At 39.2% G+C, this 60,948-nt stretch overlaps 1 long non-coding RNA gene across 2 annotated transcripts; it reads right to left on the bottom strand.

Moving 5' to 3' along the window:
* Window positions 1-10,434: 10,434 nt before the first annotated feature.
* LOC133252404 (uncharacterized) lies at window positions 10,435-29,918 on the bottom strand. 2 transcript variants are annotated; one of them, XR_009737917.1, is made up of 3 exons: window positions 29,587-29,918; window positions 15,400-15,606; window positions 10,435-10,744 (listed from the first exon to the last, which is right to left on the bottom strand). It is a non-coding gene; the product is annotated as an uncharacterized LOC133252404 (long non-coding RNA). The 2 variants fall into 2 exon arrangements; XR_009737916.1 differs by lacking the exon at window positions 29,587-29,918 and adding an exon at window positions 16,521-16,695 and having other exon boundaries at window positions 10,436-10,744.
* Between the last annotated feature and the right edge of the window lie 31,030 nt (window positions 29,919-60,948).

Here is a 60,948-nt window from a genome sequence, read left to right as displayed (position 1 = left end):
ACTATGCCAAAGCCTCTGACTGTGTGGATCACAATAAACTGTGGAAAAGTCTGAGAGAGATGGGAATACAAGACCACCTGACCTGTCTCTTGAGAAATCTGTATGCAGGTCAGGAAGCAACAGTTAGAACTGGATATGGAACAACAGACTGGTTCCAAATAGGAAAAGGAGCATGTCAAAGCTGTATATTGTCACCCTGCTTATTTAACTTATATGCAGAGAACATCATGAGAAACGCTGGACTGGAAGAAGCACAAGCTGGAATCAAGATTGCCGGGAGAAATATCAATAACCTCAGATATGCAGATGACACCACCCTTATGGCAGAAAGTGAAGAGGAACTCAAAAGCTTCTTGATGAAAGTGAAAGTGGAGAGTGAAAAAGTTGGCTTAAAGCTCAATATTCAGAAAACGAAGATCATGGCATCCTGTCCCACCACTTCATGGGAAATAGATGGGGGATACAGTGGAAACAGTGTCAGACTTTATTTTTCTGGGCTCCAAAATCACTGCAGATGGTGACTGTAGCCATGAAATTAGAGACACTTACTCCTTGGAAGGAATGTTATGTCCAACCTGGATAGCATATTCAAAAGCAGGGACATTACTTTACCAACCAAGTTTCGTCTAGTCAAGGCTATGGTTTTTCCAGTGGTCATGTATGGATGTGAGAGTTGGACTGTGAAGAAGGCTGAGCACCGAACAATTGATGCTTTTGAACTGTGGTGTTGGAGAAGACTCTTGAGAGTCCCTTGGACTGCAAGGAGATCCAACCAGTCCATTCTGAAGGAGATCAGCCCTGGGATTTCTTTGGAAGGAATGATGCTGAAGCTGAAACTCCAGTACTTTGGCCACCTCATGCAGACTTGACTCATTGGAAAAGACTCTGATGCTGGGAGGGATTGGGGGCAGGAGGAGAAGGGGACGACAGAGGAGGAGATGGCTGGATGGCATCACTGACTGGATGGACATGAGTCTGAGTGAACTCCGGGAGTTGGTGATGGACAGGGAGGCCTGGCGTGCTGCGATTCATGGGGTCGCAAAGAGTTGGACACGACTGAGCGACTGAACTGAACTGAACTAAATGGGACCAAATGCTATGATCTTCGTTTTTTGAATGTTGAGTTTTAAGCCAGTTTTTTCACTCTCCTCTTTCACTTTCATCAAGAGCCTTTTCAGTTCCTCTTTGCTTTCGGCCATTAGGGTGGTATCATCTGCATATCTGAGGTTATTGCTATTTCTCCTTGCAGTCTTGATTGTGTTTGTGCTTGTGCTTCATCACCTGGCATTTTACATGATGTACTCTTCATATAAATAAACAGGGTGACAATATACAGCCTCGACATAATCCTTTCCCAATTTCCCAACTATCAGTCTATTGTTCTGGTTCTAAGTGATGCTTCTTGAGTCACATACAGGTTTCTCAGGAAGCAGGTAAGGTGGTCTGGTATTCCCATCTCTTTCAGAGTTTTCCACAGTTTATTGTGATCCACACAGTCAAAGGCTTTAGCTTAGTCAGTGGAGCAGAAGTAGATGTTTTTCTGGAATTCTCTTGCTTTTTCTATGATCCGACAAATGCTGGCAATTTAATCTCTGATTCCTCTGCCTTTCTAAATCTAGCTTGAACATCTGGAAGTTCTCAGTTCACATACTGTTGAAGCCTCACTTGGAGAATTTTGAGCATTACTTTGCTAGCATGTGATAGGTGTGCAATGGTACAGAAGTTTGAAAATTCTTTGACATTCCATTTTTTGGGGATTGGAATGAAAGCTGACCTTTTCCAGTTCTATGGCCACTTCAGAGTTTTCCAAATTTGTTGGCATATTAAGTGCAGAACATCATTATCTTTTAAGATTTGAAATAGCTCAACTGGAGTTCCATCACCTCCACTAGCTTTGTTCGTAGTAATGCTTCCTAAGGCCCACTTGACTTTGCATTCCAGGATATCTGACAAGTGGCAACTTGCTGTGTGACACAGGGAGCTCAACCCAGTGCTCTGTGACAACGAAGACAGATGGGATGGCGTGGGAGATGGGAGAGGGCTTCAGGAGGGAGGGGAAGTATGTACCTGTGTGGCTGATTCATGTTGCTATATGGCAGAAAGCAACACAATATTGTAAAGCAACTATTCTTCAATAAAAAAAATTAAAAAGAAAGGCATACACACTGAGGAAACCAGAAGGGAAAGAGACACGTGTACCCCAATGTTCATCGCAGCACTGTTTATAATAGCCAGGACATGGAAGCAACCTAGATGCCCATCAGCAGATGAATGGATAAGAAAGCTGTGGTACATATACACAATGGAGTATTACTCAGCCATTAAAAAGAATACATTTGAATCAGTTCTAATGAGGTGGATGAAACTGGAGCCTATTATACAGAGTGAAGTAAGCCAGAAGGAAAAACATAAATACAGTATACTAACGCATATATATGGAATTTAGAAAGATGGTAACAATAACTCTGTATACGAGACAGCAAAAGAGACACTGATGTATAGAACAGTCTTATGGACTCTGTGGGAGAGGGAGAGGGTGGGAAGATTTGGGAGAATGGCATTGAAACATGTAAAATATCATGTAGGAAACGAGTTGCCAGTCCAGGTTCGATGCACGATGCTGGATGCTTGGGGCTGGTGCACTGGACGGCCCAGAGGGATGGTATGGGGAGGGAGGAGGGAGGAGGGTTCGGGATGGGGAACACATGTATACCTGTGGCGGATTCATTTTGATATTTGGCAAAACTAATACAATTATGTAAAGTTTAAAAATAAAATAAAATTAGAAAAAAAAAAAAAAAAAAAAAAAAAGAAATAGTACAGGTGTTTTTGCATTTGAGAAGTTGATACTGAGATGACTTCAGAATGGAATAGATTAAAGTTGACCTGAAAGCCTGGGTAACTAAGTGGGAAAACTAAGTGGGAAAACGCCATAGGATAGATGATAGCAAACTCAGTGCATCCAGTAACCATGGAGATGAAGATATAAACACAGACAGGGCACAGTTAGGAATCAGAATAGTGGTGCCATGTGGGAAGTGAGCTGTGACAAGGAGGACAACTCAAAATTTTAAAAAACCACCAAGTTTAAGAAAGCATCAACAGCATCATTAAAATGCAACAGTATTATTAGCAACCTTGAACCAGAATCACCTTTTTTCAACACATTTTGAAGTTATTTCCTTCACAGCCATCTGAGGCAGGGCTCAAATATCAAATCTATTTGTTTTCAATAAACAGAGAAATTGACACATCTGTGATAAAAGCATGGCAGGTCAGGAATAAAACTCTCAATCTCAGCATTCCCATCCTGGAGAGTTTTTCTAGCTCTCCTGTGTGTGTGTGTGTGTGTGCATGTGCGTGCACCAGGGCATGCCCAGTTGTGTCCAACTCTTTTGCCATTCCATGGACTGTAGCCTGCCAGGCTTCTCTGTCCATGGGATTTTACAGGCAAGAAAACTGGAGTGGGTTGCCATTTCCTCCTGCAGGGGATCTCCCTGACCCAAAGATCAAAACCTCATCTCCAGTTTTGCAGCAGATTCTTTACTGCTGAGCCATTGGGGAAGTCCTTTGTCTCTCATAGTTAGTATTGTTAGAGATGATAGTGTCTCTAGTCTGTATTTCACAAATTATATTTCTGCAGAAGAGCTTCTAGGGACAAACATGAGTTCAGCCTCTTGGTTTCAAGAGAAAAAAATTATAAGGACACTAAGATGTATTTCATAACTCATGGGCAGCTGATGGCAGGAGCACCTGGGATCGAGACCTCAAAGTATCAGCACTGCCTCTTTCTTCTCATCTATTTGAATCTTCTCTCTCTCTCTCTGAAGATTTGCTTTTATGAATGTCCGACTTCATTTTCTCTGAGAGCATTATTTTTTTTTTTTAAAGAAAGAACAGATAGTAACTACTGGGATTCTCTTAAATTGATATTTAATTTATTAAAGTAAAAAATCCTAGGGAATTTCCCTGGCAGTCCAGTGGTTAAGACTCTGTGCTTCTAATGCAGATAGTGTGGGCTTGATCCCTGGTTGGGGAACTAAGATCCTACAAGCTTGTGGTGCTGCCAAAAAAAAAAGTAAATATTCTAAAATTTAGTTTCCCTTAGGTTCTTAATCTTATTGTTTATAGATAGGTATTAAATAGATAGCTAGACATAGATAAATAGATATACAGATATACATCATAAATCTGTATTTATACCTTCAGAAGTTAACAATGACTTTCAAACTGGCCTTTGATTGCTGTTTGGGTCACTCAAGTTACATAACTCACTAAACAACAAGGTTTCTTACAAATTCAGTTCAGTTCAGTTCATTCGCTCAGTCGTGTCTGACTCTTTGTGACCCCGTGGACTGCAGCACTCCAGGCCTCCCTGTCCATCACCAATTCCCAGAATTTGCTCAAACTCATGTCCATTGAGTTGGTGATGCCATCCAACCATCTCATCCTCTGTTATTCCCTTCTCCTCCTGCCTTCAATCTTTCCCAGCATCAGGATCTTTTCCAATGAGTCCATTCTTTGCATCAGGTGGCCAAAGTATTGGAGCTTCAGCTTCAGCATTGGTCCTTCCAATGAATATTCAGGAATGATTTCCTTTAGGATGGACTGGTTGGATCTCCTTTCCGTCCAAGGAACTCTCAAGAAACTTCTCCAATACCACAGTTCAAAAGCATCAATTCTTCAGTGCTCAGCTTTCTTTATAGTCCAACTGTCACATCCATACATGACTACTGGGGAAGCCATAGCTTTGACTAGATGGACCTTTGTCAGCAAAGTAATGTCTCTGCTTTTCAATATGCTATCTTGGTTAGTCATAGCTTTTCTTCCAAGGAGCAAATGTCTTTTAATTTGACAGCTGAAGTCACCATCTGCAGTGATTTTGGAGCCCCCCAAAAGAAAGTTTCTCACAGTTTCCATTGCTTCCCCATCTATTTGCCATGAAGTGATGAGACTGGATGGCATGATCTTAGTTTTCTGAATGTTGAGTTTTAAGCCAACTTTTTGACTCTCCTCTTTCATTTTCATCTAGAGGCTCTTTAGTTCTTCTTCACTTTCTGCCATTAGAGTGGTGTCATCTGCATATCTGAGGTTATTGGTATTTCTCCCAGCAATCTTGATTCCAGCTTGTGCTTCATCCAGCCCAGCATTTCTCATGATGTACTCTGAATATAAGTTAAATAAGCAGGACGACAGTATATAGCCTTGATGTACTCCTTTCGTGATTTGCAACAAGTTGCCTTTATCATTTTAGACAACATTCATAAGATTGGTATATTTGTTGCCTAATCTTACCTGACTTGACAAGTGAAATTTCCTCCAGAAACTTTCTCAAGTATTTAAACTACTTTAGTAAACCTCTTGAGAAATTTGTATGCAGGTCAGGAAGCAACAGTTAGAACTGGACTAACATGGAACAACAGACTAACATGGAACTGACATGAACTAACATGGAACAACAGACTGGTTCCAGATAGGAAAAGGAGTTTGTCAAGGCTGTATATTGTCACCCTGTTTATTTAACTTATATGCAGAGTACATCATGAGAAACGCTGGACTGGAAGAAACACAAACTGGAATCAAGATTGCAGGGAGAAATATCAATAACCTCAGATATGCAGATGACACCACCCTTATGGCAGAAAGTGAAGAGGAACTCAAAAGCTTCTTGATGAAAGTGAAAGTGGAGAGTGAAAAAGTTGGCTTAAAGCTCAACATTCAGAAAACAAAGATCATGGCATCCGGTCCCACTACTTTATGGGAAATAGATGGGGAAACAGTGGAAACAGTGTCAGACTTTATTTTTCTGGGCTCCAAAATCACTGCAGATGGTGATTGCAGCCATGAAATTAAAAGACGCTTACTCCTTGGAAGGAAAGTTATGACCAACCTAGATAGCATGCTCAAAAGCAGAGACATTACTTTGCCAACAAAGGTTCGTCTAGTCAAGGCTATGGTTTTTCCGGTGGTCATGCATGGATGTGAGAGTTGGACTGTGAAGAAGACTGAGCACCGAAGAATTGATGCTTTTGAACTGTGGTGTTGGAGAAGACTCTTGAGAGTCCCCTGGACTGCAAGGAGATCCAACCAGTCCATTCTGAAGGAGATCAGCCCTGGGATTTCTTTGGAAGGAATGATGCTAAAGCTGAAACTCCAGTACTTTGGCCACCTCATGCGAAGAGTTGACTCATTGGAAAAGACTCTGATGCTGGGAGGAATTGGAGGCAGGAGGAGAAGGGGACGACAGAGGATGAAATGGCTGGATGGCATCACCGACTGGATGGACGTGAGTCTGAGTGAACTCCGGGAGTTGGTGATGGACAGGGAGGCCTGGTGTGCAGTGATTCATGGGGTCGCAAAGAGTCGGACATGACTGAGCGACTGATATGATCTGAGTACTATATCAAACTCATAAATATGACAAACCTCAAATTCCCTCAAGCATTTCAGAAGTCTTTAAAGTTTTAGAAAAAAGCCTTTCCTATTGAAAGGTTGCTGCTGAACCATGAAAGACACCGGGATTTTTGGCCTCCAGAGAAGAATTCAGTCCAGGGCCAGAGACGAGACTTGATCACTCCGAGCTTTTGTGTAATAAAGTTTTATTAAAATATAAAGGAGATAGAGAAAGCTTCTGACAGAGACATCAGAAGGGGGCAGAAAGAGTACCTCCTCACTAGTGTGGGCAATGGAGTTATATGCTTTTTAATTACTTATTACAGTGAATCAAAAGAATGTCTGGAAGTTGTAAAGACCTCACTAGACCCACTCCCATAATTTACATTTTAAGATAACAGGATTAACCAGAAAATTTTTTCCCAGAGACTGTCCTCAAGCAGGATACATTATTGTTATATAATCCTAAGGAATGTAGAGGGAAAAAAAAACATTTGTCCTTTCTTCCTCCTTGAGAATTCCAGACCCGTCTCTCCTTGGGGATCCCTGGACTTCTTATCAACCTGCCTAGGAATTGACTCTCTCACTATTTGGCCACATACATCACAAGTTCAAATCAATTCTTAAGTTGTAATTTTAAAGTTGACACCAGGGGGACAGAAAGGGTGGGATAAACTGACAGAGTAGTATTGACATATGTTCACTACCGTGTGTAAAATAGATAACTAGTGGGAAACTTGATCACAATAAACTGTAGAAAACTCTTAAAGAGATGGGAATACCAGACCACTTTATGTGCCTCCTAAGAAACCTGTATGTGAGTCAAGAAGCAACAGTTAGAACCAGACATGGAATGACAGACGGGTTCCAAATTGGGAAAGGAGTACATCAAGGCTGCATACCGCCATCCTGTTTATTTAACTTATATGCAGAATACATCATGCGAAATGCTGGGCTGGAAGAAGCACAAGATGGAATCAAGACTGCAAAGAGAAATATCAGTAACCTCAGATACGCAGATGACACCACCCTCCTGCCAATGCAGGAGACTCGGGTTTGATCCCTGGGTCAAGAAGATCCCCTGGAGAAGGGAATGGCTACCCACTCCAGTATTCTTGCTTGGAGAATTAAATGAACAGAGTAGCCTTGTGGGTTACAGTCTATGGGGTCTCAAAGAGTCAGACATGACTGAGGGACGAACACTAGAATTTTTTCCCCTTTGGCAAATTGCACTCAGATTCTCCTTGGAAAAGCCCCTCCCACAATGTGCCAACCACCATGAGCTCCAGATGGATTGACTCCATCCCAGCTCCAAGCTATATTATTTTTCTTCACTTAAAGATTGGTTCAATAGAACTTTTCACCCAAACCTCAGTCAGCATTTGGTTTCTTCCTGGCCACAGTGATTGGCCCAATCAGAGTAAATCACAAGACTTTTATTAAATGGTTATAGAAAGTGACACTCCCTCTCTCTTTGGCTATGAAACAAGTATACATATTACACTGGTTGCTATTGGCAGCCATTTTGAGAATGTGATGAGAACCCGAGTGAGAATGAGGTGAAGCCAGAATGCAGAAGAGGGTACAGCCAAAGGAATCACAAAAAACTGGGAGACTACCTCAATCAAAACATGCCCAGACTTTTCAGACATGGGAGCCAGTATATCTGGTTTATAATTTATGCTAATTTGTGTTGGAGGTCTGTTATTTACAACCAAAAACATCCCAACTAATATATAAATCATCTGGGAAGGTGAATTTATCTAGGGAGTGAATAATAGACTGTAGCAAAGGTTAAATAAATCACTACTGTTTATTTTCACTCACTACAGGATTTCATAGATTCAAGAGTATTTGATGGAAAAAAAAACAAGTACTAAGTTTATCAGGACCAAGCACTCCTTTAAGAGTATATATATGGTCATCAATTCAAGTGCTTTTTGATAAATGTTGGATGCCAACTTTGAAAGTCCTGTTTGAAAAACATGCCCAGAAAGGTGAATGAGCCTTTGGGAGATTGCTTAATTTAAAATGTTTTCTCTACTAACCAGTTACTCTATTATACAAAATGCCCAACATTAGTCATGCTTACAAGATAAAGATTTGAAAGATCTTATTCAAAATTATAATCTTAGATGGGCAAAGAAGGAGCAATTATTTATTACTTAACAACTCAGCAGGCACTAGTTTATCAGATTAGCTCCAGCAGAGAAAAAACCCTCAGGAAATAGAATACAAACATTATTAGGTGGAGGAATGGGGTGGAAGAGAGTTCTGGATCATTCTTGACTAAAGAGGAAGGCATATCTCAGTGGAGACCAGATCATAAGGTAGGGATGAGAAAAGAGTAGTAAAGAGACAGAAGATTATTCAAAAACCTAAGCTCACTTTCTGTTCTTTTCTCCAGAGCCAGTCTATGTAGAGAACATTTATAAATTATATCTTAATATAAGACTTAATATAAGACTATGCATGACTATATCTGAATATGAACCTTGAAACCAACAACTGGCAAAGTCCTAAGAACCTGTCCTTGAACTAGAAGAGGGTTCAAGCTAGAAATCTACTGCAAGCAAACTGAGTATATGCCACATTCTAAACCTTAGGATTTACCTTCCTCCTCCCTCTCTCCACCCCTCACTTCACGGGATCCTGCCAGTCAGTGATTTTCTTGGCAGTGTGTCCTTACAAGATATTTACATGATTTCTCTGCTGCACTTTCCATCCAAACTGGAAAGGAACCAGTTTTATGACAAACTTCTACTTGTCTCACTGGAAAAAAGGCAATGATTAACTACTAGAATTGCATCCAGACGTAGCTAAAAGCTGGTTCAGCTCTCATTCAATAGACTTTGCTTTTTCAAAAAAAAATGGGGTCCTTCTTTTTCTTTCCATTCTGTTACCTATTCAGTCCATCTTTAACTGCCTTTTCCCTAACATATCAAATAAAAGGTCATTTGATTCAAGGGAGGTGTCCAGATATTTATGGAGTGAATGAAGGAGTAATGTCTATATCATCAGTTTGGGAAGAATATCTTTTTTTATCCTACAGAAAAAATAAGACCTTAAAAATACGTTTTAATTTCTTTTTAACCAAAAGAGAGAGAGAGAGACAGAGACACTCACACACACACACACAGGTATTATATTAAGGTATAAAACTACAACCTGACCACCTGGTATTGAATTAATATTTTATAAAGAAAAAAAACTGATAATACTAACAAAATTCTCTGGTGTGTAAAATTGCAAATTAAGAGAAACTAATGTCATGTACAAAGTGAAAACTTCTGTCCTGTGTATCTGGTTTATGGTTTGCTTTCAGGTAAAGAGGAGCATCATTCAAGCCTCATTTGAACCATGCAGCAGCAGCAACCAATTTACCAGTAAATTAATGTCATATCCTGTTATTTTTGAGATTCTGACCTTTCATTTTGTTTAATCAGGAAATGTTTAAAATTACAGTGTTTAGGTTCAGCTTCTAGGTTTCACAGCAGCTCTTTTGCCAGCAGCCTGTCCTCCTCCATAGGGTTCCTGGTAGAAGCTGTCTATGCTTGGTAGAATATCAAAGTTTATCAAACCACATGATCCACAAAGTCTTAACTTTTCCTCATTACTCCTCAACCCACACACCCAATTCCACCCTAGAAATGAGTAATGCAATCCAGAAGGGAACTTTGGAGTTGCTAAACCAAATAGAGTCTAGCAGAGAATCCTAGACTCAGTAGAAAGATCTATTTAAATGAGTTTGTTGTTGGTCAGTCCTAAGTCGTGTCTGACTCTTTGCTACCCCATGGATGGCAGCACCCAAGGCTCCTCTGTCCTTCACTGTTTCCCAGAGTTTGTTCAAACTTAGGTCCATTGAGTTGGTGGTGCCATCCAAACATCTCATCCTCTGCTGCCCTCTTCTCCTCCTGCCTTCAATCTTTCCCAGCATAAGGGTCTTTTCCAGTGAATTGGCTCTTTGCTTCAAGTGGCCAAAGTAAATGGGTTTATAAATCTCTAAAAAAAATTTCTAACTGTGATGCTGAAAAATGAAAATTAGTGAAGTCCATTAGCACAGCATTCTCACGATGGTCATCATGATCAGTTGATATTATGATTTATTCTTATAGCCAAAGAGTCTGAATCCAACTTCTAAAAAATACATGAAATACTTATCAGAAGGAACTTGAAATAACGGCAAAAGGCAAACTTGGGAACTTAGTTTTTATTTTCCTCTGAAAATGTCTGCCTTAAAGATAGAGGTTTTGATTGTGTAAATCACAGCCTTAGATGTGACATTTGCTAAAATCTTAGAGCAGTAAATTCTTCAGTATGATGTCTAACCTTCAGTATACTGGCATATTTCCTAGAGGGAAAAAACAAAGACAAAGTGAAACTACAGAAGTCATGAGATTCTATATAGAGAAAATAATGAATATGTCTATATTTTAAAAAATAATTTATTATTCTTACCTTTCTAGCTACCCAAACATCAGAAGACAACTTCTAAGTCTTAAAAATAATCTATAAATAATAAATGTAGTTCAGTGGCAAACTTTAGATTTTGAATATCTAAATGCTCCTATATTTTCCTACCGTGTTATTCTTTGATAATCCAGGGCCTCACCTTCTTCTACTCCTCTGGCCTTCTCACACATTTGCAAGGAAATGGACCAAAACATTCATTAAATACTGGGAAAATTAAGCTCCAGAGGAAATATTTTAGGACTATAGCAATGGGCTTTATTTCCTTATTCTAAGTACAATAATGATAATATCTTGTGTTTAAAATGTCTTTCTTTGAAAGCATTTGAGCATGTTGTTTTTGTTTGTGCTGTTAATAGGTTACCCAGTGTTCCCATGACATACTTTAAGCCACTTGACTCACTGGTAGAGGGTTAGAAATTAGAAGTTTAGAGTTTCAGCCTCCCCAGTGTATGTCTAAAGTTCCACTCTTTTATATGTTGGTTACATATTGGCTAATTCATAAGGTACCCACCTCAGGGACAGACTCCAAAGGCTTCTGAGTAACAGCAGAAGGTCACACCAATTAAGGTTACTTTTCTTCCCTTTGGGTATGAGCTCTGTTCTTTTGTGACAGAACTAATTTTGATTTTTAAAATCAACTCCTTGCTTTTCCCTGCATAATCATTATCTAAAGAAAGAACAGTCTGAGCTGTTACCTTTGGGTCTAACTTCAGGTCTGGTACATGCCAAATAAATCTTAGCTTATTTCTTCCTGCACAGATCAGAAAGAGGACCTTAACATCATCCAGGCCAGGAAGCCAGGTCTGATTAGCCATAAATGGAAGAATCTCCATTTACTAACTCCATATACTAAGAATCTCCATTTACCAAGTAACTAACTTCTTTCTACTTTAATTTTTTTTAAATAGAAAATTGGATTAACAAAATTAATAGTAATTATATCACTGGATTCCTGTGAGTTTTAAAGAGAAATTATATATTTAATATATCATATATGAAAGTGAAATTGCTTGTCACCTAAGTCGTGTCTGACTCTTTGCAACCCTGTGAAATGTAGCTCACCAGGCTCCTCTGGCCATGGAATTCTGCAAACAAAAATATTGGAGTGGGTAGCCATTCCCTTCTCCAGGGGATCTTCCCAGGTCTCCCATATTCCAGGCAGATTCTTTACCATCTGAGCCACTAGGGAAGCCCAATCGATGGCCTGTAATTATCTATGCATGTGTTATGTAAGTGCTCAAATAATTTTGTCTTATTGTTTGAATTGTGTTATTATTTTTGTCTTTACTCTATTAGTAAGTATTCCAACAGGTCCAATATTGAGCTCAGAAACACCAGCTGACCAGAAGGCTAAGGTCTGTCAAGGCCTCACTGCGGCCTGCACAGTTTTACTTCCACCCACACCCCACCCCTCCCAAAAAATGACTAGGAAAATTCAACAGAATTACTTTGGTCATCCAAGCACAATTACTCAAAGCTGAAATTATTTGAATAGCCTGGTTGTTCCTGAATCTAAATATATATAAATTGTTTTAAAACTCATTCATGAATTTTTCAATTGAATTCTCAGAATATTCAGCACTTCTCAAAATATTGATGTTTATAGATTGGGTGAATATATACATGGATATATATATATATATAATATGTGTATATGTATTCCATATGTATATATATGAGTGTGTCATATATTCAATAAAAACATGCAAGAAATCTCCATGTATTAAATTGTCAAACATTAAGAATATTCAGTAATAAAGATAATAAGTATGTTTAAATTACTGCATGCAGATGATTATAAAAGAAAAGAAGCATTTTTCCAAAGATTAAATGGATTTCCTTTCAGTATTTCAGTTTTAAATATGACCTCACATATAATATACACTGTGTGATACTGAACTTTTTAGTTCTCCATCTAAAATCCATGTATTTAATATTTTCCATTCTATTTTTTTTCTCTGAAAACACTAGCTTGTTGTTTTTAAATTGTTGATAGAGACAAGATGGAGTTGCAAGATCTTTAAGGACTTTTTCAATCTTCCTTATTTAAAGTGCACTGGGACGACCCAGAGGGATGGTATGGGGAGGGAGGAGGGAGGAGGGAGGAGGGTTCAGGATGGGGAACACATGTATACCTGTGGCAGATTCATTTTGATATTTGGCAAAACTAATACAATTATGTAAAGTTTAAAAATAAAATAAAATTAGAAAAAAAATAAAAAAAATAAAATGGATTTTGTAAAACAAAAGAGCAAGTCTATGAAATTCTTATACATGCTTTTGCTTAAAGATAAAGACAAGAGGCTTTAAAAGTACCAAGCTTCAACTGAAAAGGAAAATCTTAATTTTTAGGGATTATGGAATTTTATGTTTATAAATTAAATTTACTCCAAGTAGTATATGTCTGGATTGATGAATATCTGCCTTAGGTAAGCCATCATAGTCTTAACCTGCTTATTCATACTGTTTCTCTTTTCTTTTTTAGTTTCAACTTTAAAGAGTTTTATTGAAATATATAGCAAAGATTCTAGGACATGAGCTGTGTGCAAATATATTGGACTGGAGATGATCTCAGAGGCCAGAGCTACATATAATTCAGACCGTGCTAAATCATATAAACATTTTGGCCTTTGTTTTTCTTAAAAAAGTCATTTGTATTATATGCTTTTTTTTTTTTTCCTGGGCAGAGTGCCTTCAACTTGTCCTGTTTTCTTCTCTTTTATCAGTCTTCTGTATTTACATAACAGTTTCCTTCAACTTATAACTTACAAATTGACATGAAGCTGTTTCTTTCTGGATCAGAAAAAGAAAATAATACTCTTTTTTAAATTAAACCATGTGGACATCTGGAAGCAGAATCTAAACCTATCACCCTCTCATGATATAAAGCAAATATGTATTATTCCATGGAGGAAACTAAAACAGAGGTGTTCTTTCCTCATCTCCCACCTCATGGAAATAAGTTTAATTTATGGGAATTTCTGTGACAGGCAGTCTGTACCAGAGAAGAAGGGCACAGCAATTACCTTGGAAAACAAAACAGAGTTTCATCAAATACCTCCTAGTTCTTGGAGAGTTTGTTCAAACTCCATTTAATTTTTGACAGAGAGTTTAGCTATATAGAAAGGGAAGGATAAACTTCCAAGCCAAACATTCTTAATAGATGCCAACTGCAGGAGAAACAATGGCATGTTGTTTCCTCAGCCATTCAGTCAAGTTTGTACTGTAAGACTTTATATACAAGGAATTGTTTACAACACTCAGTAGCTGTGAGATGTGCCAGCTGGTGTGTTAAATGCACTCACACTTAGCTAAGGTGTTCCATCTCCTAATCTATGTGTCTCAAAGTAACAGGGTCACACCCTGGTGTAGTGCTCTGAACAATCAAAAACAATAGACAGACACTGGCGGTAACAGGATTCAACCTATTACAATGTATCCAGTGAGCTGAAAAATAACACAACTGAAAAAAATGCATTCTTGGGTCATCTGAGACCTAAAGGGACATACTGCTGCTGCTAAGTCACTTCAGTCATGTCCAACTCTGTGCGACCCCATAGACGGCAGCCCACCAGGCTTCCCTGTCCCTGGGATTCTCCAGGCAAGAACACTGGAGTGGGTTGCCATTTCTTTCTCCAATGCATGCAAGTGAAGGTGAAAGTGAAATCGCTCAGTTGTGTCCAACCCACAGCGACCCCATGGACTGCAGCCTTCCAGGCTCCTCCGTCCATGGGATTTTCCAGGCAAGAGGACTGGAGTGGGGTGCCATTGCCTTCTCCTAAAGGGACATAATGTACTTGAATTGTTTAGCCACTGAATCCACAGCTCAACTATCGAGGTATTATAGAAGCAGTCATAGGAGCTGAAAAAGAGAGTGCTATTTCAGTCTTTGTTAACATAGAATTATTGCTAGTCTGTGCTAACATAGAATTATTCTCTATGAAATAATCACATCCAATCTTAAAAACACAGCATTTTTAAAACATAAAGCTAATGCCTCCAACTCATGGACAGTGTTTTCATAAACAATCAAAGTAGTTTTACTTTGTACAAAGCAATAGGTGTATAAAGCATTGATGTCCACGACTGTAGCATACATAAACAGTGATCTGCTACCTGCTGCTGCTGCTGCTAAGTCACTTCAGTCGTGTCCAACTCTGTGCGACCCCATAGACGGCAGCCCACCATGCTCCACCGTCCCTGGGATTCTCCAGGCAAGAACACTGGGGAGGGTTGCCATTTCCTTCTCCAATGCATGAAAGTGAAAAGTGAAAGTGAAGTCACTCAGTCGTGTCCAACTCTTAGCGACTTCATGGACTGCAGCCCACCAGGCTCCTCTGTCCATGGGATTTTCCAGGCAAGAGTACTGGAGTGGGTGCCATTGCCTTCTCCGGATCTTTTACCTAGTGATTTTCTAAAAATATCATTCAACTCTGTTATATGGACAGTTTTATGATTCTGAGTCGAGCCAGAATTATTACTCTAGTCTACCTATTGTCACTCATATAGAATAACAGTGCACACAAAACTCACCTTGAAGATGCTTCTTTTGATCTCTTGGACAGATAGTCTGTATTTTCCCACTTTTAACCTTGATCAAGAGACTGGTTTCTGCTCCACTCTTCTCTCACCACCATTTCTAGCATCAAAGAAGGCTTTGGGATTCTCTGGGCCCATTCTGCAGATTTATATGTTTTATGTCACCTTTCACTTGTGAAAAGCCTTGTGGCTGCAGTTCTGCTGTTGAAAAAAAAAGACTCAAGTTTAGAGGAGCCTCAACACATGCTAAAATCTCTTGCCAATATTTTAAAAATCCCCTCATTGTTGTAGCTTCCCTTGATAGCTGGACTCATGCCTGAGTGGCAGGTTAAGTCTTGTAGATCTCTGAGATTTTAGGCTCCCTCAGGCTAGATTTCTAGAACTTGGAAACAATTTTGAGAAAGCAATTTCAAACCTTTGCTCTAAGCAAGAACTGACAGAATTTCTCATTATAACAATTCCAACATGTATCTTTAAAGAACCAAAGCCAATGGATTTTCATCAGACTCAAAGAAAATATTGGTGCTTTTCAAAATCCATCAGAGTTCCTTTACAACCCAACTCTTTTCATAGGCAAAGTTATCTGGCTTATATTCAGAACTTCCATAGACAGATACTTAAACCACGGGTAGATGTGTTTTCACTTAAACGATGACTTCCCACATATGCTATAGAAGAAGCTTTACCATTATCATTGGATGTCTGCATATGAAAATTAGCTTTAGTTTAAGCCACATCTTTCTGTGAAGTTTGACAAAAGAAGGCAGCCAGGTTTGGAAGGTTATGAATTCTGCGACGGAACTTGATTCATGGCTTCTAATAAAGATATTTTAATGCTCCTGCCAAATTCAGCAACAAGCTTGCCAGAACGTAGAATCTCAAGTAAACGTACCCTTTAATCTTGTGTGAGAAAAGAAAACAAGCCCAAGAGCAACAAGGGCTGGATATAAAGGTTCGTTTCTATTACCTTTCCCAACAAAAGTCAGCTGCTCCCTCCCACCCCCAAAAAAGAAAAAACACATCAGTAATATCTGGTATTGTTCACAGTCATTAGCAAGAAGAGAGCACTCTTGTCAGTTGAGTATCTCTACGGAGGAATGCCCCTTGTGTGTTACCTTCTTAATATATGTGTTATCCCCAATAAACAGAGACAGCTTTTGATAATCCAAATTAGTAGAGGTGAGAAGCAGCGGGGAGGGAATAAGTCCAATCAAAATGACAGGCAATAAACTCAACCAGGGTTGGCTTTCGATTTTGTTTTTGTACTTGCATTGAAATATGGGTGTGTCTGGCATTCTGGGAATTTGCATTTCAGACAAAGTAATAAAAAAACATAGAAAACTAACTCAGAAAAGCTGGAGAGTCACTTTAGCTCTTCATCTGCTCAACTTCTGGTTACCACATTCCCTTCTGGAGGTAGCAACACATCCACTTCTCCAGTTATTATCTAATCTAATTAAGTGAAGTGTTGTATTTTTGTTTCTCAGCCGGAAAGTGAAAGCGCAATTTTGCAGGGAATGATGATGTAAAACTTGAGCAGTGGAGATGTGATTGTTTCCTTAGAAAATAAGTGGAATAAAATCAATCTGATTCTTGGGAAACTGTAACTTGTCACACATTTTCAGAGATATTTAGCCTATTGCACTTGACAATTGCATCCATTTTGCAAAACAAGATTGTTTCTGGAAATTTTACCTACACCTGCCCACACACACACACCCACAGTCACATCACACACACGTCCCTCATCTCTGAGACTGAGACAGGGACAAACATCTAGGTAGTGATCCAGAAGAATAAAAATCCAGGGAAGACCAGTGGGAGATGCATTGTCTAGCAACGAAACAGGGAGAGGCTACTCAAGACCATCTTTCACCTGGAAGAGAAACAAGCCCCGCCACCCCCGCCCCTCCCACCCCCCCACCCCCCCCACCCCCGCCCCACCACCACCAATATTGGGTCAATGATATTACAAGACAAAAGTATTTGAAAATTTATTTAACCTATACATTCTGTTTTCCAAGAGGTAAACATTTAGGTATTTGGCAGGTAGATTAAACCATATGTTCACTTGCACAGATAGTGCCATTTTGTGGCAGCTTAAAAAACATTTTTAATATATGATTTTCCTGTTTTACAATAATTTTCCTAATTCTAATTCCTGTGAATTACTGATTGAGATGAAAGGAACAGAGTGCACAGATTCTTCAAGCTTGAAAAGTTGTTTACCACAAAACGTTTCATTTTTCTCAGAATTATCTCATGAGGACAGATATCTGTAAACAATGAGAATTTGGGGACTTGGCTGATACACTGGTTATGGAAAGTCATGCTCTGTCGCCAAGTTCCAGAGATGTTTGCACAGTGTCTAGGTGATTGGATTATATACATGGCAAAGTGACAAATATTAGTTACACAAATCAAATTCTTAAAAGCATCCAGTGATGGGACATTCTAAGTTAAAAATTAGAAATTCATCCCTTTTCTAAAATGAAAGCAAAAAGTTAATATTACTTCTTGTTTTATCAGTCCATGCAAAAACGAATAAAATAAAATGTTATGAAATTGTTAAATCCCACTAGTTTTACAATTGATGCTTTTAACTAACATCTTTGTTGTAGAAAGTGACAGTGAGAGAGTCATTTCCTAGGCAGGTTGATAGGGAGTCTAGGGGTCCCCAAGGAGAGAGGGGTCTGGAATTCTCAAGGAGGAAGAAAGGACAAACTTTTCTTTCTTTCTCCACATTCCTTAGGATTATATAACAATAATGTATCCTGCCTAAGGACAGTCTTTGGATTCAACCTTCTGTTATTTTAAAATGTTAATTATGGGAGTATACCTGGTCTTTACAAGGATGTATCTTGCCTGAGGACAGTGTTATCTTAAAATGTAAATTATGGGAGTAGGTCGGAGGAGGTCTTTACAACCTCCAGACATTCTTTGGATTATATAACCTCATTGTTAACACTAGCAAGCGGGTACTCTTTCTGCCCCCTTCTGATGCCTATGTCAGAAGCTTTCTCTATCTCCTTTATACTTTAATAAAACTTTATTACACAAAAGCTCTGAGTGATCAAGCCTCGTCTCTGGCCCCGGATTGAATTCTTCTCCTCCGGGGGCCAAGAATCCCGGTGTATTCGCGTGATTCAACAACAACCTTTCAACAGCATATATTAGTAAAGCACTCACAAGGTCACCAGTAAGATCCAGCTCAACTCAATGTGGCATTTTTACTCAACGAAGAAAATTTGCTCTGAAAAAACAGGTTAAGAAAAACAACAGAAATGAGGAAATATAATTGCATATTCATAAGCCACACTAAATAGGAAAAAAATCGAAAAGAAACATGAGTGCTGTTTGACATAGTTGGCATAAATAATGACTGAAATTATGAGTTGTAAGTACAAAGTCAAAATGAAACAGTGTGTATAAAAAAGAAGGATATTTCTTCTATGATGCATCTAGAACTTATTGTGATAGACATTAGAGAAACATGTTATATAACAAAAAGGAAAAAGATGGTCATTATTTTTCAAGGGATTTGAATTTAGCCATCCAAAGGTTGTGGCACAAACTATAGATTATATTAATATTCCATCTATTTTTTAAACAAAATGCCAGTTTGGATGATTCTTATATCCTTCAGTATCATTACACTGGAATAGCTGCACTTAAGCTACAAATTTACACAGTAATAGGGCAACCAAAGCTATATGTAATTTCAGGGGAGAACAAGATGGTGGAGGAGTAAGTGGACGTGGGGTACATCTCTCTCCACGGATACATCAGGAATACACCTTCAGACATGGAAGTGCACGCAGAGCACCAGCTGATAGCAGACTGGAATACCTGATGAGTGGAAAAGAATATATAGACCCACGCAAAACTCGGTAGGATGAAGGAACTAGGGGGGAAAACAGCAGTGTTCGTAGGACAGGACCTGCCCTTGGCAAGTGGGGGAACTGAAGCAGGGGGTCCAATCCCCACATCGGGGCAATTGTCTGGGGCAGGGAGAAACATTTAAGGCTGAGGGTGAAACAGCTGATCTCTGGCAGCCTAAATGGAACGAGAATCCGGCAGTCCTTGCCACAGCCATACATACATACCCCAGAGATCCCCTAGAAAACGCAGCAGCTGGGAGCTGGAGTTTACAGGTTATAGAGCAATCCCTGGGTGAGGACTGCTTTTGACTGAAGAGAGACAGATTGAGGGGGTGTGAGAGAGGAGATTGTGGTGGGAAAAGCCTGTGGAGGAAAGCTGAGCAGCCCTGGAATACTGAGCAGCCAAGGCAATACTGCTGAGTTATCCATAGGGGGTGGAGCCATCACCATAGCCTGTCTCCCACCACACACCAGCATTGGCAGCTGAACAGTAGAGAGGCTGGCCCATCAAATGCCTGACACACTGAACTACATTGTAGGAACCCACCCAGGGTGCCCCTTTAAGTGCCTGACCCACCCATCTATAGAGTAGGACCCCAGCCAGGGGGGCCTCCTCTATGTGCCTGACATGCCAAACAACAGAGAAAGACCCCAGGCAAGGAAGCCCTCTAAGTGCCTGAATGAGCAGAGCTATGGAGAAAGACTGGCCAAAGAGGTCTTCTGATCACAAGCTACAAGATGCTTGAAAAAAGACGGATAAGACAATAACTCCCACGCGGCAGAGGCAGTCCATGTCTCTGCACACTTGGGGCCGCCAGCGTGCAGATGTGCCAACATTCACATTCAACAGCTGCCAGGGCAGCTGTGCCATCTTCACATTCAACTCTCACTGGGGCAAGAGCCGCCACAGGCAAATAGTCTTGCTTCTATGCGTACAGGGTCGCTTTGGTAGTGTTCAACTCTTTGCGACCCTGTAGACTGTGGCCTGTCAGTCTTCTCTGTCAGGGAGGGCAGGTTCTCCAGGCAAGAATACTGGAGCATATTGGCTAATATTTGTTGCAATACTCTTCTAGAGCACTATATTTCCTGCTGCCCTAGCCACCAACTCCCCTGAATACCTGGTGCTGCCAGAATCCATGCCACCCAAGCAGCTGCACCACCTCCACACCTGGCCCTCACAGGGGCAAACCCAAGTTCTCCAGGGCAGCCTCAGGAGCAAACCCCAGTGGACAACCCAAGTGTAGAGGTGGAAATAAAACCACAATTGAAACCCAAGGGCAGTGTGACTAAGGAAGAAGACCCAAAGCCTTCCCACCAGCTGTACAACCTGCAGATTAAATCCACACGATCAACTGGGCAGACTCTGTGTCTATGGAATATATAAAAGGTCATTGAGAACTCCAACAAAAAGAAACACACTAGTTCTGATACCTGTGGACACTGGAGGCAAGAACACAGATGAGTAAGACCAGATTAGAAACTGAGCTGCCCCCACAGCAGGTCCAGAGACCAGCACAGTGTTAGAGGGCATCCTAGGGAGGTGAGGGGGACTGTGACTCCCAGCAAGGGAAAGGACTCTGACAGCAGTGACTCAAGAGAAACAGTTATTATTCTTATGTTTTGACTTGTTCTGTAGATTCTTTTGGATTGTTTTCTTTTTCTTCCCCCCCCCCCCCCAACCCCGCCCCTGGTGGTAGTTGTTGATTTTATTGGCACTATGAAATCTAATTAAGCTTTTGAGCTTTTTTCTTTTTTTCCTCAGTCACATTTTTTTATTGTTGTTATTAATCTCTGCCTCTACATTGGGCTTTTGCAGTTCTAGGAGTTTTCCTTTTTTTTTTTCTCTTTTTTTAATTAAAAATTTTTAAACCTATTAGTACTTTTTCTACATTTATTCCTTTGTTTGTTTTTCCTACTGTTCTTTTCCCCTTGCAGTTAATCTTTCGTATATATAAATCTTCTTTATCTACCTCTATTTGACTTTGCATATCCAGTCTTTCTTTCCTTTCCTCTCAACATATTTGTTAGTTTTATTTTCATTGCTTTATTCCTCAGTTGGCACCTTGCTTTAGTTTTGTGTTCCAGTTTATGCTTTAGCTAGTTTTGTTCTGGTAGATATAATTTTTGGTTCCCTTTGTTTGCCAGGTAAATCTATTGTCTTTTATTTTTGTTGGACATTTTTGATTTTGCTTATGAGTGTATATGTATATGTGTATATTCAGTTACACTTTTTATTGTTGTTCTAAATCTCTGCCTGTATGCTGGGCTTCTGTAGTTCTGTGGAGTTCTCCTTTTTTTTTTCCTTTTCTCTTTCTTCTTCCATTTTTTTCTCTTTTTTATAATTTTGTTTTAATTTTTTAAACCTATAATATTTTTTCTACATTTATTCTTTTGTTTCCCTTTCCTACTGTTTTTTCCCCTTGGCAGTTAATCTTTAATATATATACAAATCTTCTTCATCTACCTCTATTTAACTTTGCATATCTATTCTTTCTTTCTTTCTTTTTTTCCTTTCCTTTCCTCTCAACATATTTGTTAGTTTTATTTTCATTGTTTTATTCTCCAGTTGGCACCTTGCTTTAATTTTGTTTTTGAGTTTGTGCTTTACTTAGTTCTTTTCTGGTAGAAACAATTTTTGGTTTCATTTGCTCACCAGGTCAATCTATTGTACTTTATTTTTGTTGGACTGTTTTGATTTTGCTTATGGGTGTATATGTATATGTGTATATTCCATTATTTTAATTATTATTTGCCTGATTTTGTAACTGCCATTTGTCTGGGGTTCTCTTTGGTTTCTCATTTTTGGATATGTGTTCTAATATCACTTAATGCCATAACAAGCCACTTGTGGAATCTTTATTTCTGACCAGAGATCAACCCCTGAGCCTTTGGAGTGGAAGCACTGTCTCCAAGACCCTAGACCACCAGAGAAATAACCCTAGGAGGTATCACATGGTGAGAACTCACACAAAGGAAACCACTGGAATATAAGACCCAGCAGCACCCAACCACCAGTAGCACCCTGTGCAGGATGCCTCATCTAAGCAAGAAACAAAACAAAAATACAAATCCAGTCATCAGCAGACAGGAGTACCACCTCACTCAGCATTGCCCTTCAGTGAAAAAACAAACAAACAAAACTCAGCACAAATCTCACCATATGCAAAGCTTACACAAACCACTGGACCAACCTTAGGAGGGAAGAAACCAGAAGGAAAAAAGAATTCAGCATTGAATCCTGGGAAAAAGAGACCTCAAACACAACAAGTTTTAAAAAAAATAAATAAATAATGAAAAGGCAGAGAAATACTACACAAATGAAGGAACAAACTAGAAACACAGACATCCAAATAAATGAAGAGGAAATAGGCAAACTACCTGAAAAAGAATTCAGAATAACGATAGTAAAGACGACCAAAACCTTGAAAACAAAATGCAAAAAATGTAAGAATCAATTAACAAAGACCTAGAAGAATTAAAGAGTAATGATGCAGAGACAAACAACACAATTGCTGAAATTAAAACTACTCTAGAAGGAACCAATAGCAGAATATCTGAAGCAAAAGAACGCATCAGTCAGCTGGAAGATAAAATGTTGGAAATAACTTCTGAAGAGCAAAATAAAGTGAAAAGAATGAAAAGAACTGAGGACAGTCTCAGAGACCTCTGGGACAATATCAAATGCACCAACATTTGAATTATAGGGGTCCCAGAAGAAGAAGAGAAAAAAAAAGGGTGTGAGAAAATTTTTGAAGAGATTATAGTTTCCCTTCCCCAACATGGAAAAGGAAATAGTCAGTCAAGTCCAAGAGGCGCAAAGAGTCCCATACAGGATAAACTCAAGGAGAAACATGCAAAGACACATACTAGTCAAACTAACAAAGACTAAACACAAAGAAAGAAGACTAAAAGCAGCAAGGGAGAAGCAACAGGTAACACACAAGGGAAACCCCATATGTTTAACAGCTGATCTTTCAGCAAAAACTCTGCAGGCCAGAAGGGAATGGCAGGATATATTTAAAGTACTGAAAGGGGAAAATCTACAACCAAGATTACTGTATCCAGAAAGGCTCTCGTTCAAAACTGATGGAGAAATAAAAAGCTTTTCACACAAGCAAAAATTAAGAGAATTCAGTACCACCAAACCAGCTTTATAACAAATGTTAAAGGGACTTATATAGTCAAAAAAAACACAAGAGAAGAAAAAAGATCTACAAAATCAACCCCCCAAATTAAGAAAATGGCAATAGGAACATATACATCAATAATTACTTTAAATGAAAATGGATTAAATGCTCCAACCAAAAGACACAGACTGGCTGAATGGATACAAAAACAAGATCCACATATATGCTGTCTACAAGAAACCCACTTCAGACCTAAAGACACATATAGACAGAAAGTGAGAGGATGGTAAAAAAATATTCCCTGAAAATGGGAAGCAAAAGAAAGCTGGAGTAGCAATCTTCTTATCAGACAAAATATACCTTAAAATAAAGAAGATTACAAGAGATAAGGAAGGACACTACATAATGATCAAGAGATCAATCCAAGAGGAAGGCATAACAACTATAAATATGTATGCACCCAACACAGGAGCACCTCAATACATAAGACAAGCACTAACAGACATAAAAGGAGAAATTGACAGCAACACAATAATAGTAGGAGACTTTAACACCCCACTAACACCAATGGACAGATCATCCAAACAGAAAATTAATAAGGAAACACAAGTCTTAAATGATACATTAGATGAGATGGATATCATTCAAATCTTCAGGACATTCCGTCCAAATGCAGGAGAATACACCTTCTTCTCAAGTGCACATGGAACATTCTCCAGGATAGACCACATCATGGGTCAAAAATCAAACCTCAGTAAATTTAAGAAAATTGAAATCATATTAAGCATCTTCTCCGACCACAACACTATGAGAGTAGATATCAATTACAAGAAAAAAAATGTAAAAAACACAAACACATGGAGATTGAACAACCCGTTTCTAAATAAGCAACAGGTTACTGAAGAAATCAAAAGGGAAATCAAAAAATTTCTAGAAACAAATGACAATGAAAACACGACAACTCAAAATCTATGTGATGAAGCAAAAGAAATCCAAAGATTTATAGCAATAAAACCCTACCTCAAGAAACAAGAAAGACATTGAATAGACAACCTAACTTTACACCCAAAGCAACTGGAAAAAGAAAAACAAAAAAGTCCCAATATTAGTAGAAGGAAAGAAATCATAAAGATCTGAGCAGAAATAATTGAAAAAGAAATGAAAGAAACAATAATAAAGCTTAATGAAATTAAAAGTTGGTTCTTTCAGAAGATAAACAAAATTGACAAGCCTCTGGCCAGACTCATCAAGAAAAAAGAGAGAAGAATCAAATCAACAAAATTAGAAATGAAAAAGGAGAGGTTACAACAGACAATGCAGAAATACAAAGGATTATAAGAGATTATTATGAACAGCTATATGGCAATAAAATGGATAACCTGGAAGAAATGGACAGATTCTTAGAAAAGTTCAATCTTCCAAGACTGAACCAGGAAGAAATAGAAATTATGAAGAATCTAATTACAGCACTGAAACTGAAGCTGTGATCAAAAATCTTCTAGAAAACAAAAGCCCAGGACCATATGGCTTTCACAGGAGAATTCTATCAAACATTTAGAGAAGAGCTAATGCCTATCCTTCTAAAACTCTTTCAAAAAATTTCAGAGGAAGGAACACTTCCAAACTCATTCTATGAGGCCACCATCACCCTGATACCAAAACCAGACAAAGACAAAACAAAAAATGAAAACTACAGGTCAATATCACTGATGAACATAGATGCAAAAATCCTCAACAAAATTTTAGCAAACAGAATTCAGCAACACATCAAAAAGACTCATACTCCATGATCAAGTTGGGTTTATTCCAGGAATGCAAGGATTCTTCAATATATTCAAATCAATCGATGTGATACACCATATTAACAAATTGAAAGATAAAAACCATACAATAATCTCAATAGATGCAGAAAAAGCCTTTGACAAAATTCAGCACCCATTTATCATAAAAACTCTTGAAAAAAAGGGGCATAGAAGGAATCTATAGTAATGGCCATATACAATAAGCCTACAGCAAACACTATTCTCAATGGTGAAAATCTGAAAGCATTCCCCCCAATTAGGAACAAGACAAAGGTGTCCAATTTCACCACTATTATTCAACATAGTTCAGCAAGTTCTAGCTACAGCAATCAAAGAAGAAAAAGAAATAAAAGGTATCCACATCAGAAAAGGAGAAGTAAAGCTCTCACTGTTTGCAGATGACATGATACTGTATGTAGAAAACACTAAAGATAGTATCAGAAAATTACTAGAGCTAATCAGTGAATTTAGCAAAGTTTCACGATACAAAATCAATACATAGAAATCACTTGCATTTCTATATACTAACAATGAAAAATCAGAAAGAGAAATTAAGGAATCAATCCCATTCATCATTGCAAGAAAAAGAATTAAATATCTAGGAATAAACTTACCTAAGGAGACAAAAAAACTACACAGAAAATTGTAAGACACTGATGAAAGAAATCAAAGATAACATAAACAGATGGAGAGATATTTCATGTTCTTTGGTAGGAAGAATCAATATTGTGAAAATAACTATACTACCAAATGCAATCTACAGATTCAATGTGATCCCTATCAAATTACCAATGGCATTTTTCACAGAACTAGAACAAAAAATTTCATGGTTCATATAGAAACACAAAAGACCCCAAGTAGCCAAAGCAGTCTTGAGAAAGAAGAACAGAGCTGGAGGAATCAACCTTCTTGACTTCAGGTTATACTACAAACCTACAGTCATCAAGACAGTATGGTACTGACACAAACACAGAAATATAGACCAATGGAACAAGATAGAAAGCCCAGAAATAAACCCATGCACATATGGGTACCATATTTTTGACAGAGGAGGCAAGAATATACAATGGGGCAAAGACAGCCTCTTCAATAAATGGTGCTGGGAAGACTGGACAGCTAAATGTAAAAGAATGAAATTAGAACACTTCCTAACACCATACACAAAGATGAATTCAAAGTGGATTAAAGACCTAAATGTAAGACTAGGAAGTATAAAACTCTTGGAGGAAAACATCGACAGAACACTCGATGACATAAATCAAAGCAAGATCCTCTATGACCCACCTCCTAGAGTAATGGAAATAAAAACAAAAGTAAACAAGTGGGACCTGATTAAACTTAAAAGGTTTTACACAGCAAAGGAAACTATAAGCAAGGTGAAAAGACAACCCTCAGAATGGGAGAAAATAATAGCAAATGAAACAACTGGCAAAAGATTAATTTCCAAAATATACAAGCAGCTCATAAAACTCAATGCCAGAAAAACAAACAGCCCAATCAAAAAGTGGGGAAAAGACCTAAACAGACATTTCTCCAAAGACATACAGATGGCTAACAAACACATGAAGAGATGCTCAACATCGCTCATTATTAGAGAAATGCAAATCAAAACCACAATGAGATATCACCTCACACCAGTCAGAATGACCATCATCAAAAAGTCCACAAATAATAAATGCTGGAGAGGGTGTGGAGAAAAGTGAACGCTTTTACACTGTTGATGGGAATATAAATTGATACAGCCAGTATGGAAGGCAGTATGGAGATTCCTTAAAAAGCTAGAAATAAAACCACCATATGACCCAGCAATCGCATTCCTAGGCATATACCCTGAGGAAACCAATGTTGAAAAAGACACGTGTATACTATTGTTCATTGCAGCACTATTTACAGTATCTAGAACATGGAAGCAACCTAGATGTTCATCAATAGATAAATGGATGAAGAAGCTGTGGTACATATACACAATTGAATATTACTCAGCCATAAAAAGGAATACACTTGAGTCAGTTCTGATGAGCTGGATGAACCTAGAACCTATTATACAGAGTGAACCAAGTCAGAAAGAGTAAGATAAATATCATCTTCTAACACACATATACAGAATCTAGAAAAATGGTACTAAAGAATTCATTTACAGGGCAGCAATGGAGAAACAGACATAGAGAATAGACTTATGGACATGGGGAGAAGGGAGGAGAGGGTGAGATGTATGGAAAGAGTAGCATGGAAATTACATTACTAAATGTAAAATAGATAGCCAATGGGAATTTGCTGTATGGCTCAGGAAACTCAAACAGGGGCTCTGTATCAACCTAGAGGGGTGAGATGGGGAGGGAGATGGGAGGGAGGTTCAAAAGGGAGGGGATATATGTACACGTATAGCTGATTCATCTTGAGGTTTGACAGAAAACAACAAAATTCTGTAAAGCAATTATCCTTCAATAAAAACATTTTTTTAAAAAGTTATAAACCTCTTTTTCAAAAAAAAGCTACATGTGATTTCAAATGACTTATTCTGGACTTTAGAATGTATTGTAGGACTTTCAGCTGGTTCCCAATCCCCATCATACTTTATATTTATGAAAGAAGGTTACGGGCAGAACAAGTCAGAGGTAAGAAGCAGGAAAAAGATTCCAATGCTTCCTTTCTGGCTTGAAGATGAATAGGTCGTGTGTCAAGAAATGCAAGCGGCTCGTTGATGAACAGAGTAATACTTTAGTGACCTTGCCTTCCAACACAAATGATGTGGGTTCAATCCCTGGTCAGGGAACTAAGATCCCACACACCTCAGGGCCGAAAAAACAAAACATAAAACATAAGCAATATTGTAACAAATTCATTAAAGACTTTAATAATGGTCCACATCCAAAAAAAAAAAGTTGCCAGTGAGACTTGTGATTGACTCTGATGTGAGTCAGGAAATATTTGTCTAAGGAATCACAAGTTACTTTAGGACAGAGGTCTGTTAAGTAGATAGGCTGTTGCACGTTATTTTAGATTACAAGATATTTAAAAGTACCATATCATAAATGGCCTCTTGGCTCCATTTTAGAGAGTTCTTTTGCAGTATCAACTCCATTTTAATTTTGCTTCCACAGTTGTTTTTTATCTCAGGCCCATTTTTTTCCTATTGTCTCAGCCTAGCTTTTAGAGTAAGTCAATTCAGTGATGTTCAAAAACAAACATAGATAGACCTCTTTGTTTCCCTGGCATTTTGTTATACCAGCAATGATAATCCCCTCTTTTGGGTTAATCCTATGGTTTCCATGTTCTCTGTTCTCGTACTACCAGTACTGTTGATTGTAGTCATTCAAAACCATGCTGACTAAATTCAACAAAGCTTGAACTAGTTAGCAATCTTTTCTTCATTATTTTCTCTAGAGGCTAGTTTAAATCATTTTCGTATTCCTCAAACTCCTAATGTGTCTTCTACACCCAAACGCAGAGGCTATTTCATTGAAAAGGTTTAAGTCATTAATAGTAAGCTTTATTGACTTTCTTTTCTAATCTGAAAATATTACCTTATTTCCTCTTATTCACTTTTCTAGTTTTGCCACAAATATCCTGCTTCCATTTTCAAAACTGTCCCTTTCACCTGTCCTAACAACCCCATTTTGGTTTCAAGCCATTGCACCGCCTTAGTTTTACGCTCTCTGGATGGTATTTCTCAGTCTCCCTCACAGGCACATATAATAGATAACAACAACACGGAAGCATACAAATCTAAACAAGCTAGATTATTTCTCCATAATGTTTTTTATAGAGCGGCATTGTTGCTTTAAAATGTTGGGTTAGTTTCTGCTGTATAACAAAGTGAGTCAGCTGTGTATACATACATCCCCTCCCTCTTGGACCTCCCTCCCACTCCCCCACCTCACCCCTCTAGGTCACCACAGAGCACCAAGCTGTGCTCCCTACCTTACACAGTAGGTTCCCACTATCCCTCTCACATGGTAGCGCACATACATCAATCTCAATCTTCTACAGCGTTATTAAGCACAAGAACATTACAGAAAGAAGATTGCTGCTTTTCTAAGAGTTTAGGTAAGACTGGGAGCCATAGAACTACCTGCCATGTTCCTCAAATTTCTAGGGAAATAGAAAGAAAAGTGGCCAAAGCAAAAAATATAATAATTCAGTTTTATTTTTTAAGTCTTTCCACTGTACATTTCTAAAGTTAACAGAACTATTTCTATAATTCCCAGAGTATGACAGGAATTGCAAAATTATTTACTGCAACCCTGGAATTGGCTTCCCAGGTAGCTCAATAGTAAAGAATCTGTCTGCCAAGCAGGAGACATGGATTCAATCCCTGGATCAGGAAGATACCCTGGAGAAGGAAATGGCAACCCACTCCAATGTTCTTACCTGGGAAATTGCATGGACAGAAGACCCTGGTGGGCTAGAGTCCTTGGGGTTGCAAAATGTGTCAGATATGATTTAGCAATGAAATAACAACACTGAAATTGATGAAGAAAAAGAAATGAGTGGTAATAATAGTAGAAGTAGGAAAGAGAGGGGGAAGGGAAAAAAGAGAATGTAGGGGAGGAGGAGGAAAAACAAGGGGAAAGAAGAGAAGGAGGAAGAGATTAAAAAGCAGATAGAAAGTAAAGGTTCTTTTGTTTGTTTTTTTGGCATGCTTCCAAAGGTAAGTTCAGAGGACAAATAAGAGAGCAACAGTCAGCTTTATGCCCTAGCTAACCATTATATAGATTCAGAATCATTATCCAGGTGCTGCCAAAATCTTGGCTTCTAGTTCTAATTAACAAGCTCGTATATATAGGAAACAAAACGAGCATTCTGAAAGTGTCTGTTACCTCTTCCCTATAATCACTTGTTTCTTAGGATAGAAATAGAGCGTTTTTATGGTCAAACACTCTTGATGGAACTCTGAACCAAGCAGTATTAGAATTATACAAATAGAGAAGGCATAGTGTCCATTCTATGGACTAGGTGGTGAGTATAAGATTGAACTGACAGCTGTGGTCCATTCCCTGGAGACAGAGATAAAAATTAAACACTAAATCAACGACTTCTCATTTTAACAATGCTAAGAAGAAAAACATAATTGTCTAATGTCTATGTAATCTATGAAAAATTCTTGAAGAGATGGGAATACGAGACCATCTGACCTGCCTCCTGAGAAATCTGTATGCAGGTCAAAAAACAACAGTTAGAACTGGACTTGGAACAACAGACTGGTTCCAAATCAGGAAAGAAGTACATCAGTGCTGTATATTGTCACCCTGCTTATTTAACTTATATTCAGAGTACATCATGAGAAATACTGGGCTGGATGAAACACAAGCTGGAATCAAGATTGCCGGGAGACATTTCAATAACCTCAGATATGCAGGTGACAGTACACTTATGGCAGAAAGTGAAGAGGAACTAAAGAGCCTCTTGATGAAAGTGAAAGAGGAGACTGAAAAAGTTGGCTTAAAACTCAACATTCAGAAAACAAGATCATGGCATTCTGTCCTATCACTTCAAGACAAATAGATGGGGAAACAATGGAAGCAGTGACAGACTTTATTTCAGGGGGGTCCAAAATCACTGCAGAAGGTGACTTCAGCCATGAAATTAAAAGACACTAGCTCCTTGGAAGAAAAGCTATGACCAATCTAGACAGCATATACTTTGCCAACAAAGATCTGTCTAGTCAAAGCTATGGTTTTTCCAGCAGTCATGTATGGATGTGAGAGTTGAACTATAAAGAAAGCTGAGCACCGAAGAAATGATGTTTTTGAACTGTGGTGTTGGAGAAGACTCTTGAGATTCCCTTGGACTGAAAGGAGATCCAACTAGTCAATCCTACAGGAAATCATTCCTGAATATTCATTGGAAGGACCAATGCTGAAGCTGAAGCTCCAATACTTTGGCCATCTGATGTGAAGAACTGACTCATTTGAAAAGACCCTGATGCTGGGAAAGATTGAAGGCGGGAGCAGAAGGAGATGACAGAGGATGAGGTGGTTGGATGGAATCACTGACTCGATGGACATGAGTTTGAGTAAATATGGGAATTGGTGATGGACAGGGAGGCCTGGTGTGCTGCAGTCCATGGGGTCACAGAGTCGGACACGACTGAGCAACTGAACTGAACTGATGTAATCTACAAAACTGTGATTCCCTGAAATGTTAAAGACTCTTGCCTATCATCTTCCTCTTTTTACAATCAAGCACCTCATAGAACATATGTGTTGTATATATTTACTGTGATAGAAAAAAAAAATAAGACTTACTAGCAGGTTTATTATATTTACTGATAAATATTAAAGGATCCTGAAACAGACAGATAGATAGATAATAGATCAAAAATGCATGAGGTGGATAACTTACTGCTCAGTGTAACTTAGCTCACAGGAGAAAAGATTATGGTGGGGCGGGGGCCGGGAAATGGTAGGGCATTTGGAGAACTCACAGTAGTACAGTTGACATGGAATTAGAACTAGATTGTGACTGTGGAAAGAAAAAGATAAATCTTGAAACTATCTGCAGAGAGAATGAGTCAGACATGATGATGGGGTGAAAGGCAAGAATAAAGATGTAAGAGATGTAGTTGCTGCCTCTAACAGTCTAGAAAAGCATGCCCTTGGAGAAAAAGCTTCAGGCTTACAGTGATACAGTCTCTAGCACTGTAGTTGTCTACTAGAAAGATAGGTTTGATGGCATTTGCATTGGAATGTGTGTGTAGGACATTCTGGGGCTGAAAGGAAAAGCTAACATGGGAATCACTCAATCTGTCCATGAATACCAACCAGCTCGACCACCATTCATTTCCTTTTAATCTCCAAATAACAACTTGTTCTATTTTCCCATGTGTCTAACGATAAGAATTCCCTAGCTTTCCAAAACCAAATTTCAAGTGTCCTGTTGGCAAACTCCCACTGAGAATAATAAAAGCATTCAGAAACTTTGAGGAAACTCCCTTCTTTGCTGCCAAACTCTCCCCCACTCCCCGCAAAAACAAAACAAAACACATACAGCTCCTGAAATGATTTCAACATCATGCATTGAATCTACAACCAAAAAGCATGAACTTTAACATATTGGCATTCCAAGCAAAGTTGTCTTCTCAGGAACATTTTTTGAAAAAGATTAACATATTGTGAGGAGTGAGAGCACCCACATGTCTGCAAAATAAATGATTCAACCATTCCTCAAGCATTCTCACAAAGGAAATGCAGGCTTGTCACATTAAATAAGAACACATGAAGAGACTTCAATGTGTTAGAATTCCAGACACATTCAGATATAGCAATATCATGGGCTACCCTTTCATATTTATTCCATGATTGGCTTTGAGGCTATTTGTTTGGAAATCCTATAGCCATTAGTGCTCCGAAATTATACTGGGAAAAGGCTTTTCTTATTCCATATCACATTTAATCCTAGAATTTTGTTGTTTTAGTTGCTAAGTCATATACAACTCTTGGTTATCCCATGGACTGTAGCCCGCCAGGCTCCTCTATCCATGGGATTTCCCAGGCAAGAATACTGGAGTGGGTGGCCATTTCCTCTTCCAAGGGATCTTCCCAACCCAGGGATCAAACCCCTTCACTGCAGGCTGATTCTCTACCACTGAGCCACCAGGGAAGCCCTAATCCTAGTATACTAGCATTAAATATTTGATTGGCCAAAAACTTCATTCAAGTTTTTCATATGGAAAAACCGCAATGAACTTTTTTTTTTAATTTTATTTTATTTTTAAACTTTACATAATTGTATTAGTTTTGCCAAATATCAAAATGAATCCACCACAGGTATACATGTGTTCCCCATCCTGAACCCTTCTCCCTCCTCCCTCCCCATACCATCCCTCTGGGTCGTCCCAGTGCCCTAGCCCCAAGCATCCAGTATCGTGCATCGAACCTGGACTGGCATCTCGTTTATGAAACGAAATGAACTTTTTAGCCAACCCAGTACATAGATATTGAACTCAATAGGGCCTTTGAAATAATGTATTCTAATTTTGATTTGTTTGTTGTCAGTGATTTTTGAATACAGGCTTCTTTGGAAATCTGACATTATCTCTGAACTCTCTGCTTAGAAAACGGCATATGTTCCACGTGTCCTGCAGAAGTTCAGACTTGTAAAGAACCCCAAAACTCTTCATGAACGATGCAACTTCCAGGGTGGGAAGGGAGGGCTTCCTGGATCCCAGGTGAGACATCTTTGATTTGGCCCAAGCACCTTACCTACCAAGGAAGAATGAAACCCAAAGAGGCTCAGTGACAAAAGTCAGACAACAAATGGATGGGGGAACCATCCCAAGTGGAAGTGGAACTTCCTTACTAATTCTTATCCCCACACATTCCTACCTACTGGGAACTTTACCATAAACAATCACAGTTTGGGGACATCTATCTCTACCTCTCCTCTCCAAGATTGGAGTGTCACCATCAAGAGAGAGTGAGGTCAGAGATTGGAGAGACTTGGTTTTGCTCCTGATGGATGAGTTGATTATTGCATGACTGGTCATAAATGTTTTGTCCACATCAATTTATCTGCAGAGTAAAAATAATTATTTCTGGTCAATTCAACAACTTTGGACTAATGCAAGAAGCAGCAGGATAATATCTATAGCATATTGTTGTACCCCTGAAACTAAGGCAACACTGTAAATCCAGTATGATATGCTACATCACTTCAGTCATGTCCGACTCTGTGTGACCCCATAGATGGCAGCCCACCAGGCTCCCCCGTCCCTGGGATTCTCCAGGCAAGAACACTGGAGTGGGTTGCCATTTCCTTATCCAATGCATGAAACTGAAAAGTGAAAGTGAAGTCGCTCAGTCGTGTCCGACTCTTAGCGACCCCATGTACTGCAGCCCACCAGGCTCCTCCATCCATGGGATTTTCCAGGCAAGAGTACTGGAGTGGGATGCCATTGCCTTCTCTGGTAAATCCAGTATACATCAATAAAATAAATGAATAGAAAAAATAAATATAAATGATTTTTTGAATGTTTTCTATGGTGGTAAAAGTCGCATAAAGTAAAACATACTATTTTGACCATATTTATGTTTATTTCAGTGACACTGTTGTACAACTCTCACCATCATCCATCTCCCGAATTTTTCACCTTCCTAAACTGAAACTCTGTCCCTATTAAACACCAACTCCTTATTTCTACTCCCCATCACCCCATCCTGCCCTCAGCCCCTGTCATCTATCAGTGTACTTTCTGACTCCATGAATTTGGTTAATCTGGATACCTCATATAAGTGGAACCAAACAATATTTTTCAGTACCTACTGCATATACTCTGACCACCTGATGTAAATAGCAGACTCAGTGAAATAAACCCTGATGCTGGGAAAGATCAATGACAAAAGGAGAAGGGGTAACAGAGGATGAGCTGGTTCGATGGTATCACCGAGTCAGTGGACACGAACTTGAGCAAACTCCAGGAGACAGTGAAGGACAGGGAAGCCTGGTGTGCCACAGTTCATGCGGTCTCGAAGAGTCGGACACAACTTAGTGACTGAACAATCACAACTGTATATTAGAATGTATTTTATGGTTAACTTAATATATGTCCTAAAAATCATGTAATTAAAAAATATCAACAACGTATAATCAAAAGCATATAACTTCAGGGGAAAATGTCCTGGGGAAAAAAAAAAAAAAAGGCAAAACAGTAGCAATCATCTGCGTTTTCCAGAGTCTTACAACCTAGCATTTCAACTGGGAAGTAACAAGTTTGGTACGAATAAGTTTACCCTGATTCTTATGTTCACTGGAAGATGAGCGGCACATTAAACTGGTTGCTCCTTGAAGTCTCAGCTGTGTCCTGGTCCTCATATGAAAGCTGTCTCTGCTATTGGACCCCCACCCTCCTGCTTAGGGTCTAGAATCCTAGAGGTAAGCATCTGAAACCCCGATGCTTTAAACTTGCTGCTGCTGCTGCTGCTTCATATTCACAACACCTCCCACCAAAGTGTTCAACACCATCCCACAATGGGGTGGGATTGGCACTATTTTTACTGAGATCCCAACAAGGTGGCCTACTGTCACTTACCCCGCTCTGGATTCACCCCATTCAAGAGCAGACCACACCATCTCAAAGCAATACTACTTAGCATTCCTAATGTCCCACAGAGATTTTTTTATTTCTGGTAACTGGTTCATCAGATCAGATCAGATCAGTCGCTCAGTCGTGTCCGACTCTTTGCGACCCCATGATTCCCAGCACGCCAGGCCTCCCTGTCCATCACCAACTACTGGAGTTCACTCAGACTCATGTCCAACGAGTCCGTGATGCCATCCAGCCATCTCATGCTCTGTCGTCCCCTTCTCCTCTTGCCCCCAATCCCTCCCAGCATCAGAGTCTTTTCCAATGAGTCAACTCTTCGCATGAGGTGGCCCAAATACTGGAGTTTCAGCTTTAGCATCATTCCTTCCAAAGAACACCCAGGGCTGATCTCCTTCAGAATGGACTGGTTGGATCTCCTTGCAGTCCAAGCGACTCTACTTGGTCTCAAATAAATGCTGATGGAAATGCATTTTGAAGAACACTGACTCTGCAGTATTATTATTTCAGTGTGAGAGTGTAATCCCTGAACTATATTGCCAATTAACACATTGAGTCTCAATCTTACTGGTGAAATAATCAAAAAATGCAGACCTCAAAATCGATTTATCTAAAATGATATTTAAATGTGTCTGCTAATAAAAATATTTGTTCATCTCTTAAATTTCAATTTCTGAGAAATTTCCTTGAGAAACTGTGATGAATACATACAATTATTTAAATTGTGAACTTGGCTTCATGCTAATAAATACAGTAATAGAAAGTGAATAGGAACTAAAAAGCCTCTTGATGAAAGTGAAAGAGGAGAGTGAAAAAGTTGGCTTAAAGCTCAACATTCAGAAAATGAAGATCATGGCATCTGGTCCCATCACTTCATGGGAAATAGTTGGGGAAACAGTGGAAACAGTGTCAGACTTTATTTTTCTGGGCTCCAAAATCACTGCAGATGGTGACTGCAGCCATGAAATTAAAAGACACTTACTCCTTGGAAGGAAAGTTATGACCAACCTAGATAGCATATTCAAAAGCAGAGACATTACTTTGCCAACAAAGGTCCATCTAGTCAAGGCTATGGTTTTTCCTGTGGTCATGTATGGATATGAGAGTTGGACTGTGAAGAAAGCTGAGCGCCAAAGAATTGATGCTTTTGAACTGTTGTGTTGGAGAAGACTCTTGAGAGTCCCTTGGGCTGCAAGGAGATCCAACCAGTCCATTCTGAAGGAGATCAGTCCTGGGTGTTCTTTGGAAGAAATGATGCTAAAGCTGAAACTCCAGTATTTTGGCCATCTCATGCGAAGAGTTGACTTATTGGAAAAGACTGATGCTGGGAGGGATTGGGGGCAAGAGGAGAAGGGGACGACAGAGGATGAGATGGCTGGATGGCATCACCAACTCAATGGATGTGAGTCTGAGTGAACTCCGGGAGTTGGTGATGGACAGGGAGGCCTGGAGTGCTGTGATTCATGGGGGTCACAAAGAGTTGGATACGACTGAGCGACTGAACTGAACTGAACTGAATAGGTATTTTTACTCTGTATTGTGGACCTTTTGGACAAACTGGAAAAACAGTGGATATTTCACAATGAAAGTCATTGAATAAACTTAAGAAAGACAAGGGGAAAGTCATTTGCAAAAGGATTTAAAGATAATATTCACATTTAGAAGTTCCTTTCAAGTGTCTTAATTGAGGTGATCTGACTTAAGCCAGAGAAAAATCTGGAAAGCTTTTTACTACTCCAATTTATTTCTCCAGGGTCTTATTAAATGGTTTACTCATTTATGGAAAAAATATAAACAGACATATGTGTTAGATACTGCTGTACACAAAAAAAGACAGTGCTAGACAAGAAAAAATGCAAACCACACTTGCAGGCAATTTGAAGTCACATGGGAAATAGACATACACAGTTTGTTGTTGTTGCCATTGTTGTTGTTTAAGTCATATTCCACTCTTTTGTGACCCCATGGACTGTAGCCCACCAGGCTCCTCTGTCCATGGTATTCTCCAGGCAAGAATGCTGGAGTGGGTTGCTATTTCCTTCTCCAGGGCAATTTTCCTGACCCAGGGATTGAACCCACGTCTCCTGCATTGGTAGGCAGATTCTCTTCCACTGAGCCACCAGGGAAGTTCAAAGGTTTGATATCCTGACCATAAAAGGAAGAGGAGCCTAGGACGTGGATGGTGAATGGTGGAGAAGGGGACAAAGCAGGCATTCTTTGGAAGGTAACCTCTTTTTTGTGCCATTTTATTCACTAGTTATCAACTTCAAACTGCACTGCAAAATTATGTTTTACCATAGAAACCACTTTGACAGCAACAAAATTTTGTATTTAAAGGACAGAAATGGTGCATGCATAGAACATACTCACAAGTCACCCCCTACCCCTCAGTGTATGTAAACAGAGCGCAATTCTGAATTCATCAAAACGTTGTTCTATCTAATATTCTATGCAATATTCTCAGACTCTGCACTGTTGTGTCGTCTCTTGATGAGTATGTCTTTTGAAAACATAATGTGGGAATATTCCTTTTTGTAGTATACATCTTTACCACACTTGAGGGGAAAATTGTACTAAAAAACAAAGGACTTACTCACAAAGAGGTAAACTTTTTAAGAGATGTCTGACAGAAAGTTATAAATCAACAATTGTAAGGAGGAAGATCTGTAACCTTTTTGTCTCCTAGGGTGTAAGGCTTTGTTCCCAGCCTATAGAATGAGTGAAGTGCATGGATACAAAGCCTGGGGGTAAGAAGGATTGATCTATTGTCACTAGGCGGTTTATTGGAGAGAAGAAGGGTTCTGAAACAGGACTTCAGGACTTCTCTGGTGGTCCAGTGGCTGATTCCAAGCTGTTAATGCAGGGAGCCCAGGTTCAATCCCTGGTCAGGGAACTGGATCCCACAGGCCGAAACCGAGAATTCAAATACTGCAACTAAAAGATCTCACATAGCGCAATGAAGATCAAAGATCCTGAGTGCTGGAACTAAGACCTGATGAAGCCAAGTAAGTAAATATTATTTTAAAAATAAATAAATGTTAATTAAAAATAAATAAATTTTAAAAAGAAACAGGACTTGTATTCCCTTTTTCCAGAGGAGAAGCTGAGACTTGAAGACGAGAGAACTGGGCATGGAATTCTCTGGGCTCCTGGTGAAAGGCAGGCCCACAGAACTTCAGGGATGTACACAGAGATGCATGAAAGAATATTCATCATATGTCAGTGTTAGTGCTGGGGAAAGAGTTTTTGTTTTATTTTTACTTTCTGCTTATGTGTATCTATAGTGGTAATTTTTTTTTTACAGTAAACTATATTACTCCTGTAATGAAAAAATCATAACCTTATTCCATTTGGAAATAGAATTTAAACAGAAAAAAAAATTGACTCATCCAAAAATTTAAAAACCTAAATTCTTGGTTCATCTCAAAGATATTCAGAAACCCAGGGACTTTCTTAAACCATTCAAAATGATTCTCTAGCTCAGGCAGCTGCAGGGCGGTAGCAGCCAAAGGTTTATCCTGTGGGTTGTCAGATCGTAATACGTCAATTGAATTCTCTCAGCCAAGTCTCATTATGATAGTCATGGCTGACACTTAGAAAAGCCTGTGTTCAAGGCACTGTGCTGAGTACTATATTTGTATCATCACATTTTATACTCAGAGGAATCCTTTTAAGTATTACTGTCTTTATTTCACAGATTAAGAAAAGAAGACACAGAAAAGTTAAGTAAATGGTTGTAGATCAAATACCAGGCAATGGTGGTATGTGCATCCTCACTCAGTTGTGTTCAACTCTGCAACCCCATGGACTGTAGCCCGCCAGGCTCCTTTGTCCATGAGATTTTCCAGGCAAAAATACTGGAGTGAGGTGGCATTTCCTGTTCCGGAGGATTTTCCTGACACAGGGATCAAACTCGTGTCTCTTGCATCGCCTGCATTGGCAGGCGGATTCTTTGCCACTGCACGACCTGGGAAATCTACTCCTTAGCTCTTAGAGCCATCATATATAATATGATATATATTTTATTTGTTTCTCGTGGGTATTATATGTCTCTTCGACTCTAATGAAATTTCCATGAGGATGGGGATTTGTAATCATTCTTTCTTATCACATTTCCATTTCTGAGAGCAGTACCTGGCATGGAGTTGACATGTCCCAGTTGTTGAATTCATAAAGGGATACTCCACAATGTCAGTTACAGAATCAAACCTCACAGTGTGAAAAGTATATTTACTGAGGACATCTCAACCTTTGAAAGTCAGGCAAAATTGTGTTAAGCCCTTTACGCCATGTTCTATGGGGAGTCTAGTGCCCTCACCAAGATTTCTAATGGTGCTAATGTTTTCATGATTACTCTGGATTGCCTCCCTGCCTCCCTGAACAGTTGATGTCATTGGCATTTAGACCCCTATAACTATTCTCTGTATCCTGCTCTGTGACAAACCAAGACACAGAAATCAGCATCTTTGCTTCCAACACTCCTACAAACTCTGGTCCATTGTATCTGTATGTATAGTATGTTTAACTTATAATTTGCAATGACAGAAGTGTATTTACATGGCTTCAAAAAGTTAAAATTTCATATTAGACATCCTTAATCTTTATACTGCTTTGACATGTCTTTAACACTGTCTTACTATACATTTTTCTCCATGGACGTCTGTCAAGTTGCTTGGTCATTTCTCTTCAATTCTCTCACTCTTTTCACCATTCTTTTCCTAATATCTGTTCATCATTTTTTACAGAGAATATTGCCTCATCTTCTCTTTTATTTTATGGTCCATGCTATTAAATTTTCACATTGTACTAAGAAATAGCTTCTCTAGTTTTATCATTTTACACAAAAGGCAATTCCTCCTCATCAAAGGAAATTCAATGTCAACTTTTAAAATCTTTGCTTCCAAGACCCCTGGGCAGTTGGACAATGACAGCTACCTAACCAAAATCTCTTCCAACAACCTCCAAATGACAAGAACAAATAAAACCATGCAAACTCATCCTTTTGGCATAATTAGAAGACAGATAATCTTATACTGCAAATTACCTATAAGTGAAAAACAAGTACCGAATTCCAGCAGAGCCAACTTCACAGAGTGCAGAGTTTCTGAAAAAAATACACAATAAAGATAAGAAAGGATAGAGATAAAACCACCTTCATAAATTGTATCCTTCAGTGTGAAAATATTGAAAAAAAGAATTCTGATGTTGGTGGTAACAGATTCAATGAATACACTGAATTCAATAAGAATCCATGAATACAGTAAAAATCCTTGAATCCATACAAATACCAATCAATAAATTAAAGCTAAATGAATAAGAGGTGGGAGGGAAGAATCTTACTCCTTCAGCTAGAATATCAACTGATAAATGTGGGTGGAATTATAGGGTTGGAAAAATCACCTTTTTATTATAATCACCATTATAATAAAAATTTATTTAAGCAAAATTATTGAAAAATTGATGCTTAGCATAGGTGAAAGTTTTTACATTGCCTAAAAATACTTATTTTTCAAACCAAGTATTACTTACCAAGGGGAGAAAGTGACTTGACAGTAGAGAAACCTGGCAGAATCATCATAGCCATATGATTATAGTCAAAAACACCAATAATGTGACAAACAACATAGATTGCCTCCTAATGTGATGGCCTGAGGAGCACACAATGTCACATCTGTTCCCCTGTACAACATCCATAACCTGAATCTAATCAGAAGAAACCTCAGGTAAGCTCAAATTGATGGATGTTCTACAAATAATAGGTGCTCTTTGAAACTGCCAACATTATGAAAGAAAAGGAAAGAGTGATGAGCATTATTCCAGATCCAAGGACACTCAAGACACAAGACAACAAAGTATAATTCCTAACCATGGATATATTTTTTTTACTTTTTATTTTATGTTGGAGTATAGCTGATTTATAGAACATGTTAAGAAGCAGAGACATTACTTTGACAATAAAGGTCCATCTAGTCAAAGCTATGGTTTTTCCAGTAGTCATGTATGGACATGAAAGTTGGAATATAAAGAAAGCTGAGCACCAAGAATTGATGCTTTTGAACTGTGGTATTGGAGAAGACTCTTGACAGTCCCTTGCACTGCAAGGAGATCAATCACTCCAACAGTCAATCCTAAAGGAAATCATTCCTGAATATTCATTGGAAGGACAGATGCTGAAGCTGAAGCGCTAATACTCTGGCCACCTGATGGGAAGAACTGACTCATTGGAAAAGACCCTGATGCTGGGAAAGATTGAAGGCGGGAGAAGAAGGGGACGACAGAGGATGAGATGGTTGGATGGCATCACTGACTCAATGGACATGGGTTTGAGCAAGCTCCAGGAGTTGGTGATGGAGAGGGAGGCCTGGTGTGCTGCAGTCCATGGGGTCACAAAGAGTCAGACAGGACTAAGTGACTGAACTGAACTGAATAGCTGATTACCCTGAATATTTATTGGGAGGTCTGATGCTGAAGATGAAGCTCCAATACTTTGGCCACCTGATGTGAAAAACTGACTTATTGGAAAAGACCTTGATGCTAGGGAAGATGGAGGGTTGGAGGAGAAGGGGATGACAGAGAAGGAAATGGTTGGATGGCATCACTGACATGAGTTGGAGCAAACTCTGGGAAATAATGAAGGACAGGGAAGCCTGGAGTGCTGCAGTCCCATGGGGTCATAAAGAGTAGAACACAACTGAGCACCAGCAATAACCAATTAACAAAAATGTGATAGTCTAGATGGACAACAAAGTTGTGATAGGTTTAGATGGACACCACAGGGACTCAGCCATACACATACATGCATCTGTCTCTCCCAAACACCCCTCCCATCCAGGCTGCCAAGTAACATTGAGCAGAGTTCCCTGTGCTGTACAGTACGTCCTCGTTATATAACCCTGGATATCTCAAGCCAGGAAAAATGAATTAGCTGTACAGGGCATTATTGAGATAGTAGATAAAATTCAAATAGGAACTCTGAACAAATGAGCTCTCTGTGTATCCTGGCAATAAAGCAACCGGGATTAAAAAAGAATTTTAAAATAGACTTTTAATATCCTAGCGGAATCCACAGTGTAGGAAATCCAGAAATAGCTAAGAGTAATTAACTCTAAAGAATTAAAAGGACGGACTGGAGCAGAGGAATGAAACCTCCAAATACTACATATTCGATTTTGAAGTTTAGGTTTTTTTTCTATGTCAATGAAGAAGATCTCATAACAAAATTCAAAGATCGAGAAATCAAATCTTTATAAACAGTCTTTGTTTTGAAGGTCTTTAAAGTTGGCTTTCTTTCTTTTTTAATTAATTAATTAATAGCGGGGGTGCTGTGATAGTTCTTCCTGGCTGCGTGTAGGCTTTCTCTAGTTGGCAAGAAGTGGCTGCTCTCTAGTTGTGGAGCTCGGGCTTCTCATTGCAGTAGCTGCTTCTTGTTGCGGATCACGGGCTGTAGGGCACTCAGGCATCAGTGGTTGCAGCACGCAGGCTCAGTAATTCGGGTGCATGGGCTTAGGTGCCCTGCAGCCTGTGCAGACCAAGGATCGAACCTGTGTTCCCTGCTTGAGCAGGTATATTCTTAACAACTGGACCACCAAGGAAGTCCCTAAAGCTGGCTTTCATATTGAACTGTCAGGAAGGTAGCTGGCTACCCATCACCTTCAGACAGAGTAGCTCTGTTTACCTGGCCACTGCCAACACATGACTCATGGAGTCAGACTGCAACATGCCTACAGCTTGTCTTATTATTTAACCCATCACTTAAGAAAACACACACATGGGGAAAAATACACTCTCTACCAGCCAATCATTTTAGCATCAGTACCGAATTGCATACAAGAGAAACAGCTGCATTTCTTAAGCAGTCTGACTAGCGACTTCAGTGATTCTATGCAAGGCTGTAACATGTTTTTGCTATAAGTTATTTCAATGGAATTTTAGATAACAATCCAAAGTTAACTCTGATCTATGGGTATTGTAATCACAAAGCACTCCATTATTCTTGCCTGGGAAATCCCATGCACAGAGGAGCCTGGCAGGCTACAGTTATGGGCTTGCAAAAGAGTCAGACCTAACTTAGCAACTAAGCAACAATAAATGGGTATTGTAACATTTATCAGGAAAAAATGCAAACCTAGAAGTGGTTTGACTGGGCTCCCCACTTGATGCAAATCTAGATTCTTCTAACTTGTCAAAGAGATAGAGGACTGCTAAAAGTGTCTAAATTATGGAAAGGGCCAATTTAGCGGTCTTGTTAAAAAAAAATGAAAGTAACCATGTCATAATAAAGTCAAAATATTTAATCATTCATTTTTTGAAATTGACTTCTCTCCTAAAATTAAAACTTATTTGCTTTCTTTTCTTCTTCAAAAACTGAGTTTAGTTGAGGTCCTGGAAATAACTTAGTGGTTTACTTTAGACTAAATAAGCTGAAAATTCACTAAATATCAGCATTAAATCTATTAAAAGATAGTTTGCATAGGAGCATATTTTTAAATTCCATAAATTTAATCTACTAAAGTCTAAAATTCAGCTCAGAGACTTTTTTTTGACAGATTAGTGCAGAGAAAAATGAAAGCAATGAGCTTATTTCCTTGCACATCTATAAATGTACCACTTTTGCGCAGTACATCATGAAGCCTGTTACATTCACATCTGAGAAGGAAAAACAATTGGTAATTATAATGATATTTATGTCTGATGAATGAAAATATGATCATAAAATAATTTATCACAAAATAACTTAAGAGAATTTATTTGCACACTGCTTATTGTATATGTGAACCAAGTCAAGCACAAGAAACATGATTTCCTTGTTCTGGAAGAATAAATGGAATATAAATAACATAGAACAAATAAAAAGTAATTAAATATTTTCTTATTTGAAACAAATATATAATGATAAATATAAAAGAAAACACTATGTAAGAAAAATAATTCTTTACTTAACCATATCCTCTGGGCAATATTGTGAAAAATTTCCTCACTAAACACAAGGAAGAGACTGAAGAAAATGAAGTATTAATGCCCATTTCCTGTGCACTGATTCAATGTGCTCCGTTGCTCAGTTGTGTCCTACCCTTTTGGCCCCAGAGACTGTAGCCTGCCATGCTCTTTTGTCCATTGGATTCTACAGGCAAGAATGCTGGAGTGGAATGACATTTCCTTCTCCAGGTTATCTTCCCAGCTCAGGGATGGAACCCAGCCTCCTGTGTCTCCTGCATTGGCAGTCAGATTCTTTCTGTCCATATAGTGATCCCCTTTCCCAGTTACCTTCCCCTGTGCCCCTTCCTATCCATCAGCCACCACCGTGTTCTCTGTGTCTATATTTTTGTTTTGTTTCAGTTCAGTCACTCAGTCATGTCCAACTCTTTGCAGCCCCATGGACTGCAGCATGCCAGGCTTCCCTGTCCGTTACCAACTCCTGGAACTTGCTCAAACTCATGTCCATTGAGTTGGTGATACAATCCAACCATCTCATCCTCTGTCATCCCCTTCTCCTCCTACCTTCAATCTTTCCCAGCATCAGGGTCTTTTCCAATGAGTCAGTTCTTCACATCACATGGCCAAAGTATTGGAGCTTCAGCTTCAGCATCATTCCTTCCAATAAATATTCAGGACTGATTTCCTTTAAGACTGACTGATTTGATCTCCTTGCAGTCTAAGGGACTCTCAAGAGTCTTCTCCAACACCACAGTTCAAAAATGTAAATTCTTTGGTGCTCAACTTTCTTTATGGTCCAACTCTCACATCCATAAATGACTGATGAAAAAACCACAGTTTTGACTAGACAGACCTTTGTTGGCAGAGTAATGTCTCTGCTATATAATAAGTTGCCTAGGTTGGTCATAGCTTTTCTTCCAAGGAACAAGTGTCTTTTTCATTTCATGGCTACAGTCACCATCTGCAGTGATATTGGAGACAAGAATATAAAATCTGTCACTGCTTCCATTGTTTCCCCATCTATTTGCCATGAAGTGATAGGACTGGACGCCATGATCTTCGTTTTCTGAATGTTGAGTTTTAAGCCAGCTTTTTCACTCTCATCTTTCACTTTCATCAAGAGGCTCTTTAGTTCCTCTTTGCTTTCTGCCATTAGGGTGGTATCCTCTGCATATCTGAGGTTTCTCTTGGCAATCTTGCTTCCAGCTTGTGCTCATCTAGCCTAGAATTTCCCATGATGTACTCTGCATGCAAGTTAAATAAGCATAGGCTGACAATATACAGCCTTGACGTGTTCCTTTCCCAATTTGGAACCAGTCTGTTGTTCCATGCCTGGTTCTAACTGTTGCTTCTTGACCTGCATATAGATTTCTCAGGAGGCAGGTAAGTTGGTCTGGTATTCCCATCTATTTAAGAATTTTCCGCAGTTTGTTTTGATCCATGCAGTCAAGGCTTTAGCATAGTCAACAAAGCAGAAGTAGATGTTTTTCTGGAATTCTCTTGCTCTTTCTGTGATCCAACAGATCACAGTTTGATCTCTAGTTCCTCTGCTTTTTCTAAATCCAGCTTGAACACCCAGAACTCATCACTTCACGTCCTGTTGAAGCCTAGCTTATAGAATTTTGAGCATTACTATGCTAATGTGTGAGATGAATGCATTTGTGCGGTAGTTTGAACGGTCTTTGGCATTGTCTTTCTTTGGGATTGAAATGAAGCCTGACCTTTTCCAGTCCTGTGGCCACTGCCGAGTTTTTCCAAATTTGCTGGCATATTGACTGCAGCACTTCCACAGCACCATCTTTTAGGATGTGAAATAGCTCAACTGGAATTCCATCACCTCCCCTAGCTTTGTTCATAGTGATGATGCCTAAGGCCCACTTGACTTCACACTTCAGGATATCTGACTGCAGGTGAGTGATCACACCATCATGGTTATCTGGGTCGTGAAGATCTTTTCTGTATAGTTCTTCTGTGTATTCTGGCCATCTCTTCTTAATATCTTCTGCTTCTGTTAGGCCCCATACAGTTTCTGTCTATTGTGCCCATCTTTGCATGAAATATTCCCTTGGTATCTCTAATTTTCTTGAAGAGATCTTTAGTCTTTTCTATTCTATTCCTTTTCTCTACTTCTTTCCATAGACCATTAAGGAAGGCTTTCTTATCTCTCCTTGCTCTTTGGAACTCTGCATTCAGATGAGTATATCTTTCCTTTTCTCCTTTACCTTTCACTTCTCTTTTCTCAGCTATTTATAAGACATCCTCAGACAACCATTTTGTCTTTTTGCATTTCTTTTTCTTGGAGATAGTTTTGATCATAGCCTTCTGTACCATGTTGCTATGACCAGTGCGTTCTCCTGGCAAAACTCTTAGTCTTTGCCCTGCTTCATTTTGTACTCCAAGGCCAAACTTGTCTGTTACTCCAGCTATCTCTTAACTTCCTATTTTTGCATTGCAGTCCCCCATGATGAAAAGGACATCTTTTTTTGGTGTTAGTTTTAGAAGGTCTTGTAGGTCTTCATAGAGCCATTCAACTTCAGCTTCTTTGGTATTAGTGGTTGAGGCTTAGACTTGAATTGCTGTGATATTGAATGGTTTGCCTTGGAAACAAAGAGAGATCATTCTGTTGTTTTTGAAATTGCACCCAAGTACTGCATTTCAGACTTCTGTTGACTATGCTGCTGCAGCTGCTGCTAAGTCCCTTTACTCGTGTCCGACTCTTTGTGACCCCATAGACCCCATCAGGCTCCCTCATCCCTGGGATTTTCCAGACAAGAACACTGGAGTGGGTTGCCATTTCCTTCTCCAATGCACGAAAGTGAAAAGTGAAAGTGAAGTCACTCAGTTGTGTCCGACTCTTAGCGACCCCATGGACTGCAGCCTACCAGGCTCCTCCATCCATGGGATTTTCCAGGCAAGAGTACTGGAGTGGGTTGCCATTGCCTTCTCTGTCTGTTGACTATGAGGACAATTCTATTTCTTCCAAGGGATTTTTTCCCACAGTAGTAGACATAATGGTCATCTGAGTTAAATTCACCCTTTCTGGTCCATTTTAGTTCACTGATTCCTAAAATGTCGACATTCACTCTTGCCGTCTCCTGTTTGACCACTTCCAATTTGCCTTGATCCATGAACCTAACATTTCAGGTTCCTATGCAATAGTTTTCTTTACAGAATCAGACTTTACTTTCATCACCAGTCATATCCACAGCTGGGTATTGTTTTTGCTTTGGCTTGGCCTCTTCATTCTTTCTGGATCTATTTCTCCACTCTTCTCCAGTAGCATATTGGCCACCTACTGACCTGGGGAGTTCATCTTGCAGTGTCCTATCTTTTTGCGTTTTCACACTGTTCATGGGGTTCTCAAGGTAAGAATCCTGAAGTGGTTTGCCATTCTCTTCTCCAGTGGACCAGGTTTTGTCAGAATTCTCCACCATGACCCATCTGTTTTTGTTGGGCCTACATGGCATGGTTCATAGTTTCACTGAGTTAGGCAAGGCTGTGATCCATGTGATCAGTTTGGTTAGTTTTCTGTGATTGTGGTTTTCATTCTGTCTGCCCTCTAATGGATAAGGATAAGAGGCTTGTTGAAACTTCCTGATGGGAAGAACTGGCTGTGGGGGAATCTGGGTCTTGCTCTGATGGGTTGGGCCATGTTCAATAAATCTTCAATCCAATTTTCTGCTGATAGGAAGGGCTTCCCTGGTGGCTTGGTTGTTAAAGAATCTGCTTGCAATGCAGGAGACCCAGGTTCAATCCTGGGCTGGGTTAATCCCCTGGAGAAGGAAATAGCAACCCACTCCAGTGACCTTGCCTGGAGAATTCCATGGGCAGAGGAACCAGATGGGCTACAGTCCATAGGTCACAAAAAATCGGACACAACTGAGCAACTTTCACTTTCACTTTCTGTTGATGGCTGGGGCTATGTTCCCTCCCTGTAGTTTGACCTGAGGCCAAATTATGGTAAGGGTGATGCCCCATGGCTCCCAGGACAGTTACATTCAGTGCCCCACGCCTTCACTGGACACCCACAGGAAAGTTTGGCTCAGTCTGTTGTGGGCCTTAGAACTTTTGCAACAGTGTGAGAACTTCTTTGGTATAACTGTTCTCCAGTTTGTGGGTTGTCTGCTTGGTGGCTCTATGGTGGGGCTAATGGTGACCTCCTCCAAGAGGATTTATGCCACACACAGCACCTCCTAGGTCTGCTGCAGCCAGAGCCCCTGTCCCCAAGGCAGGTCACTGCTGACCCGTGCCTCAGCAGGAGACACTCAAACTCAAAGGCAGGTCTGGTTCAGTGTCTTGTGGGGTTTCTGGGTCCTGGTGTGCATAATGTTTTCTTTGAGCCCTCTGAGCATCTCTGGCGGGTATGGGGTTTGATTCTAAATGTGATTTCACCGCTCCTACTGTCTTGGGGCTTCTCCTTTGCCCTTGGATGTAGGTTGTCATTTTCTGGTGGGATGCAACATCCTGTCGATGGTTGTTCAGCAGTGAGTTGCAATTTTGGAATTCTCGCAGGAGAGTATTCACACAGTCCTTCTACTCCACCATCTTTTCACAAGTCTACCCTGCCCCTTGTTTTGTTTAGTTCGTTCAATAATTTTGTTGTATGTTTATTCTTTTATATTGCACATATGAGTGAAATCATACAGTATTTGTCTTTCTCACCCAACTTATTTCACTGAGTGTAATAGCCTTAAGCAAAGAGTCAGACACGACTGAGTGACTGAGCTGAACTGAACTGAATATCCTTAAGATCCATGTGTGTTACTGCAAATGGAAAGATTTCCTCTTTTATGGCTGAGTAGTATTCCATGATGTCTGTGTGTATGTGTGTCCACATAAAGCTTAAATTGTCACAGTCCCTGCATTCCTAGAGCTTGCACAGTTCAGGAGAGAGGCATGCACACTCACAACACACCAGTATAAGTATGTGACTATGACGACTGAGGTATTGTCAGGGGCTATGGGATCACCAAGTGGAAATCTTATCTTGCCTGGAGAAGCCACAGAACATTTCATGAAGCTGATACATTTTAGCTGAGTAATAAGCAACTACAAGGAACTCCCTGTGCAGTTGCCCAAAACACCCTTGCAAAGGTGTTGAAGAGAAAAAAGCATACCATATTTTGAAAAGCTAAACGTTTCAGTGGTGTTAGGGTATGAAAGGGAAAAGTTAACAACATACTATTATATTAACAGTGTTTAGGAATACTGAAATATTTTTATTGATTTTTTTGCTATCAATTAAATTAATTCGTGTTCATCAATAAATGTTTTTAAGTGGAGGAAACATAAAGAAGAAAATTAAGCCTATTTTACATCCTATCACTAAATAATCATGTGACTTATACATATCATACCATAGCTCTGCTTCTAATAGCCTTTCCTGGCTACTGATCAGAGAAAGGGGATGGTAAATACTGCCTGAAATCTCCTGAAATCAACCATATATCCTACACTTCTCACCAGAATCTTCTCCACTTATTTTCCACATCAATCATTTCTTCTCTCAGTTTTGGTTCCTTTGGGTTGATTCAATTTCCCTACACTCTGCAGACATTTCTTAAATCTTGTGGTATGAAGTTGCCGTTTTCTTATCTTGGTACACTAATAAATATAGGTTTTTTTTTTTCTGTTATTAATGTTTCTTCCTCTTGTTTTTCTTGTAATAGATTGATCAGTAGCTGAGATGGGTTTTCAGAAGTTTGCTCAGAGAAGCAGCTGTGCTGGGAATCCAGAGCATACTGTCTGGTTTCCGTTCATAATAAGCACATATAAGTGGCACTACTGGGCTAACAACTACTGTTTAAAGTTATCTTGTCCACAAGACAAACTGCTTTCTGGAGAAATAGCAATATTCAGTTCCATTAGTACTGGATGAATGCTATTATCTGGAGTTCCTACTGACTCTACGTGTCATCTTTAATCTTTGTAAACAGTTGAAGAATTTCAAAGAGTCATGCTATCAGGACTGCCCTTTATTCCTATCGCTTTTCCTGCAGTGTGGGGGACAGATAGGAGGTGCAGGGGTGTGGTGCCGTTGTAGTCAGGAAGACAAGGAGGTTAGTGAAATAATCTATAAGAGAAATTAACCAAGGAAGTGACAAGAAGAAAATGAGATAAGGAAACAGATTTGAGAGATAATAAGAAAGTACAAGCATTGTAACCAAGAACATGTTGCTAAGGGAGAGATGAAAAATCATTTTGAAAATGGCCATTGTCTATAAGACATGTGACATACTTGGGCTTGTGTAAATCTCACAACAAATTTAGGAAATCAGTTTTATTATTCCGATTATTTGGATTTGTAAAATAGGTTAAAGTACACATTTAGGAAGTTTCTTTGTAAGGATGCTATTGGTGACTAAAACCCACACTCATGTGGACAGTATCTCCCCATACCACACTGGACCACACTGGCTTCTGAAATGAGGCCTATTTTGCTAATGTGAGTGCCTGGGTATTGAAAGAAATTTTTACCTCCAACTCCACTTCCTTTGGAAGTGCCTGCCTTTCCTTAGATTTCAGGTCAGTTAGCTACCCTGCTGTCTCAGTTTTATAATGCAGCTTAAAGAGCATTTACCAATTGTAAATTTTTACATTTCTTGTTGTTTGGGGTAGAAGTCATGCTCTTGCCAGGGCTTCCCCAAAGGCTCAGCAGGCAAAGAACCTGCTTGCCAACGCAGGAGACACAGGAAGTGCAGGTTTGATCCCTGTGTCAGGGTGATCCCCTGGAGAAGGAAATGGCAACCCATTCCAGTATTCTTGCCTGGAAAATCCCATGGACCGAGGCACCTGGCAGGCTACAGTCCATGGGGTCGCAAAGAGTCAGACACAACTGAGGGACTAAGCACAAGCATGATGCTCTTTCTACATCATAAGCAGAAGCTACTGTCTCTCCACTGATTTTTCAGGCTCTGTGACCCTTCAAGGGCCTAGGTTTATGTTCATCCTCCTTTTCATGTTTCCTTTTGTATTTCCCACAACTTTACCCCTGCAAGATGCCTTCAGGGAGAGTTCCTTGAACTAATTTTCCCCATCATGAACTCTTGTGAATGAGAATCCACCCCTCTATCCCAATTCCTGCTCTTTTCTAAAAGTTTCTTCTTTATTTCCTTTTGTTGTTGTTGTTCTGTTTCACAGTCTTCTTCTTTAATTGTAAGCTCATCTGTGGAGAATGGCAGATGTGAGAAGAAAGGATAAGGACCTGCTTGGGGTCCCACTGACCTGCCTGCAGGGTTCCCTGGTTCAGCAGGCTCTGGCTTTCCTGGCTTGTGAGCAGTAAGACAGGCAGCCATCTGTCTCCAGAGTGACAGCTGGAAATAAAAGAGCTGGTGTAGCTTCCTCATCCTGTTAGCCAGTGTGTCAGGTCCTCTGCTGTCCTAGGCTTTGACTTCACACACACACACACACACACTGGGGTAATCACCTTCCCAGATGAATATTCTTTGATTTTATGTTTCATTTTCTGATCACCCATCACCTTCTCACTTTTGTGATATTTCAAGAGTTCAGGAAAAAGAGATGTTTGCTCTTGTTTATAGATCATCTAAAACCACCCCTATGGCAGAAAGTGAAGAGGAACTAAAGAGCCTCTTGATGAAAGTGAAAGAGGAGAGTGAAAAAGTTGGCTTAAAGCTCAACATTCGGAAAACAAAGATCATGGCATCCGGTCCCATCACTTCATGGGAAATAGATGGGGAAACAGTGGAAACAGCATCAGACTTTATTTTGGGGGGCTCCAAAATCACTGCAGATGGTGATTGCAGCTATGAAATTAAAAGACGCTTACTCCTTGGAAAGTTATGACCAACCTAGACAGCATATTAAAAAGCAGAGACATTACTTTGCCAACAAAGGTCTGTCTAGTCAAGGCTATGGTTTTCCCAGTGGTCATGTGTGGATGTGAGAGTTGGACTGTGAAGAAAGCTGAGCGCCGAAGAATTGATGCTTTTGAACTGTGGTGTTGGAGAAGACTCTTGAGAGTCCCTTGGGCTGCAAGGAGATCCAACCAGTCCATTCTAAAGGAGATCAGTCCTGGGTATTCCTTGGAAGGAATGATGCTAAAGCTGAAACTCCAGTACTTTGGCCACCTCATGCGAAGAGTTGACTCACTGGCAAAGACTCTGATGCTGGGAGGGATTGGGGGCAGGAGGAGAAGGGGACGACAGAGGATGAGATGGCTGGATGGCATCACCGACTTGATGGACGTGAGTTTGAGTGAACTCCAGGAGTTGGTGATGGACAGGGAGGCCTGGCGTGCTGCGATTCATGGGATCGCAAAGAGTCGGACACGACTGAGCGACTCAACTGAACTGAATACCTTTAAATAACAGTGAAAAAAGGCACTTTTATTAAATGTCAAAAAATCTTCCACAATATGGTTTTTACATTTAAATAAATAAATATATATATATATGTTGCCTCACTTTAGCACCCAAATGCCAGAGGAAAATAGGTCAGAAATGTAGCTTTAAAATGCAGCCCCAACAGTAAATAAGTGATTTTGATAAAGCAACAGAAAAATCTGGCAGCCTACCCAGAAAAACAATTTCTATCACGTAAGCGTGTACCAAAAGACCAGAGCATCAAGCAAAATACCTAGGCACATGCATCTTTGCCTAGGTTCTAAGGCTAGTAATGAACCAAAAAAAATTTTTAATAGTGATCTGAAATTTTGATGTTGATTAAATTTGATAATCCAATGAGTGAATACCAGTATATTCTGAGGAACCAATCTGACACTTTCTACTACATTAATATTTTATTTTATTCTCAAGTTTTTCAAATATAACTAGCAAGTCAGACATTTGACTTGCAATTTGCTTAAAAAAAAGCTTGTTTCATATATGAGAATATGTAAAATCAAACCCATATAAGTCAATGTTCCTTTTATTGACAATTTATCTGGAGTCAAATCAGCTCTGTCCAAAGCAGCAGCATGCACCCGTGCTCAGTCATGTCTGACTCTTTGTGACCGCATGGACTGTAGCCCACCAAGCTCCTCTGTCCACGGCATTTCCCAGGTAAGAATATTGGAGTGAGTTGCCATTTCCTCCTCCAGGAGATCTTCACAAGTGAATTCTTTATTACTGAGCCACCTGGGGAGCCAAGAAGTAGCAGCAAGAAAATATGTTCCCATGCATCCAAGACTCTAAATGGCAGCTGGGCTTACCCTCTATCCTTTGGGAAATATTAATTTCCTACAAAATGTGAGAACTCACTACAGTTCATTATATTTCTAGAGAAACGAAAATATTATGTTACAAGACTTTCAAAAGTAAATTGAAATGTATATACTTTTAGGGAAAATAAAATATTTTTGAGTTTAGGTTTAAGTGAAGAGGATGAAACTGAGATCATTCCCCCACGTTTCACAAATACCACATCCCTCAAGTTCCTTGAAGACAGGGAAACCCAAGTCGTTCATTCAATGTTCAGTCAACCAGGAAGACTCCAAAATTAGAAAACGTGATTAAAAAACAAATTCCAGTTGCTTTACAAGTTACTTAGTTCCAAATGCATTAAAATTTAAATCTTGACTATTTATACTAATAAACAAGTTACCAGATAACAAATAATAGAAGAATCATAGTTACATCACCATGGATTTGATCCTTTCAAAGGGAAGACTGAGATTCATACCAGACCCCAGCTGTGGTTTGACATGATACCCCATCTCTTTATTTAAAATACTATGAACTCAAGAACCAGATAACAGTCTTATTAAGTCAATTTAAGCTATTTTTTTGACAAGTGATCACCTCTAATTCTGATGCTTGATTTGTGGGATTGAATTTTTTAACCACTGCATTTTACTCATAATAGAATCTGTAGACTTCTGAAAGCAAAGTCTCTGGTGTACAATAAATTAGGACCTGAGGCCCACATCTTCAGGCACTTTAGTGAATTATGAGACAGAAATACACTTCAAAGTTCATCTAGCTCTGTGCCCTTGGTTGTGTCTCAGTGATGACTGTTAAGATAAAAAGAGGTCTATTTCTCAGCTTTTTAACTCAGTTCAGTTCAGTTCAGTCACTCAGTCATGTCCAACTCTTTGCGACCCCATGAATCGCAGCACGCCAGGCCTCCCTGTCCATTACCAACTCCCGAAGTTCACTTAGACTCACGTCCATCGAGTCAGTGATGCCATCCAGCCATCTCATCCTCTGTCGTTCCCTTCTCCTCCTGCCCCTAATCCCTCCCAGCATCAGAGTCTTTTCCAATAAGTCAACTCTTCGCATGAGGTGGACAAAGTACTGGAGTTTCACCTTTAGCATCATTCCTTCCAAAGACATTCCAGGGCTGATCTCCTTAACTCAAGTAAGTAATTTAAACACAGTATCAACTTCATTTCAGAAACTTTCAAAGTAACTTCAAAAATTATTTAAAACTTAAATAATCAACAAAAACTAGGCTATTGAAGGTAAAATATGCTGTAATTTTATTTCTACATTTAATTATTGGGCAAAACTAGCCTTTATAGAATGGAAAATAGTATTCTTATATTAAAAATTAATTTAAGAAAAGAGTATATAGTGTTAAAATATTTTAAATATTTTCATTGTTAAAATAATCACAATTAAAAACATAATGTATATATTTCTAAATTACACATATAAAAAGTATTAAAAACTGGAGTATAAGTGTAAAGGTATTCGTTGTCATTAAGTCACTCAGTCGTGCCGAATTCTTTGCCATCCCATTGACTGCAGCACGCCAGGCTTCCTTGTACTTCACTGTCTCCCAGAGTTTGCACAAACTCATGTCCATTGCATCGGTGATGCCATCCAACCATCTCATCCTCTTCTCCTGTTCTATCATCCCCTTCTCCTCTTGCCCTCAATCTTTCTCACCATCAGGATCTTTTCCAGTGAGTCAGATCTTCACATCAGGTGGCCAAAGTATTGGAGCTTCAGCTTTAGCATCAGTCCTTCCAAAGAATATTCAGGGTTGATTTCTTTTAGGATTGGCTGGTTTGATCTCTTTGCAATCCAACGGACTCTCAAGAGTCTACTCCAACACCAAAGTTCAAAAGCCTCAATTCTTCAGTGCTCAGCCTTCTTTATGGTCCAACTGTCACATCCTTGCATGACTACTGGAAAAACCATTGCTTTGACTACACAGACCATTGTCAGTGAAGTAAAGGCATACCTTTAAATAGAAATTGGACCAAAATCTACATACTATGTTGTATCCTGTTTCCTTCATTTAGATGACATTATGAACATTTTTTGTGTTAAAAAGTCAGTTCAGTTCAGTCATTCAGTCATGTCCGACTCTTTTCAACGCCATGGCCTGCACCACGCCAGGCTTCCCTGTCCATCACCAACTCCTGGAGTTTACTCAAATTCATGTCCATTGAGTCGGTGGTAACCATCCGACCATCTCATCTGTCATCCCCTTGTCCTCCCGCCTTCAATTTTCCCCAGCATCAGGATCTTTTCAAATGAGTCAGTTCTTCACATCAGGTGGTCAAAGTATTGGAGTTTCAGCTTCAACATCAGTTCTTCCAATGAATATTCAGGGCTGATTTCCTTTAGGATGGACTGGTTGAATCTCCTTGCAGACCAAGGGGTTTTCAAGAGTCTTCTCCAACACCACGGTTCAAAAGCATCAATTCTTCGGTGCTCAGCTTTCTGTATAGTTCAACTCTCACACCCATATATGACTACTGGAAAAACCATAGCTTTGACTAGATAGACTTCTGTTGACAAAGTAATGTCACTGATTTTTAATATGTTGTCTAGGTTGGTCATAGCTTTTGTTCCAAGGAGCAAGTGTCTTTTAATTTCATGGCTGCAGTCACTATCTGCAATGATTTTGGAACCCAAAAAAATAAAGTCAGCCACTGTTTCCACTGTTTCCCCATGTATTTCCCATGAAGTGATGGGACCAGATGCCATGATCTTAGTTTTCTGAATGTTGAGTTTTAAGCCAACTTTTTGACTCTCTTCTTTCATTTTCATCAAGAGGCTCTTTAGTTCTTCTTCACTTTCTGCCATAAGGGTGGTGTCATCCGCATATCTGAGGTTATTGATACTTCTCCCAGCAATCTTGATTCCAGTTTGAGCTTCATCCAGCCCAGCACTTTGCAAGAAGTACTCCACATATAAGTTAAATAAGCAGGGTCACAATATACAGCCTTGACATACTCCATTCCTGATTTGAAACCAGTCTGTTGTTCCATGCCCAGTTCTAACTGTTGCTTCCTGACCTGCATACAGGTTTCTCAAGAGACAGGTCAGGTGGTCTGGTATTCCCATCTCTTTCAGAATTTTCCACAGTTTGTTGTGTCCACACAGTCAAAGGCCTTAGCGTAGTCAATTGAGTAGAAGTAGATGTTTTTCTGGAACTCTCTCGCTTTTTTGATGATCCAACAAATGTTGGCAATTTTATCTCTGGTTCCTCTGCCTTTTCTAAAACCAGCCTGAACATCTAGAAGTTCACGGTTCACATATTGCTGAAACCTGGCTTGGAGAATTTTGAGCATTACTTTACTAGCGTGTGAGATGAGTGCAAATGTGTGGTGTGGTAGTTTGAGCATTCTTTGGCATTGCCTTTTGGGGACTGGAATGAAAACTGACTTTTTCCAGTCCTGTGGCCACTGCTGAGTTTCCCAAATTTGCTGGCATATTGAGTGCAACACTTTCACACCATCATCTTTCAGGATTTGAAATAGCTCAACTGGAATCCCATCACCTCCACTAGCTTTGTTCATAGTGATGCTTCCTAAGGCCCGCTTGACTTCATATTCCAGAATGTCTGGCTCTAGGTGAGTGACCACACCATCGTCATTATCTGGGTCATGAAGATGTTTTTTGTATAGTTCTTCTGTGTATTCTTGCCACCTCTTCTTAATATATTCTGCTTCTGTTAAGTCCATACCATTTCTGTCCTTTATTGAGCCCATCTTTGCATGAAATGTTCCCTTGGTATTTCTAATTTTCTTGAAGAGATCTCTAGTCTTTCCCATTCTATTGTTTTCCTCTATTTCTTTGCATTGATCTCCGAGGAAGGCTTTCTTATCTCTCCTTCATATTCTTTGGAACTCTGCATTCAAATGGGTATATCTTTCCTTTTCTCCTTTGCCTTTCACTTCTCTTCTTTTCACAGCTATTTGTAAAATCTCCTCAATCACTGGGTTTTGCATTTCTTTTCCTTGGGGATGGTCTTGATCACTGCCTCCTGTACAGTGTCATGAACCTCCGTCTATAGTTCTTCAGGCACTCTGAAAAACTATAAAAAAATATTTACTTACAATATCCTCTATGGCTCTAAGTAGACTATTTAATATATATCCCATTGTTTATTTAACCAGATTCTTTATTATTGTTTTAGAGATTTTTCATGCTTATTTAGTATAATGATTTCTTGTGTTGTACGTTTTATATTTAAATCATCGGCTATAACCTTAATAATTTAAGGTTGTTTAGAATGATTTTGAAATAAAGGAATTGATAGGGCAAAGTATATTTTTAAACATTTGGTATCTAATTTTGCCTAAGCACAGGTAATAGAAATTATTCCAACTTCACTTACCAAATTCTATGATAATCTAACAGAGTAAAAATGTCTGAGAAATGTGGAAAGTTTGATATCAGTTTGACAGAGCAAATAATTAGAAATAGCATTCTAGTTTTTATTTGGAGAGAATTTTGATTTATTTCACTCCTACCAGGTAGAGAAAAGCCACTTTAGGACACACCATTTTTTTTCTTCCTCTAAATTTGTTCCCTTTTTTGTAGTAAAGAAATGACCACTTAATGAAAGACAAGCAAGAAGAATGAAACCCAATTTTTTTTTATTGTTTTTAAGCCCCTTAAATGTCAAGTCTGTTTGAATTATCTGACAAGGGATTGAATGATATTAAAATTGAAAATATTTTCTTTGGAAGTTCATTTGACCTTATGAATCAATGCTTCATTAGCTCTTTCCTGTCTCTCTTTATCTTTACACACTCACCTTTCACCTATTGCTCCTCATAGGTTTTCACTGCAGAGAAAGCTGATTGATAAATTATGTCTTTAGTAAAGTTATGACATAACTTTAATTAAAATTACATCTCATATGCACAATTATAAATTAAGCCCTTTGCATTTGCTATTTGCTTCAGCATATCTTCATAAGCAGGGAAAAAGGAACTTATAGAAATAAAGCTTTTAAAAATTAAACTGATTCACTGAACTAGAAGGTTGGAAAATTTTTTCTCTAAAAAGCCAAATAACAACTATTTTAAGCCTTAAAGTCCTAAAGATCTCTGCTACAATTACAAAACTTCACCCAACCCATACCCAAGCCATAAAAAAAAAAAAAAAAGGTGAAGCTTTGTTCTAATAAAGTTTTATTAGCAAAAACTGGTGGGCTGATTTGTTTAACCTATCTGCACTGAACTCTCCATTTCAAACTTTCCAAAAACTTACTCACAACAGTTTCCATTATTGGGCCAATAATCATTTTCATTTTTCATTTTATTTTCTGGAATAATTTCCACAACTTTATCTATAGAAATAGGAAAGAAAATGTGAACAAGAAGAAAGTAACATTCAACTATCCTTTTTTCTTTTCCAATGATCCTCATAACAGCTCTCTGTGATTTTTACCCACCTTGTATCAGAGCTTATTTGTGTTTGTGCTGTGCTGTGCTTAGTAATTCAGTTGTGTCTGACTCTGTGACCCCGGGACAGTCTCATGTGGAAAATCTTCACCAATTGCACATCCTGGTGGAATTTGTCATGTCAAGATCTTCAATGGTAGCACCTGACTTTCCAATTGGAACCTCCAGACCATTCCAAAATCTCCAGATTTGTTTAATCTGGAGAGTCATTGAAGATTCTGGTCCCACTGGGAGGCAGAATCTTTCCAAGTAGATTCTGATGCTGGGAGGGATTGGAGGCAGGAGGAGAAGGGGATGACAGAGGATGAGATGGCTGGATGGCATCACTGACTCGATGGATATGAGTCTGGGTGAACTCCGGGAGTTGGTGATGGACAGGGAGGCCTGGTGTGATGCGATTCATGGGGTTGCAAAGAGTTGGACACGACTGAGCGACTGAACTGAACTGAACTGACAGCATATTCCTGGCCCTTATAGACTCAACAATGATACTCTTTGCTACTCTGATGCAACATTTTGTGTGTGGTAGAAATTACATCTCATATTTTTCTAGACCTACCAGAAATGTGTCAAGACGAATTTTGCACTAATGAGAGCCCACTGTATAGCACAGGGAGCTCTACTCCATGCTCTGTGGTGACCTAAATGGGAAGGAAATCCAAAAAAGAGGGGATATATGTATACGTATAGTTGATTCATTTTGCTCTACAGCAGAAACTAACATAACATCGTAAACCAACTATACTCCAATAAAAATTAATTTAAAAAACATTTTTCTCTCAGTAGTGTAAGCTTCTCCAACACCACAGCCGAAGAATTGATGCTTTTGAACTGTGGTATTAGAGAAGACTCTTGAGATTTCCTGGACTGCAAGGAGATCAAACCAGTCAATCCTAAGGGAAATCAGTCCTGAGTATTTACTGGAAGGAAGCTCCAATACTTTGGCTACCTGATGCGAAGAACTGACTCATTGGAAAAGACCCTGATGCTGGGAAAGATTGAAGGCAGGAGGAGAAGGGGACGACAGAGGACGAGATGGTTGGATGGCATCACCGACTCGATGGACATTAGTTTGAGTAAACTCCGGGAGTTGGTGATGGACAGGGAAGCCTGGTGTGCTGCAGTCAATGCAGTTACAGAGAGTCAACCATGACTGAGCGACTGAATTGACTGAGTGTAACCTATATAAGTATTTATACCACAGACTTTTTCACTTTACCTAAAACAAGGAGTTTGCATAGCTTTGCACCCTTTGGCTGTTTAATATAATGCTCAACACTGTTACTCAGAAAGTTGAAGACTCACCTTGAAATGGGTAACAAATGGATGGCTAGGCTTCCAAATGTCCAATTTCAAACATCTTGTCAACAATTAAATCCAAACTAAGCTTATATTAAGGATATTATGAGCCAAAATAAATTTCATAACTTAAATGTTCTACAGTGTTTGACAGATCATGGAAACAGCACAGAAATATACTACTACTGTCATAGTTAGCAAAATTTCCTGATATTTGATTTTACCCACATGTCAGAAAATCACATCTATTTCAGAACATAAAGATTTGAACATTTTCTTCAATTATGCTGGTGCCTTCAACTACTCACTTTCTAATGATCGTTTTGTGTAAGTAGGAAGCATGTTTGAGCATCTCCTAATTGACAAGTAAAGAATAAATAAATAAATAACTTCTAACTGCACATTCTCTTCTAGCTACCCCTCTGTTGAGAGAAACACCTCTTCTATGAAGCATCTTGTAAAAGTTATTTGTTTTAGGGACTTTCCTGGTGGTCTAGTGGTTAAGACTGCACTCTTCTGATGCATGGGACATGAGTTCAATCTCTGATTCAGAAGGGAAAAATTCACTATTTTGATCCCCATTCCCTGGTATCCCACTGCAAGCCAGGCTTCTTCCTACCAAAACCACTACTGTCAAGGTAACTGGTGGATTTCTGCTGGGGACTTTTCACACCTTGTGGACCATCCTTTCTTGAAACATTTTCTTCCATTGAGTTCCATAATTCTAACCTCTCTTCTTCTCGGATATATTTTCAAGGTCCCCCTCTTCTGCCTGCCCTATAAATATGAAATCTTTCCTCACACTTTAGTCATGCTGAGATCATCTTCTTGCTCTGCACATGTG

Source organism: Bos javanicus, chromosome 8 (genome assembly GCF_032452875.1).
Source record: "Bos javanicus breed banteng chromosome 8, ARS-OSU_banteng_1.0, whole genome shotgun sequence".
Classification (NCBI taxonomy): Eukaryota; Metazoa; Chordata; class Mammalia; order Artiodactyla; family Bovidae; genus Bos; species Bos javanicus.
This window is presented reverse-complemented; position numbering and strand designations above follow the sequence as displayed.